The sequence below is a fragment of the Ranitomeya imitator genome, chromosome 5 (assembly GCF_032444005.1).
Source record: "Ranitomeya imitator isolate aRanImi1 chromosome 5, aRanImi1.pri, whole genome shotgun sequence".
NCBI lineage: Eukaryota > Metazoa > Chordata > Amphibia > Anura > Dendrobatidae > Ranitomeya > Ranitomeya imitator.
The window spans coordinates 246,443,346-246,515,434 of NC_091286.1; positions in this window are offsets into that span (position 1 = coordinate 246,443,346).

A 72,089-nucleotide genomic window follows, 5' to 3' on the forward strand; every position below is an offset into this window, starting at 1 on the left:
CCCCTAGACATTAGGGTGCTTCAGGACACAGCTGTGGACATGGATATTCAGGCTCTGTGCTCTTCAATGGATAATCTCGTTATAAATGTACAAAAGATTCAAGATACAATTGATCAGAAATCTATGCTAGAACCAAGAATTCCTATTCCTGATTTGTTTTTTGGTGATAGAACTAAGTTTCTGAGCTTCAAAAATAATTGTAAGCTATTTCTGGCCTTGAAACCTCATTCTTCTGGTAATTCAGTTCAACAGGTTTTGATTATTATTTCTTTTTTGCGCGGCGACCCTCAGGACTGGGCATTTTCTCTTGCGCCAGGAGACCCTGCATTGAGTGGTGTCGATGCGTTTTTCCTGGCGCTCGGATTGCTGTACGATGAGCCTAATTCAGTGGATCAGGCTGAAAAAAATTTGCTGGCTTTGTGCCAGGGTCAGGATGATATAGAAGTATATTGTCAGAAATTTAGGAAGTGGTCAGTACTCACTCTGTGGAATGAATCTGCGCTGGCAGCTTTGTTCAGAAAGGGTCTCTCTGAGGCTCTTAAGGATGTCATGGTGGGTTTTCCTATGACTGCTGGTTTGAATGAGTCTATGTCTTTGGCCATTCAGATCGGTCGTCGCTTGCACGAGCGTAAATCTGTGCACCATCTGGCGGTATTGTCTGAGATTAAACCTGAGCCTATGCAGTGCGATAGGACTATGACCAGACTTGAACGGCAAGAACACAGACGTCTGAATGGGCTGTGTTTCTACTGTGATGATTCCACTCATGCTATTTCTGATTGTCCTAAGCGCACTAAGCGGTTCGATAGGTCTGCCGTCATTGGTACTGTACAGTCCAAATTCCTTCTGTCCATTACCTTGATATGCTCTTTGTCATCGTATTCTGTCATGGCGTTTGTGGATTCAGGCGCTGCCCTGAATCTGATGGATTTGGATTATGCTAAACGTTGTGGGTTTTTCTTGGAGCCTTTGCGGTGTCCTATTCCGTTGAGAGGAATTGATGCTACACCTTTGGCCAAGAATAAACCTCAGTACTGGGCCCAGCTGACCATGTGCATGGCTCCTGCACATCAGGAAGTTATTCGCTTTCTGGTGCTACATAATCTGCATGATGTGGTCGTGTTGGGGTTGCCATGGCTACAAACCCATAATCCAGTATTGGATTGGAACTCTATGTCGGTATCCAGCTGGGGTTGTCAGGGGGTACATGGTGATGTTCCATTTTTGTCTATTTCGTCATCCACTCCTTCTGAGGTCCCAGAGTTCTTGTCTGATTATCAGGATGTATTTGAAGAGCCCAAGTCCGATGCCCTACCTCCGCATAGGGATTGTGATTGTGCTATCAATTTGATTCCTGGTAGTAAATTCCCTAAAGGTCGTTTATTTAATTTATCCGTGCCTGAACACACCGCTATGCGCAGTTATGTGAAGGAATCCCTGGAGAAGGGACATATTCGCCCATTGTCATCACCACTGGGAGCAGGGTTCTTTTTTGTAGCCAAGAAGGATGGTTCGCTGAGACCGTGTATTGATTACCGCCTTCTTAATAAGATCACTGTTAAGTTTCAGTATCCCTTGCCATTGTTGTCTGACTTGTTTGCTCGGATTAAGGGGGCTAGTTGGTTCACTAAGATAGATCTTCGTGGTGCGTATAATCTGGTGAGAATCAGGCAAGGAGATGAATGGAAAACGACATTTAATACGCCCGAGGGTCATTTTGAGTATCTAGTGATGCCGTTCGGACTTGCCAATGCTCCATCTGTTTTTCAGTCTTTTATGCATGACATCTTCCGTGAGTATCTGGATAAATTCCTGATTGTTTACTTGGATGACATTTTGATCTTCTCAGATGATTGGGAGTCTCATGTGAAGCAGGTCAGAATGGTTTTTCAGGTCCTGCGTGCTAACTCTTTGTTTGTGAAGGGATCAAAGTGTCTCTTCGGTGTGCAGAAAGTTTCATTTTTAGGGTTCATCTTTACCCCTTCTACTATCGAGATGGATCCAGTTAAGGTCCAAGCCATCCAGGATTGGATTCAGCCGACATCTCTGAAAAGTCTGCAAAAGTTCCTGGGCTTTGCTAATTTTTATCGTCGCTTCATCTGTAATTTTTCTAGCATTGCCAAACCATTGACCGATTTGACCAAGAAGTGTGCTGATTTGGTTAATTGGTCTTCTGCTGCCGTGGAAGCTTTTCAGGAGTTGAAGCGTCGTTTTTGTTCTGCCCCTGTGTTGTGTCAACCAGATGTTTCTCTTCCGTTCCAGGTCGAGGTTGATGCTTCTGAGATTGGAGTAGGGGCGGTTTTGTCACAGAGAGGTTCTGGTTGCTCAGTGTTGAAACCATGTGCTTTCTTTTCCAGGAAGTTTTCTGCTGCTGAGCGTAATTATGATGTGGGAAACCGAGAGTTGCTGGCCATGAAGTGGGCATTCGAGGAGTCGCGTCATTGGCTTGAAGGAGCTAAGCATAGCGTGGTGGTATTGACTGATCATAAGAACCTTACTTATCTCGAGTCTGCCAAGCGCTTGAATCCTAGACAGGCCCGTTGGTCGTTATTTTTTGCTCGCTTCGATTTTGTGATTTCGTACCTTCCGGGCTCTAAAAATGTGAAGGCGGATGCTCTGTCTAGGAGTTTTGTGCCCGACTCTCCGGGTTTATCTGAGCCGGCGAGTATCCTCAAGGAAGGAGTCATTGTGTCTGCCATCTCCCCTGATTTGCGGCGAGTGTTGCAAAAATTTCAGGCTAATAAACCTGATCGTTGTCCGGCCGAGAAACTGTTCGTCCCTGATAGGTGGACTAGTAAAGTTATCTCTGAACTTCATTGTTCGGTGTTGGCTGGTCATCCAGGAATCTTTGGTACCAGAGAGTTAGTGGCTAGATCCTTCTGGTGGCCATCTCTGTCACGGGATGTACGTACTTTTGTGCAGTCCTGTGGGATTTGTGCTAGGGCTAAGCCCTGCTGTTCACGTGCCAGTGGGTTGCTTTTGCCCTTGCCGATCCCGAAGAGGCCTTGGACACATATTTCGATGGATTTAATTTCTGACCTTCCCGTTTCTCAAAAGATGTCAGTCATTTGGGTGGTCTGTGATCGCTTTTCTAAAATGGTCCATCTGGTGCCCTTGGTTAAATTGCCTTCCTCCTCTGATTTGGTGCCTTTGTTCTTCCAGCATGTGGTTCGTTTGCATGGCATTCCTGAGAATATTGTTTCTGACAGAAGTTCCCAGTTTGTTTCAAGGTTCTGGTGAGCCTTTTGTGGTAGGATGGGCATTGACCTATCTTTTTCCTCGGCTTTCCATCCTCAGACTAATGGCCAGACCGAACGAACCAATCAGACCTTGGCAACATATCTGAGATGTTTTGTTTCTGCAGACCAGGATGATTGGGTGTCCTTTTTGCCGTTGGCTGAGTTCGCCCTTAATAATCGGGCCAGCTCGGCTACCTTGGTCTCTCCATTTTTCTGCAATTCTGGGTTCCATCCTCGTTTCTCTTCAGGACAGGTTGAGTCTTCGGACTGTCCTGGTGTGGATTCTGTGGTGGACAGGTTGCAGCAGATCTGGACTCAGGTAGTGGACAATTTGACCTTGTCCCAGGAGAAGGCTCAACTTTTCGCTAATCGCAGACGCCGTGTGGGTCCCCGACTTCGTGTTGGGGATCTGGTTTGGTTATCTTCTCGTCATATTCCTATGAAGGTTTCCTCTCCTAAATTCAAACCTCGTTTTATTGGTCCGTATAGGATTTCTGAGATTCTCAATCCTGTGTCCTTTCGTCTGACCCTCCCGGACTCCTTTTCCATACATAATGTATTCCATAGGTCGTTGTTGCGGAGATAAGTGGCACCTATGGTTCCATCTGTTGAGCCTCCTGCCCCTGTTTTGGTGGAGGGGGAATCGGAGTATATTGTGGAGAAAATTTTGGATTCTCGTGTCTCTAGACGGAAACTCCAGTATCTGGTTAAATGGAAGGGTTATGCTCAGGAAGATAATTCCTGGGTTTTTGCCTCTGATGTCCATGCTCCAGATCTTGTTCGTGCCTTTCATGTGGCTCATCCTGGTCGGCCTGGGGGCTCTGGTGAGGGTTCGGTGACCCCTCCTCAAGGGGGGGGGGTACTGTTGTGAATTCTGTGGCTGAATTCACTCCTGTGGTCACAAGTGGTACTGCAGCTTCTGGGCTTCCTCCCTCAGGTGTTCTGGTGAGCTCGTTGGCTGCCTTGTTATTTAACTCCACCTGATTCTGTCTTCCTTGCTCCTTGTCAATGATCCAGTGTTGGATCTGAGCTTCTGGATCTTTCCTGTGGCCTGCTGCTCTGCTTAGATAAGTGCTTCTTTGCTTTTGTTGCTGTTTTTTCTGTCCAGCTTGTCTATTCGTTCTTGCTGGAAGCTCTGAGACGCAAAGGGTGTACCGCCGTGCCGTTAGTTCGGCACGGTGGGTCTTTTTGCCCCCTTTGCGTGGTTTTTTGCTTTAGGGTTTTTTGTAGACTGCAAAGTTCTCTTTGCTATCCTCACTCTATCTAGAATATCGGGCCTCACTTTGCTGAATCTATTTCATCCCTACGTTTTGTCTTTTCATCTTGCTAACAGTCATTATATGTGGGGGGCTGCCTTTTCCTTTGGGGTATTTCTCTGAGGCAAGTCAGGCTTGTATTTCTATCTTCAGGCTAGTCAGTTCCTCAGGCTGTGCCGAGTTGCATAGGTAGTGTCAGGCGCTATCCACAGCTGCCTTTAGTTGTGTTTAGGATAGGTTCAGGTATTGCGGTCTACAGAGATTCCACGTCTCAGAGCTCGTTCTATTGTTTTTGGGGTATTGTCAGATCACTGTATGTGCTCTGATTACTGGCACACTGTGTTACTGGATTGCCTTCATAACATACCCCTTGCCATTGTTATCTGATTTGTTTGCTCGGATTAAGGGGGCTAGTTGGTTCACCAAGATAGATCTTCGTGGTGCGTATAATCTGGTGCGAATCAGGCGAGGCAATGAATGGAAAACTGCATTTAATACGCCCGAGGGTCATTTTGAGTATCTAGTGATGCCATTCGGACTTGCCAATGCTCCATCAGTGTTTCAGTCCTTTATGCATGACATCTTCCGAGAGTACCTGGATAAATTCCTGATTGTGTACTTGGATGACATTTTGATCTTCTCGGATGATTGGGAGTCTCATGTGAAGCAGGTCAGAACGGTGTTTCAGGTCCTGCGTCCTAATTCTTTGTTTGTGAAGGGATCAAAGTGTCTCTTTGGTGTGCAGAAGGTTTCATTTTTGGGGTTCATCTTTTCCCCTTCTACTATCGAGATGGATCCTGTTAAGGTCCAAGCCATCCATGATTGGACTCAGCCGACATCTCTGAAAAGTCTGCAAAAGTTCCTGGGCTTTGCTAATTTTTATCGTCGCTTCATCTGCAATTTTTCTAGTATTGCCAAACCATTGACCGATTTGACCAAGAAGGGTGCTGATTTGGTCAATTGGTCTTCTGCTGCTGTGGAAGCTTTTCATAAGTTGAAGCGTCGTTTTTCTTCTGCCCCTGTGTTGTGTCAACCAGATGTTTCTCTTCCGTTCCAGGTCGAGGTTGATGCTTCTGAGATTGGAGCAGGGGCTGTTTTGTTGCAGAGAGGTTCTGATTGCTCAGTGATGAAACCATGCGCTTTTTTTCCAGGAAGTTTTCGCCTGCTGAGCGAAATTATGATGTGGGCAACCGAGAGTTGCTGGCCATGAAGTGGGCATTCGAGGAGTGGCGTCATTGGCTTGAAGGAGCTAAGCATCGCGTGGTGGTATTGACTAATCATAAGAACTTGACTTATCTCGAGTATGCTAAGCGTTTGAATCCTAGACAGGCTCGTTGGTCGCTGTTTTTTGCCCGTTTTGACTTTGTGATTTCGTACCTTCCGGGCTCTAAAAATGTGAAGGCAGATGCTCTGTCTAGGAGTTTTGTGCCCGACTCTCCGGGTTTATCTGAGCCGGCGGGTATCCTCAAGGAAGGAGTAATTGTGTCTGCCATCTCCCCTGATTTGCGGCGGGTGCTGCAAAAATTTCAGGCTAATAAACCTGATCGTTGTCCAGCGGAGAAACTGTTTGTCCCTGATAGGTGGACGAATAAAGTTATCTCTGAGGTTCATTGTTCGGTGTTGGCTGGTCATCCTGGAATCTTTGGTACCAGAGAGTTAGTGGCTAGATCCTTTTGGTGGCATCTCTGTCGCGGGATGTGCGTACTTTTGTGCAGTCCTGTGGGATTTGTGCTCGGGCTAAGCCCTGCTGTTCTCGTGCCAGTGGGTTGCTTTTGCCCTTGCCGGTCCCGAAGAGGCCTTGGACACATATCTCTATGGATTTTATTTCAGATCTTCCCGTTTCTCAAAAGATGTCAGTCATTTGGGTGGTCTGTGATCGCTTTTCTAAGATGGTCCATCTGGTACCCTTGTCTAAATTGCCTTCCTCCTCTGATTTGGTGCCATTGTTCTTCCAGCATGTGGTTCGTTTGCATGGCATTCCAGAGAATGTCGTTTCTGACAGAGGTTCCCAGTTTGTTTCGAGGTTTTGGCGAGCCTTTTGTGGTAGGATGGGCATTGACTTGTCTTTTTCCTCGGCTTTCCATCCTCAGACTAATGGCCAGACTGAACGAACCAATCAGACCTTGGAAACCTATCTGAGATGCTTTGTTTCTGCCGATCAGGATGACTGGGTGTCCTTTTTGCCTTTGGCTGAGTTCGCCCTTAATAATCGGGCCAGCTCGGCTACCTTGGTTTCGCCATTTTTCTTCAATTCTGGGTTCCATCCTCGTTTCTCTTCAGGACAGGTTGAGTCTTCGGACTGTCCTGGTGTGGATACTGTGGTGGACAGGTTGCAGCAGATTTGGACTCATGTAGTGGACAATTTGACCTTGTCCCAGGAGAAGGCTCAATGTTTCGCTAATCGCAGACGCCGTGTGGGTCCCCGACTTCGTGTTGGGGATCTGGTTTGGTTATCTTCTCGTCATATTCCTATGAAGGTTTCCTCTCCTAAGTTTAAACCTCGTTTCATTGGTCCGTATAGGATTTCTGAGGTTCTTAATCCTGTGTCTTTTCGTCTGACCCTCCCAGATTCTTTTTCCATACATAACGTATTCCATAGGTCATTGTTGCGGAGATACGTGGCACCTATGGTTCCATCTGTTGACCCTCCTGCCCCGGTTTTGGTGGAGGGGGAAGTGGAGTATATTGTGGAGAAGATTTTGGATTCTCGTGTTTCTAGACGGAAACTCCAGTATCTGGTTAAATGGAAGGGTTATGCTCAGGAAGATAATTCCTGGGTTTTTGCCTCTGATGTCCATGCTCCCGATCTTGTTCGTGCCTTTCATGTGGCTCATCCTGGTCGGCCTGGGGGCTCTGGTGAGGGTTCGGTGACCCCTCCTCAAGGGGGGGGGGGTATTGTTGTGAATTCTGTGGCAGAGCTCCCTCCTGTGGTCACAAGTGGTACTTCGGCTGATTCTCTCTGGGAGCTTCCGTTTGTGGAGGAAAGTGGTACTGCGGCTTCTGAGTTTCCTCCCTCAGGTGATCTGGTGAGGTCGTTAGGTGCTTCTCTACTTAACTCCACCTAATGCTTTGATCCATGCTTCCTGTCAATGTTCCAGTGTTGGACTTGTTTTTCCCTGGATCATTCCTGTGGCCTGCTGCTCTGCATAGCTAAGTTCTTCTTTGCTATTTGTTTGCTATTTTTTCTGTCCAGCTTGTCTATTTGTTTTGCTGGAAGCTCTGGGACGCAAAGGGTGTACCTCCGTGCCGTTAGTTCGGTACGGAAGGTCTTTTTGCCCCCTTTGCGTGGTTTTCTTTAGGGTTTTGTGTAGACCGCAAAGTTATCTTTCCTATCCTCGCTCTGTTAAGAAAGTCGGGCCTCACTTTGCTGAATCTGTTTCATCCCTACGTTTGTCTTTTCATCTTAACTCACAGTCATTATATGTGGGGGGCTGCCTTTTCCTTTGGGGTATTTCTCTGAGGCAAGGTAAGCTTATTTTCTATCTTCAGGCAAGTTAGTTTCTCAGGCTGTGCCGAGTTGCATAGGCAGAGTTAGGCGCAATCCACGGCTGCCTCTAGTGTTGTTTGGAGAGGATTAGGGATTGCGGTCTGCAGAGTTCCCACGTCTCAGAGCTCGTTCTATTATTTTGGGTTATTGTCAGATCACTGTATGTGCTCTGACCGCTATGTCCATTGTGATACTGAATTGCCTATCACAACAGTCCTAGTGTTAAGGTGTTGTCTCTGCTTTTGGTTTTTCATCCCATTGAATCTAATGTGGTTCGGGTACATTCGACAAACTTTTCGGCGAGCTGGTTGGCAAACTGTTCGGCAAATGGCGGTCCGTTCAGCGAATCCGCACCAAACCGTACTTTGAACGGGTGGCTCATCTGTAGCTATCAGACAAAAAAACTTAAACATGGCTGATCACCCATTGACTAGACATGCTTTTATTACAGTTGAAATCATCAAATTTACATCAACTTTAGTCCAATGTGTATGAGTATAATAATAGCCAACATTTTCACTGAATGCAGATTCAAAAGCTGCAAAGATCTTTATTATGTTTCTTGTGGTTACATTTAGCCAATGTAAATTGCTATAATTTGAAGCGAATTATGTTGATTTCTTCTGTCATTTCATGCTACTAGGCTTGCATAGTTTTTCATCTTATATATCAGTTAAACTGTAAACAGAAAATGGAAAAAAATACTTTGCCATTTTGAAGCAGAAAAGTAACATTATGTGAATAAATGAACATATAAAGAATTAGAGTGATAAAGAACCTCACAATCTCCTTTGCTGTTCCTTGTAAAATATGTTTTATCACTCAGTAAGTGGCAGGAAAGACTAAATTAATTTTGTGTCATGCTTTTCTATATGTCAGTCTGTCCACAGAGCTTTTAATTAAAATTCCCCAAAAGACCTAATCTGTCCACTAAACAGACACTGTCAGAAATCCTGACAACATGCAACAATAAAGACTGTTTAGATCAGCAACTGTGTTCCAGTGTATTGCTTTAAAAAAAAATCCCCTTAGAAATATTAAAGGGTTAGTCCCAGAATCAATTTTTTTTTCACAAAGCACAGTGAATGCATGCTTATTATTAACATACATACTAAGCCCAAACTAAAGTTTATTTTTATAATTTTGTGTATTTATATCTATCTGCCCTTGGTTCATTTAGCAAAATGGGTGGTCGTATTTTTATCAGCTAAAACTAGATTTCCCAGCAACGCTTGCTTAAACTCATTGTATGGGTTTGACAATGGCTACGATCTTATAAGGACCTATAAACCTGGGACCCGGTTTCCAGGACGGAACCATCAGCTTAATGATTCTAGAGGACAGCCACACCAAGTCACCAACACACAGGTCTGGACCCACCAAATGTCTCCGATCAGCCACACTCTTATATTTGGATCTCATCTTCCTCAAATTATTCGTAATCCCCTGCCATATGGTAGAAATAGAAGATGAAAACTGTTCTTCTTCTGGTAATCCAGAAGGGAGATTACTATTAAATTAACTAAACTGAAGATTAGTGTTGAGCGATACCTTCCGATTGTTAGGAGTCGAGTTTCCTCTGCTGCACAGGGGGAATCTCGATCCGTCTCTGCTGCGGTCTCCCATTCTCCTCCAGCCGCAGTGGAGTCTGCTCAGCAGGGACGTTGCTCCCAGTGTCTTGCTCGCTCTCACTCTGTACAGAGAGTTACTGCTGCTTCTTCAGCTCCTGCCATTAAAGTCAGTGCTGGTCAGCGGCGAGCGGACTTCCCTGGGACTAAGTCCTTGTTTGCGCACACTGAGCATGCCCAGAGCAAGATCTCCCGTTGGAGATCGAGGGTCATGTGCTCTGGCTCTGCAGCGCATTCCATTGGTCCTCTTGGCAGGCCCTGGAAGGGCAAAGTTTCTGTGGCCACTTCCTGTCCTGCAATTATATAAACTGCGCATGACCGCACGGCCATGCGCTAGTGTACAATTGAATACGTGTGTTTGTTGTGAGTGCAAGTCGTTCATTAAATACCCCTACCCTATTGTATGACTGTTCGCGTATGGAGTATGGCTGCTATCTAGCGCCTGACAAATCACTCAACGTGTCACACACGTATCAGCGTCTATTGCTGTGACCGCCAGTGCGGCGCCACGCGCCAGTAGTGCGCTTCCTGACCCACGTCTGGGTGCTTAGTGGTGCCTGCCAGCACGGCACAGTTCGCACTTCGGTGCTCTAATTATAAGAGTTGCCTAACACACCCTGTTGCGGTGTTGTGTCAGCAAGTGGTCTAATCGGACTTCAATCCTAGTTGGGGTTAAGTTCGCTGACTGCTTGCTCGCCTTCTATGTGCGGTACCGCGATCCTGTGACGCAACAGGATCGCTTCCTTCACGTTGGGTGAAGTTTAACCCACGCGAGTATACTTATGAGTACCGCCATATAGTCCGTCATTACTCAGCAGCAGGTTCCATCTCTGCACGGTGGACCCCGGGCTACGAACGCACCGTACACTATCAGTCTTATTATTTGGTGCGTTCCGCTAGCCCTAACATTACACTAGCGCCAGGGTCTGGCTAGTGATGACGGACAAACAGCAATCCCTGTGGTATATACAGCAGCTGGAGGGTAGGTTGGCGGCTCTCGAGAGCGCAACCTCAGCTGTGGATGTTACCGCAGTTGCTGTACAGGCTGCCAGCGTGGCTGCAGCAACTTTGTCCATTGCCACCCCTGTTCCGACATTTTCTCGCCTCCCGCTGCCAGAAAAATTTTATGGTAATAGCAAATTTTGTAGGGGATTCGTGAGTCAGTGCTCTATTCATCTCGAGCTTCTGGCTGCACGTTTCCCCACGGAGCGGGCTAAGGTGGGATTTATTGTGTCTCTATTGTCGGACAGGGCGTTGGAATGGGCTACGCCGCTGTGGGAGCATGGCGATCATGTGGTGCAGAGTGCTCCTCTGTTTTTGAGCACTTTAAAACAGATCTTTTTAGGACCTCAAGTCACCCATGACACTGCGCTCCAACTGCTGGCATTAACTCAGGGTGAGTCCTTGGTCAGTCATTTTGCCGTCCAATTCCGCACTTTAGCATCTGAGCTGGAATGGTCGGATAAAGCTCTTATCCCCATATTTTGGAGGGGCTTGGCTGACCATGTAAAGGACGCTCTGGCCACTAGGGAGATTCCTGCCACACTGGAGGAGTTAATAACAGTCTCCACTCGAATTGACCTCCGTTTTAACGAGCGGAGGTTAGAGCGAGCCCAGTGTAGGCAGAGGTTTCGGCTGGCTCCTACTTTCGCCAAACCTCTGGAATCTCCGGTCCTGGTTCCTGAGTCACATGAGGCCAGGGAAGTGTCACAAGCGGGACCTAAGTCCCGGACCGCTTGTGCACTCAGGGTCTGTCATGTTTGCCAGCAGTCTGGACATTTAGCCACCAGATGTCCTCAGCGGTCGAGGAAACGTCAGCGTCTAGTGGTCGTAGGTGGAGGTACACTAGACACGGCGACGTTTGCCTCTAAATTGTCCTTTAAGGGGACAATTACTATAGGCTCATTCTCCCACTCGGTAGAGCTCTGCGTGGATTCTGGGGCGGAGGGCAATTTTATGTCTTCTGCCTTCGCCCAACGCCACGCAATACCTCTGGTTATGCTAGCTCAACCTGTAACGGTACGAGTGGTGAATGGGTCGACTCTGCCCTCACAGATAACTCACCAGACCATCCCTTTTACTCTGTCCATATCGCCATCTCATCAGGAGATTATTTCTCTGCTCGTCATTCCAGAGGGAATTGATGAAGTCCTGTTGGGAATACCTTGGCTACGGTACCACTCTCCTCATATCGAGTGGTCCTCAGGCAGAATTCTGGGATGGGGTGAATCTTGTGGGGGTAGGTGTCAGAGGGAGTGCGTTCAGGTAGCTACAACTGAGGTACCCGCAGATCTTTCCTCTCTCCCCAAGCAGTATTGGTCGTATGCAGACGTATTCTCCAAAAAGGCGGCGGAGACCCTTCCGCCCTATCGCCCCTATGACTGTCCTATTGACCTCTTGCCTGGTGCTGAGCCTCCCCGGGGTCGAGTCTATCCGCTATCTCTCCCGGAGACGGAGGCAATGTCACAGTACATCCAGGAAAATCTGGCAAGAGGGTTCATCAGGAAGTCAGTGTCACCTGCTGGGGCAGGGTTCTTCTTCGTGCAGAAGAAGAGTGGGGAATTGCGTCCATGCATCGACTACAGGGGTCTTAATGCCATCACCGTTAAGAATAAATACCCTTTGCCTTTGATATCTGAACTGTTCGATAGGCTTCGGGGAGCAAGGGTATTTACTAAATTAGATCTGCGGGGTGCTTACAACCTGATTCGCATCCGTGAGGGGGACGAATGGAAGACGGCTTTTAACACCAGGGATGGGCACTATGAATATCTGGTGATGCCCTTTGGGCTCTGTAATGCCCCAGCCGTTTTCCAAGACTTTGTGAACGATATCTTCCGGGATATGCTTTCCACCTCGGTCGTAGTCTATCTGGATGATATTCTCATCTACTCTCCAGATATTGACTCCCACCGGAGAGATGTTTGCAAAGTCTTCGACCTCCTACGGGCAAACTCCCTCTATGCCAAGTTGGAGAAGTGTATGTTTGAGCAGGAGTCCTTACCTTTCCTAGGCTACGTCATCTCAGCCCAGGGATTGGCTATGGATCCTGCCAAACTACAGGCTGTGATGGACTGGCAGGAACCCCATTCTCTTAAAGCGGTGCAGCGCTTTATGGGGTTCATCAATTATTATCACCAGTTCATCCCGCATTTCTCAACTTTGGTAGCTCCCTTGGTTGCCCTCACCAAGAAGGGGGCGAATCCCAAATTGTGGTCTGAGGAGGTCTCCAAGGCTTTTATCTCTATAAAGTCACACTTCGCTAGCGCTCCCATTCTTCATCGCCCCGATGTTGATAAGCCATTTATCATGGAGGTGGATGCCTCTTCTGTTGGTGCTGGAGCAGTCCTCTTCCAAAAGGATGCTCAAGGTCGGAAGCATCCTTGCTTCTTTTTCTCCAAGACCTTCGCACCAGCAGAGAGGAATTATTCCATCGGGGACAGGGAGTTGCTAGCCATGAAGTTGGCTTTCTCGGAGTGGAGACATCTCTTGGAGGGAGCACGTTTTCCCTTCCAAGTCTTCACAGATCACAAAAATTTGGTGTATCTGCAGACAGCTTAGCGGTTGAATTCTCGCCAGGCCAGATGGTCCTTGTTCTTCTCCCGGTTTCATTTCAACCTCCATTTCCTTTCTGGGGAGAAGAACATTCGGGCCGACGCTCTCTCTCGCTCCGTTGTGTCATCTGCGGAGGAGGAGGAGGAGCCTCGGCTTATTGTCCCCACCGAGAGTTTGAGAACCATGGCCCCGGTTTCGCTGGAGTCTGTGCCCCCGGGCAAGACTTTTGTTCCATTTAGTTTGTGACCGGAGGTTCTCTCTTGGGCGCACTCGTCCAGGGTGGGTGGACATTTTGGTACTAAAAGGACATCAGAGTTACTGGCGAGGACATACTGGTGGCCGCATATGGCTCGTGATGTCGCGGAGTACGTTCGGGCGTGTGTCTCTTGCGCCAGGAACAAGACTCCTCAGCAACAGCCAGCCGGGTTGCTTTATCCTCTGCCCGTGGCTGACAGGCCCTGGGAGATGGTCGGGATGGACTTTGTGGTTGGCTTACCCAAGTCTCGTAATTGCACCATTATCTGGGTGACCACCGATCATTTTTCCAAAATGGTGCATTTGGTGCCTCTTCCACGGCTACCATCTGCACGGGCGTTGGCTGTCTTGTTTATCAAGCACATCTTTCGCTTATACGGTATGCCAGACAAAATTGTTAGTGACCGGGGTCCCCAGTTTGCGTCTCGATTCTGGAGGGAGCTATGTCGTCTACTCAGTATTGAGTTAAATATCTCTTCGGCATATCATCCCGAGACGAATGGGTTGGTAGAAAGGGCCAACCAGACCTTGGTCACATATCTGCGACATTTTGTTTCTGCCAGACAGGATGACTGGGCATCCTTGCTACCGTGGGCAGAGTTTGCACTTATTGCCGTAGCCGACTCTACCGGTCAGACTCCATTCCTCTTAAATTACGGCCAGCATCCGCGTGTTCCTGTGCCCATGCCTGTGTCTTCCGCTGATCCCAGGGTGGCAGACTGGGCTGTGGAGGCACGGGACATTTGGGATCGCACGCAGGATGCCATTCGGGCCTCCAAGGAGAGAATGAGGTCCTCCGCCGATTCCCCGCTCCGACTTTTGCCCCTGGCGACTTGGTGTGGCTCTCCGCCTGTAACATCAGGCTGCGAGTTGAGTCCACTAAGTTTGCTCCTCGCTACTTGGGTCCCTTCAAGGTTCTCGAACAGGTTAATCCTGTGGTCTACCGCCTGGCTCTTCCTCCACGCTTGGGTATCACCGACACCTTTCATGTGTCCCTCTTGAAACCCATATACATGTCCCGGTTTTCCGAGTCATCTGCCGGGACATCGGGTTCGTCTACGGACGATTACGAGGTGAACGCTATTTTGGGGTGCAAGGTGGTACGCGGCAAAAAGTTTTATTTGGTGGATTGGAAGGGTTATGGTCCAGAGGACAGGTCTTGGGAGCCTGCTGAAAACATTCGGGCCCCACAGCTCATTGCTGCCTTCCAAGCGTAGCGAGGCCCAAGGAGGGGGGGGCATGTTAGGAGTCGAGTTTCCTCTGCTGCACTGGGGGAATCTCGATCCGTCTCCGCTGCGGTCTCCCATTCTCCTCCAGCCGCAGTGGAGTCTGCTCAGCAGGGACGTCACTCCCAGTGTCTTGCTCGCTCTCACTCTGTACAGAGAATTACTGCTGCTTCTTCAGCTCCTGCCATTAAAGTCAGTGCTGGTCAGCGGCGAGCGGACTTCCCTGGGACTAAGTCCTTGTTTGCGCACACTGAGCATGCCCAGAGCAAGATCTCCCGTTGGAGATCGAGGGTCATGTGCTCTGGCTCTGCAGCGCATTCCATTGGTCCTCTTGGCAGGCCCTGGAAGGGCAAAGTTTCTGTGGCCACTTCCTGTCCTGCAATTATATAAACTGCGCATGACCGCACGGCCATGCGCTAGTGTACAATTGAATACGTGTGTTTGTTGTGAGTGCAAGTCGTTCATTAAATACCCCTACCCTATTGTATGACTGTTCGCGTATGGAGTATGGCTGCTATCTAGCGCCCGACAAATCACTCAACGTGTCACACACGTATCAGTGTCTATTGCTGTGACCGCCAGTGCGGCGCCACGCGCCAGTAGTGCGCTTCCTGACCCACGTCTGGGTGCTTAGCAGGGGCGGATTATCAGAGGGTCAATATGGGCGGTAGCCCAGGGCCCAGTGGTCTGGGGGGGCCCTGGGCTACCGCACAGATTGACCCTCCACTAATTGTCTGAATGCCCGCCGGCATTTGTGTGCCCCCGGACCCGGTGGGCAGAGAGAGGGGGCCCGCATTGGTTGGGAGGTGCGTGTATCAGCCGGTCAGCTGAGAGCTCCGAGTCCCTGCACCAGGCCTGCACAGCAGCACACCACATAATGGCTGCTCTGTGCACAGGACCTGTGATGAGGTCACAGGATGGGAGGAGTCAGGGGTCACATGATCGGGAGGAGGACCTCCGTGTACAGGACTTTGCTGGTTGCCATGGCGCCGGAGGAGGGTAAGGCAGCGTATGTGTGAGGTCAGGAGGTGTTTACAGGGTGGATGTAGCAGAGCCGTGTGTGTACGAGGTGTATGGATCAGAGCAGCGTGTGAAAGGTCTATGGAGCGGAGTCGTGTGTGTACGATGTGTACGGAGCCGTGTGTACGAGGTGTACGGAGCAGAGCAGCGTGTGTACGAGGTGTACGGAGCACAGCCGCGTGTGTACGAGATGTACGGAGCCATGTGTACGAGGTGTACGGAGCACAGCCGCGTGTGTACGAGGTGTACGGAGCGGAGCCGTGTGTACGAGGTGTACGGAGCGGAGCCGTGTGTACGAGGTGTACGGAGCGGAGCCGTGTGTACGAGGTGTACGGAGCGGAGCCGTGTGTACGAGGTGTACGGAGCGCAGCCGCGTGTGTACGAGGTGTACGGAGCGGAGTCGTGTGTACGAGGTGTACGGAGCACAGCCGCGTGTGTACGAGGTGTACGGAGCGGAGTCATGTGTACGAGGTGTACGGAGCACAGCCGCGTGTGTACGAGGTGTACGGAGCACAGCCGCGTGTGTACGAGGTGTACGGAGCACAGCCGCGTGTGTACGAGGTGTACGGAGCGGAGTCGTGTGTAAGAGGTGTACGGAGCACAGCCGCATGTGTACAAGGTGTACGGAGCGGAGTCGTGTGTAAGAGGTGTACGGAGCCATGTGTACGAGGTGTACGGAGCACAGCCGCGTGTGTACGAGGTGTACGGAGCGGAGTCGTGTGTAAGAGGTGTACGGAGCCATGTGTACAAGGTGTACGGAGCACAGCCGCATGTGTACAAGGTATACAGAGCGGAGTCGAGTGTAAGAGGTGTACGGAGCCATGTGTACGAGGTGTACGGAGCACAGCCGCGTGTGTACGGAGCGGAGCCGTGTGTACGAGGTGTACGGAGCGCAGCCGCGTGTGTACGAGGTGTACGGAGCGGAGTCGTGTGTACGAGGTGTACGGAGCACAGCCGCGTGTGTACGAGGTGTACGGAGCACAGCCGCGTGTGTACGAGGTGTACGGAGCGGAGTCATGTGTACGAGGTGTACGGAGCCATGTGTACGAGGTGTACGGAGCACAGCCGCGTGTGTACGAGGTGTACGGAGCACAGCCGCGTGTGTACGAGGTGTACGGAGCACAGCCGCATGTGTACAAGGTGTACGGAGCGGAGTCGTGTGTAAGAGGTGTACGGAGCCATGTGTACGAGGTGTACGGAGCACAGCCGCGTGTGTACGGAGCGGAGCCGTGTGTACGAGGTGTACGGAGCACAGCCGCGTGTGTACGAGATGTACGGAGCCATGTGTACGAGGTGTACGGAGCACAGCCGCGTGTGTACGAGGTGTACGGAGCGGAGCCGTGTGTACGAGGTGTACGGAGCGGAGCCGTGTGTACGAGGTGTACGGAGCGGAGCCGTGTGTACGAGGTGTACGGAGCGGAGCCGTGTGTACGAGGTGTACGGAGCGCAGCCGCGTGTGTACGAGGTGTACGGAGCGGAGTCGTGTGTACGAGGTGTACGGAGCACAGCCGCGTGTGTACGAGGTGTACGGAGCGGAGTCATGTGTACGAGGTGTACGGAGCACAGCCGCGTGTGTACGAGGTGTACGGAGCACAGCCGCGTGTGTACGAGGTGTACGGAGCACAGCCGCGTGTGTACGAGGTGTACGGAGCGGAGTCGTGTGTAAGAGGTGTACGGAGCACAGCCGCATGTGTACAAGGTGTACGGAGCGGAGTCGTGTGTAAGAGGTGTACGGAGCCATGTGTACGAGGTGTACGGAGCACAGCCGCGTGTGTACGAGGTGTACGGAGCGGAGTCGTGTGTAAGAGGTGTACGGAGCCATGTGTACAAGGTGTACGGAGCACAGCCGCATGTGTACAAGGTATACAGAGCGGAGTCGAGTGTAAGAGGTGTACGGAGCCATGTGTACGAGGTGTACGGAGCACAGCCGCGTGTGTACGGAGCGGAGCCGTGTGTACGAGGTGTACGGAGCGCAGCCGCGTGTGTACGAGGTGTACGGAGCGGAGTCGTGTGTACGAGGTGTACGGAGCACAGCCGCGTGTGTACGAGGTGTACGGAGCGGAGTCGTGTGTACGAGGTGTACGGAGCACAGCCGCGTGTGTACGAGGTGTACGGAGCGGAGTCATGTGTACGAGGTGTACGGAGCCATGTGTACGAGGTGTACGGAGCACAGCCGCGTGTGTACGAGGTGTACGGAGCACAGCCGCGTGTGTACGAGGTGTACGGAGCACAGCCGCATGTGTACAAGGTGTACGGAGCGGAGTCGTGTGTAAGAGGTGTACGGAGCCATGTGTACGAGGTGTACGGAGCACAGCCGCGTGTGTACGAGGTGTACGGAGCGGAGTCGTGTGTAAGAGGTGTACGGAGCCATGTGTACAAGGTGTACGGAGCACAGCCGCATGTGTACAAGGTATACAGAGCGGAGTCGAGTGTAAGAGGTGTACGGAGCCATGTGTACGAGGTGTACGGAGCACAGCCGCGTGTGTACGGAGCGGAGCCGTGTGTACGAGGTGTACGGAGCACAGCCGCATGTGTACAAGGTGTACGGAGCGGAGTCGTGTGTACGAGGTGTACGAAGCCATGTGTATGAGGTGTACGGAGCACAGCCGCGTGTGTACGAGGTGTACGGAGCACAGCCGCGTGTGTACGAGGTGTACGGAGCGGAGTCGTGTGTAAGAGGTGTACGGAGCACAGCCGCATGTGTACAAGGTGTACGGAGCGGAGTCGTGTGTAAGAGGTGTACGGAGCCATGTGTACGAGGTGTACGGAGCACAGCCGCGTGTGTACGAGGTGTACGGAGCGGAGTCGTGTGTAAGAGGTGTACGGAGCCATGTGTACAAGGTGTACGGAGCACAGCCGCATGTGTACAAGGTATACAGAGCGGAGTCGAGTGTAAGAGGTGTACGGAGCCATGTGTACGAGGTGTACGGAGCACAGCCGCGTGTGTACGGAGCGGAGCCGTGTGTACGAGGTGTACGGAGCACAGCCGCATGTGTACAAGGCGTACGGAGCGGAGTCGTGTGTACGAGGTGTACGAAGCCATGTGTATGAGGTGTACGGAGCACAGCCGCGTGTGTACGGAGCGGAGCCGTGTGTAAGAGGTGTACGGAGCCATGTGTACAAGGTGTACGGAGCACAGCTGCGTGTGTACGAGGTGTACGGAGCGGAGCCGTGTGTAAGAGGTGTATGGAGCACTGCCGCGTGTGTACGAGGTATACGGAGCGGAGCCGTGTGTAAGAGGTGTACGGAGCCATGTGTACGAGGTGTACGGAGCACAGCCGCGTGTGTACGAGGTGTACGGAGCGGAGCCGTGTGTAAGAGGTGTACGGAGCCATGTGTACGAGGTGTATGGAGCGCAGCCGCGTGTGTACGAGGTGTACGGAGCGGAGCCGTGTGTACGAGGTGTACGGAGCACAGCCGCGTGTGTACGAGGTGTACGGAGCGGAGCCGTGTGTACGAGGTGTACGTAGCACAGCCGCGTGTGTACGAGGTGTACGGAGCACAGCCGCGTGTGTACGAGGTGTACGGAGCGCAGCCGCGTGTGTAAGAGGTGTACGGAGCCATGTGTACAAGGTGTACGGAGCACAGCCGCATGTGTACAAGGTGTACGGAGCGGAGTCGTGTGTAAGAGGTGTACGGAGCCATGTGTACGAGGTGTACGGAGCACAGCCGCGTGTGTACGAGGTGTACGGAGCACAGCCGCGTGTGTACGAGGTGTACGGAGCGCAGCCGCGTGTGTACGAGGTGTACGGAGCGGAGTCGTGTGTAAGAGGTGTACGGAGCACAGCCGCGTGTGTACGAGGTGTACGGAGCACAGCCGCGTGTGTACGAAGTGTACGGAGCACAGCCACGTGTGTACGAGGTGTACGGAGCGGAGCCGTGTGTACGAGGTGTACGGAGCACTGCCGCGTGTGTACGAGGTGTACGGAGCACAGCCACGTGTGTATGAGGTGTACGGAGTACTGCCGTGTGTGTACGAGATGTATGGAGCGGAGCCGTCTGTGTATGAGGTGTACGCAGCGGAGCTGTGTGTGTGCAAGGTATGCGGAGCAGTGTGTGCAATGTGTATGGAGCGGAGCGGTGTGTGTATGAGGTGTACGGAGTAGTGCCGTGTGTACGAGATGTATGGAGCGGAGCCGTCTCTATATGAGGTGTATGGAGCGGAGCAGTGTATGAGGTGTATGGAGCAGAGCCGTGTGTGTATGAGGTGTATGGAGCAGAGCCGTGTATGAGGTGTATGGAGCGGAGCTGAATGTGTACGGAGCGGAGCCGTGTGTGTATGAGATGTATGGAGTGGAGCCGTGTGTACGGAGCGGAGCCGTGTATGCAAAGTTTACGGAGCGCAGCCGCGTGTGTAGGAGTAGCTATGTGTGGCCATTATCATGTGCGGCCAATATACTGTACAGAGCATCATGTGTGGCCATTATACAGTATGGAGCATCATGTGTGGCCATTATACAGTATGGAGAATCATGTGTGGCCATTATACAGTATGGAGCATCATGTGTGGCCATTATACAGTATGGAGCATCATGTGTGGCCATTATACAGTATGGAGCATCGTGTGCGGTCATTATACAGTATGGAGCATCATGTTCGGTCATTATACAGTATGGAGAATCATGTGTGGTCATTATACAGTATGGAGCATCATGTGCGGTCATTATACAGTATGGAGCATCATGTGCGGTCATTATACAGTATGGAGCATGATGTGCAGTCATTATACAGTATGGAGCATCATGTGCGGCTATTATACAGTATGGAACATCATGTGCGGTCATTATACAGTATGGAGCCTCATGTGCGGTCATTATAAAGTATGGAGCCTCATGTGCGGTCATTATACAGTATGGAGCATCTTGTGCGGCTATTATACAGTATGGAACATCATGTGCGGTCATTATACAGTATGGAGCATCATGTGTGGCCATTATACAGTATGGAGAATCATATGCGGCCATTATACAGTATGGAGCATCATGTGTGGCCATTATACAGTATGGAGCCTCATGTGCGGTCATTATAAAGTATGGAGCATCATGTGTGGCCATTATACAGTATAGAGCATCATGTGTGGTCATTATACAGTATGGAGCATCATGTGTGGCCATTATACAGTATAGAGCATCATGTGTGGTCATTATACAGTATGGAGCATCATGTGTGGCCATTATACAGTATGGAGCATCATGTGGGGTCATTATACAGTATTGAGCATCATGTGGGGTTATTATACAGTATAGAGCATCATGTGTGGTCATTATACAGTATGGAGCATCATGTGTGGCCATTATACAGTATAGAGCATCATGTGTGGTCATTATACAGTATGGAGCATCATGTGTGGCCATTATACAGTATGGAGCATCATGTGGGGTCATTATACAGTATGGAGCCTCATGTGCGGTCATTATAAAGTATGGAGCCTCATGTGCGGTCATTATACAGTATGGAGCATCTTGTGCGGCTATTATACAGTATGGAACATCATGTGCGGTCATTATACAGTATGGAGCATCATGTGTGGCCATTATACAGTATAGAGCATCATGTGCGGCCATTATACAGTATGGAGCATCATGTGCGGCCATTATACAGTATGGAGCATCATGTGTGGCCATTATACAGTATGGAGCCTCATGTGCGGTCATTATAAAGTATGGAGCATCATGTGTGGCCATTATACAGTATAGAGCATCATGTGTGGTCATTATACAGTATGGAGCATCATGTGTGGCCATTATACAGTATAGAGCATCATGTGTGGTCATTATACAGTATGGAGCATCATGTGTGGCCTTTATACAGTATGGAGCATCATGTGGGGTCATTATACAGTATGGAGCATCATGTGGGGTCATTATACAGTATTGAGCATCATGTGGGGTCATTATACAGTATAGAGCATCATGTGTGGTCATTATACAGTATGGAGCATCATGTGTGGCTATTATACAGTATGGAGCATCATGTGTGGTCATTATACAGTATGGAGCATCATGTGTGGCCATTATACAGTATGGAGCATCATGTGGGGTCATTATACAGTATGGAGCATCATGTGGGGTCATTATACAGTATTGAGCATCATGTGGGGTCATTATACAGTATGGAGCATCATGTGGGGTCATTATACAGTATGGAGCATCATGTGTGGCCATTATACAGTATGGAGCATCATGTGTGGCCATTATACAGTATGGAGCATCATGTGTGGCCATTATACAGTATTGAGCATCATGTGTGGTCATTATACAGTATTGAACATCATGTGTGGCCATTATCCAGTATTGAGCATCATGTGGTCATGTGGGGTCATTATACAGTATGGAGCACTGTGTGGCCATTATACAGTATCGAGCACTGTGTGGCCATATTTTTTTTTTTATAATTATTCTTTATGAACAGTGTGATCAGCAGTGCTAAATGGGTGTGGTTGAGACATGGATATGGGTGTGACTAGTGAATGGGTGTGGTCAGAGGTGTGGCCTAAAATTTGCTGCGGCGCGCAACGCGCAAATTTTGTCCCTCTTTCCCAACTTCAAAAGTTGGGAGGTATGGTAATATGTGGTCTGGAAATGGTGCGGTGGTATTTGTCCCTTGTATGTGCTATTATTCGATCACTGTGGTTATAATATGTGGTCTTGACATGGTGCGGTGGTATTTGTTCCTTGTATGTGATATTATTGGTCAAGATATACCTAAATTGTATTGCAGATTGTAACAAATATTTCCTAGGTTACAGTAGAGTAGGGCCCGGCCCTTTTTCTGGAATAATCTGGTTTGGGTATATCATGACCCCCGTCACGTGACCCCCGTCACATGACCCCCGTCACATGACCGGGGGGCCCACAGTGTGTGAACAGCCCGGGGCCCTGGCTACCCTTAATCCACCCCTGGTGCTTAGTGGTGCCTGCCAGCACGGCACAGTTCGCACTTCGGTGCTCTAAATATAAGAGTTGCCTAACACACCCTGTTGCGGTGTTGTGTCAGCAAGTGGTCTAATCGGACTTCAATCCTAGTTGGGGTTAAGTTCGCTGACTGCTTGCTCGCCTTCTATGTGCGGTACCGCGATCCTGTGACGCAACAGGATCGCTTCCTTCACGTTGGGTGAAGTTTAACCCACGCGAGTATACTTATGAGTACCGCCATATAGTCCGTCATTACTCAGCAGCAGGTTCCATCTCTGCACAGTGGACCCCGGGCTAGGAACGCACCGTACACTATCAGTCTTATTATTTGGTGCGTTCCGCTAGCCCTAACACCGATATTTGCAAGTATCGGTATCGGTTGGTATCGGCCGATACCGGCAAAATATCGGATCTCGCCGATACCGAGTTCCGATACCAATGCAAGTCAATGGGACACAAATATCGGAATGTATCCTGCATCTTTCCCAGGGTCTGAAGGAGAGGAAACTCTCCTTCAGGCCCTGGGATCCATATTAATGTAAAAAATAAAGAATAAAAAAAAAAAATATGGCTATACTCACCCCTCCGAAGAACCCTGGCTGTCACCGCTGCAAGCGTCCGCCTCCGTCCTTAAGAATGATGTGAGTGAAGGACCTTCGATGACGTCGCGATCAGGTGACCGGTCACCTGACCGCTCAAGTGACCGCTCACCTGACCGCGACGTCATCGAAGGTCCTTCACTCACAGCATTCTTAAGGACGGAGGCGGACGCTTGCAGCGGTGACAGCCAGGGTTCTTCGGAGGGGTGAGTAGAGCCATATTTTTTATTTTTATTCTTTATTTTTTACATTAATATGGATCCCAGGGCCTGAAGGAGAGTTTCCTGTTATGATACGGTGGTCTAGGAGCAACATGGAACGAGCTCTGAAGGAAGTGGTAACTGTACTGACCGCAGTCCCTAAGCTCAACACAACACTAGAAGTAGCCGTGGAATGCTCCTAACTCTCCCTAGGCATCTCGTCACAGCCTAAGAGCTAACTACCCCTAAAGAAAGAAGCAGGAAAGCTATCTTGCCTCAGAGAAAATCCCCAAAGGATAGATTAGCCCCCCACAAATAATGACTGTGAGTGGAGTGGGAAAAGACATACACAGAATGAAACCAGGGTGAGCACAGGAGGCCAGTCTAGCTAAATAGCTAGGACAGGATGGAATACTGTGCGGTCAGTATAAAACACTACAAAAATCCACGCAGAGTTTACAAAAAATCTCCACACCTGACTAAAGGTGTGGAGGGCAAATCTGCCTCCCAGAGCTTCCAGCAAGACAGAATAAATTCACACTGATAAGCTGGACAAACATAGAAAGCACAGAATGGATAAGTCCACAATCTATGGACAGAAAAAAGCAAGCAAAAACTTAGCTTTGCTGAACTGGTCAGGATAACAGGGAACTCCAAAGAGATGTGAATCCAACCAGGAACCATTTACAAGTGGCACTGGCTGAAGAAAGAGCCAGGCCTAAAAAGCCGAGCAGAAGAGACGATAAGTGGAGGCAGCTGATGACAGCTAACTCCAAGGAGCAGCCATACCACTAGAAACCACAAGAGGGAGCCCAAGAGCAGAACTCACAAAAGTGCCACTTACAACCACCGGAGGGAGCCCAAGAGCGGAATTCACAACAGTTTCCTCTCCTCCAGACCCTTGGAACCATATGCACCGCACACTCCGATACCGATTTCCGATATCACAAAAATATCGGATCTCGGTATCGGAATTCCGATACAGCAAATATCGGCCGATACCCGATACTTGCAGTATCGGAATGCTCAACACTACTGAAGATAGAACCCATATGCCCCAAAAAACGGGGACTTACCGGTCGATTCCTTACAATGATTATTTACAGTGAATTCGGCTAATGGTAAATAAGTAACCCAGTCCTCCAGATTTTCAGCTACAAAACGCCTGAGATACGTCTCTAGATTCTGGTTAACCTGTTCAGTCGGCCCATTAGACTGCAGGTGAAATGCGGTAGAAAATGACAATTGGATCCCCAGACGGGTGCAAAATTCCCTCCAGAACTTGGAGACAAACTGCACCCCCTGATCAGAAACAATATCGGTCGGGATCTCATGTAATCTAATTATTTCCCTGACAAAAACTTGCGCCAATGATTTGACTCTCGGTAAAGCTGGTAAAGCGATAAAGTGAGACATTTTACTGAATCTATATACCTCCATCAGCATTACAGTATTCTCCACTGACATGAGTAGGTCTATTATAAAATTGACCTACGAGTCCAAGGTCTACTGGGAATCTCCAACCATTGGAGAGCCCCTGACGGGCGAGTATGAGAGGTCTTAGAATACGCACAGACACTGCATGCGGCTACATACTCCTAGACATCCTGATGAGCATCTGGCCACCAAAAATGCAGAGTAAACAGATCATCAGTGGCTTTATTACCAGGGCGTCCGGCCAACACTGAATCGTGATTTTCACTAAGGACTCTAAGACAGAGATTAACAGGAACATTACCAAGTGGACAGGCAGCAGGCACATCTCCATGAGCATTAAAAACCTCTCTTTCCAGATCAGAGCATATAGACGCTATAACCATTCTAGTTGAAAAATAGGTACCGTTTCACACTTATTTTCTCCCTTAATGTTTTTGTTCCCTGGCCTATATGTGATAAAAAAGTTAAACCTGGTAAAGAACAATGCCCATCTTGCCTGACGAGATGTTAGACGTTCGGTCGATTTCAAATATACCAGATTCATATGATCTGTGATTACGATAATTGATTGAACTGCTTCCTCCAAAAAATGATGCCACTTTTCAAAAGCCCATTTGATTGCTAAGAGTTCCCTGTTACCAATGCCATAATTTTTCTCAGCAGGTGACAGTTTCTTAGAAAAATAAGAACATGGTTTCCATTTACCAGAAGACGCACCCTGCGACAATACAGCTCCCACCCCATCTCAATCACATCAACCAAAATCATAAAAGGCTGAGAGATGTCAGGCTGTATAAGAAAAACATCTCTTCAATATATCAAATGCCTACTTGGCAGGACTGGACCACTTGGAGAAGTCCGTCCCTTTCCTAGTCATACCCATAAGAGGTTTGGCCACTACTGAAAAGTTCTTTATGAACCTACAGTAGTAGTTGGCGAAACTTAAAAACCTTTGTAACGCCTTCAAATCCTCTGGACAATCCCAATCCAATACCGCCCGGACTTTCGCCAGATCCATGCAAAAATCAGTGTACGTTAAAACGTATCTTATGAATGGGATCTCCTCAACCGAGAACATACACTTCATTGATTTGACATATAATTTATTGTCTCAGAGTATATTTAAGATGGGAGATGGGAAGAGGAGACCATCTACCCCGGGGGCGTGCTGTACGTGAACCTGGTCCTCTAGCAACTCTTCATAGATCACATCATATTCATATGGTGAGGGGGTTCTGAATTATTATTGGAATTTTTAAATGAGATTAGTAAAAATGAATTCCTTTTAAAAATTACATCAACAACCAGCACTGAAAAATAATCAACTTTCTTGATCTAAATATATTCATTGAGAAAAAAAATTATACATACTCGCACTTTCAATAAACCCACCGACTCCAATAGTTACATTTCTGTAGACAGTTGTCATCTACCTAGTTGGCTAACTAACGTTCACAAAAGCCAATTCATGTGGGCCAACCAGAACTGCTCGAAACCCCAAGAATTTAACCAAGAAGTGGAGATACTGACTAACAAATTTCTAGACAAAGGGTTATGAAGTCAGTAGAGGAGAAATGGAACAAATGGCGCTATAACAATAAATAATAATAATAATAATACATGCACACAAACATACCATGCATTTATGCACACACACACATACCGTACATACACAGAAACACACATATCGTACATACACACAAATATACCATACATACAGACACATACACATGTACCCTACATACACACAGATACACACAAATATACCGTACATACACACGATGGATCAGGGAAAACTTGATTATTTGGTGAACAACCTGTTAAAGAGCCAGGTTGATTTTCCTATTCTTTAGAATTACAGCATCATACATGAACTTAAAACAAATATGTTCTCACACTCACATGTACATATACGATACATACACACACACATACCATGCATACACACATATATACATATGCATATACCATACAATCACACACATATTCCCTACATACACACAATAGATACACACAAATATACACACATATACCGCACATACACACATATACCATGCATACACATATACACTGTACATACATACACACAGATACACACATATACCGTAAATACACACGCTCATTGAATCCTCTTTCAAAGAAGAAATAACGTTCAAACATTTCCTTGTTTTACAGAGGATTCTTGCTGAAGCATGATCCTGGATTCAATGTACAGCAAATACAAAGGCACATATGACCCATTAACTGTACATTTTATATATATATATATATATATATATATATATATATATATATATATACACAGGTGCTTCTCACAACATTAGAATATCCTCAAAAAGTTAATTTATTTCAGTTCTTCAATACAAAAAGTCAGACTGGTATATTTTATGTAGCGTCATTACAAACAGAGTAATTTATTTCATGTGTTTAGTTCTGTTGATGATCATGTCTTATAGCCAATTAAAACCCAAGTCAGGTAGGGGTTCCTTTTGCATCAATTAATGGATCAATGCGATGTGGCATGGAGGCAATCAGCCTGTGGCACTGCTGAGATGTTATGGAAGCCCAGGTTGCTTTGATAGCAGCTTTCAGCTCGTCTGCATTGTTGGGGTCTGGTGTCTCACCTTTCTCTTTACAATACCCCATAGATTCTCTTATCTTGTTTGTATGTATATGAGTTGGTGACTCTAGGTTCAGCACGTGTTCACACTTAGTCTATGTTTGGATGTGACAGTCAGTTTTTTTAATTTGTAGTTCACATACCTATACAAGGTTAAAGGGGGAAAACCAGGGCTCCCCTAGGACCTGATAATTGTAAAAGCTAGTGTAAAGCCTGTATGTGGTTTCCATTTTTAGAGCTTCCAAGATACCACTAACAATGACCTCGTAGCAAATATGTATTATATTTATAGGTACGATTGACATTTTAATTAAGAAGAACTGAAGTGTCAAAAATTGTAATTGTACTTCTTTACAAATGTTCATTCATGTTTTAGACAGCTATGTCTGCTGTACTTTGTCTTGTTGACATGTATTTAGCAAATATTTTAATATCAGCCCTGTAAAATGCTGAAAAGCCTTTCTTTATAACATATTCAGGAGTTCTCATTCTTGGCTCTGCAAAACCAGAGATAAGCTTTTTGAAAGGAGAGCTGTTTCTAGGCTTTTAAATGGATTAGAAATTGTTTTCTTACTGTATCTGAGCCCCCTAGAGTACACACAAATCAACAGCATTAAAGCAAGACAGGATAGATTTGTAAGAGACAGACATGGGGACTAATAGCACATTTTTTCATCCATCTTTCTATTGATTTTTTTTAATACTATACAGATACTATGTGCCTGCGACATGCTAGACAGATACTTAGATAGATACTGTGAGAAACTGGCCATGGACTAAAGACTATTGGATCAATGATCGTAGAGTAGAGTCCACTGCTCTACAGGATGCAGAATTTTCCAGCACAGAGCAACAGTGGCATCAATATTGTTGTATTTTATTAGATACTAGATGGTGGCCCGATTTTAACGCATCGGGTATTCTAGAATATGCATGTCCACGTAGTATATTGCACAGCCCACGTAGTATATTGCCCAACCACATAGTATATTGCCCAGTCACGTATTATATTGCCCAGCCACATAGTATATTGCCCAGCCACATAGTATATTGCCCAGCCACGTAGTATATTGCCCAGTGACGTAGTATATTGCGCAGCCACATAGTATATTGGCCAGTTACGTAGTATATTGCCCAGTCATGTAGTATATTGCTCAGCCACGTAGTATATTGCCCAGTGACGTAGTATATCGCACAGCGACGTAGTATACAGCACAGAGCCACGTAGTATATTGGCCAGTAACGTAGTATATTGCCCAGTGACGTAGTATATTGCCAAGTGACGTAGTATTCAGCACAGAGCCACGCAGTATATTGCACAGCGAAGTAGTATACAGCACAGAGCCATGTAGTATATTGGCCAGTTACGTAGTATATTGCCCAGCTACGTAGTATATTGCCCAGCCACGTAGTATATTGCCCAGTCACGTAATATATTGCCCAGCCACGTAGTATATTGCCCAACCACGTAGTATATTGCCCAGTCACGTACTATATTGCCCAGCCACGTAGTATATTGCCCAACCACATAGTATATTGCCCAGTCACATAGTATATTGTCCAGCCACATAGTATATTGCCCAGTGACGTAATATATTGCGCAGCCACGTAGTATATTGGCCAGTTACGTAGTATATTGCCCAGTCACGAAGTATATTGCGCAGCCACGTAGTATATTGCCCAGTTACGTAATATATTGCCCAGCCACGTCGTATATTGCTCAGCCATGTAGTATATTGCCCAGTGACGTAGTATATCGCACAGTGACGTAGTATACAGCACAGAGCCACGTAGTATATTGGCCAGTAACGTAGTATATTGCCCAGTGACGTAGTATATTGCCGAGTGATGTAGTATACAGCACAGAGCCACGTAGTATATTGCACAGCGAAGTAGTATACAGCACAGAGCCACATAGTTTATTGGCCAGTCATGTAGTATATTGCCCAGCTACGTAGTATATTGCCCAGCCAGGTTTGTCACAGGTAAAAAAAATAAAAAATAAACATATACTCACCTTTCCAAAGGCCCCTGGTAGTCCACGGCAGCTTGTGGTCCCAGGGTTGGTATCAGAGCGCAGGACCTGTGATGATGTCGCGGTCACATGACCATGACGTCATGGCAGGTCTTTCTAGCGCAGGCGTGCAGGGCCTGTGATGACGTCGCGGTCACATGACCGTGACGTCATGGCAGGTCCTTCTGCCATACCATCTTTGCCACCGGAAACTGCAGCAGAAGATGGCAGCCGGCAGGAGCGGCTCAGCGGACTACGGAGGGTGAGTATAGCAGGTTTATTTTTTTAAAATTATTGTTAACATTACATTTTTTACTATTGATGCCGCATAGGCAGCATCAATAGTAAAAAGTTGGGGACACACAGGGTTAATAGCGGCGGTAACGGAGTGCGTTACCCACGGCATAACGCGGTCCGTTACTGCCGACATTAACCCTGTTAGCAGTGACCGGAGGGGAGTATGCGGGTGACAGGCACTGACTGCGGGGAGTAAGGAGCGGCTATTTTCTTCCGGACTGTGCCCGTCGCTGATTGGTCGCGGCAGCCATGACAGGCAGCTGGCGAGTCCAATCAGAGAATGAATAACTGTGACAGAAGAACAGACAGACAGACGGAAGTGACCCTTAGACAATTATATAGTAGATTTGCTTGCTGTATTTTATTAATGATTTGCTTGCTCATCAGTTCATCCTCATGCTTTGAGCGGCGCGTGATTCAAATCCCCCACCAATGAGCGGCATGGGATTCAAAGCCCCTGCTGGCTGAGCCAATTAGTGGTGCCGCATGGAATTTGAATCCCCTGCAAAGCCTCAGACAATGAGCGGAGCCGCGCGGCTTTGGCTGGGGATTTGAATCCCGCATCGCTCATTGGCTGAGGCCAGGGGGTGCTTAGCTAGTGAGCGGTGTTGTGCGGCTTTGCGGGGGATTGAAATCCTGTGCGGCAATGCTCATTGGCTCAGCCGGCGCGGCGGGGTATTTGAATCCCTCGTTGCTCAGCGGGGGATATGAATCCCGGCCACCATATCGGAATACCCATAACTTGGGTGTTCCAATATGGCGGTCAGCGTAGTTCCAATGCAAGCAGCCGGGCGATGAGTGGCTGGCGCCGCTCATCTCCCGGCTGTGTCATCGCTGACCTCCCTGCTGCAGGAGATGAGCCGCGACTATTGGCGGATCAGTGCAGCTGATCTCCCGATGGAATAGCTGTGCTGTTTTTGTCACAGCTTCCGGCCACGGTGGATTGTGGTAGCGACACAATTACCTGAAGCTGTGACAGAGCCTATTTGCAATTATATATTAGACTAGATGGTGGCCCGATTCTAACGCATCGCGTATTCTAGAATATGCATGTCCACGTAGTATATTGCACAGCCCACGTAGTACATTGCCCAGCCACGTAGTATATTGCCCAACCACGTAGTATATTGTACAGCCACGTAGTATATTGCCCAGTTACGTAGTATATTGCCCAGTGATGTAGTATACAGCACGGAGCCACGTAGTATATTGCACAGCGACGTAGTATACAGCACAGGGCCACGTAGTATATTGCTCAGTCACGTAGTATATTGCCCAGTGACGTAGTATATTGCCCAGCCACGTAGTATATTGCCCAGTGAGGTAGTATATTGCCCAGTGAGGTAGTATATTGCCCAGCCACATAGTATATTGCCTAGTGACGTAGTATACAGCACAGAGCCACGTGGTATATTGCACAGCGACATAGTATACAGCATAGAGCCACGTAGTATATTGCACAGCCACATAGTATATTGGCGAGTCACGTAGTATATTGCCCAGCTACGTAGTATATTGCCCAGCCACGTATGTCACAGGTTAAAAAATAAAAAATAAACATATACTTACCTTCCGAGGGCCCCTTGTAGTTTGGTCACATGACCGTGACGTCATGGCAGGTCCTTCTCGCGCTGGACCTGTGATGACGTCGCGGTCACATGACCGTGACGTCATGGCAGGTCCTTCTTGCGCAGGACCTGTGATGACGTCATGGTCACATGACCGTGACGTCATGGTAGGTCCTTGTCGCATACCATCCTTAGCACCGGAACCTGCTGCTTGCATGGAGCAGTCACCGGAGCATTGCGAGGAGCTGGAAAGGTGAGTATATAATGATTTTTTTTTAAAAAATTATTTTTAACATTAGATGTTTTTACTATTGACGCTGCATAGTCAGCATCAATAGTAAAAACTTGGTCACACAGGGTTAATAGCGGCGGTAACGGAGTGAGTTACCCGCAGCATAACGCAGTCCGTTACCGCTGGCATTAACCCTGTGTGAGCGGTGACTGCGGGGAGTATGGAGCGGGCGCCGGGCACTTACTGCAGGGGAGTAGGGAGGGACTAATCGGACCGTGGCCGCCGCTGTTTGGTCGCGGCAGCCATGACAGGCAGCTGGCGAGACCAATCAGCGACTTGGATTCCATGACAGACAAAGGCCGCAACCAATGAATATCCGTGACAGACAGACAGACAGAAAGACAGACAGACGGAAGTGACCCTTAGACAATTATATAGTAGATGTATTCTCACCGACCGTCCCCTAGCGAATACAGTCCGGTCACTTGGACAGTACTGTCTACATTATTCATAACACTATCACTTGTTTGTAAAGAAGCTGCGGAGACACCATCACGTGTTTCTCGATGCAAGCAGTGAATAGCCAGGCCTTTCCCCGGGAAGGAACAACCACGGGAAGGGCAGCATCCTATGAAGGAAAGCCACCTATGCCAAGCATGCTATCCATCCACAGACAGCTGTTTCGGGGTTTTTGCCCCTCATCAGTATGGAGTAGGAATCTGGCTATTAGGAGCAGTGCCTAGTAAAAAAGGCTATAAAGGCACAGATGATTGGCCTCGGGGAGACCAAAACATCCAACACCGCGGAGACACCATCACGTGTTTCTCAACGCAGTGATTCCAGAACAATAAGGGATGGGGGCAGTGTTCTGGAATCACTGCATTGAGAAACACGTGATGGTGTCTCCGCGGTGTTGGATGTTTTGGTCTCCCCGAGGTCAATCATCTGTGCCTTTATAACTATCACTTGTTTATCAGCCGAAGAGACCTATTTTTATTCCCTTGTCTTATTTTCTTTCAGCAGAGGCATGACTTTGCTGAGGTCAGGAACGACTTTGCTCAGACACTTCTCCTGTAGTCTTGATTGAAGATTGTTGGTAAACTTCTTCTGTGGATACATACGCAGATCTTTACTATGCAGGTCAGAATTTGTTGAGTTAGTAGTGATGTCATAATACCCAAGTTGACTGTGGAAAGAAACAGTTTAATTCTAATCGACATTCAATCCATCCCTTACGAACTTTACCATTGCTGGAGTTGTAGTGGCAAATGTCTTAGAAAGTGAGGGGACCTGTCCCTAGAGAACCTCACTCTTTGGTTTGAATGCATGTAGAGACTTAAGTTAAAGACTTAAGCTAAAACAGCATGGATTCTACTGATCCATAAAGCACATGCAAATCATTGACCCATGTGCAATTGGAGCTAACTACCAGCAGTAAATACATGAACACCTTCACATGAACACACTTAGGCTAAGTTCACATTTGCGTATTTGTGCGCAGCGTATCATCTGCATATGCAAACGCATGTTTATGCAGTGTTTTTTATCCGCATCAACTTACGCATGACGGAAAAAAAAATGCTGCATGTGCATACGTTGGTATGCGTTTTTTTTTGCCTGTATTTGTGTTTCTTATTTCGATATTTCCAGGAGGGCATGTCTCAATGGGCGTGTCTCAATCAGTTCCTGGACATGCGCAGTCCGAAGTATGCAAGCGCATCGAACGCATGCGTACTTAAAGACATGCATTCCCATAGCCAGTAATGCGTTTTTTAACGCACTCATCCGCATGTGCATACCTGTGCATATTTGATGGATTTTTGATGCCTCCAAAAATGCAACATGTTGCGTTCACCGCGCCCAGTAGCACACTGCGCATATACGCACACGTATGCAAAAGCATGTGAACTCATGCAAACATGTCCATGCGGACACCATGTTAAATATATGTACGCATGACGCATGCGGATGTATGTGGATCACAGACGCAAATTTGAAACCAGCCTTACAGAGTATGTCCATGTACAAACAGGTAGTTCTGCACTTACACCTAAAGTGTCTATATGTGTCTATATATGCACACATGGAATTTCATTAGGCGATAAACCCAGAAATTAGAATAAAATGCAACGCTTTCAACATTATTCATATACAATATACTATATATTGGATCCGGGGAAAAGGACTGGATTGTTCTTATGTCCTTAACCTCCTTCTCCAGCTGAGTTAATGATGCTCAACCTGACTTCGGTGCAGTTGGGTGGCCAGTCTTTTGGTCCTCCTGCAGATCAGAAACAAACATGCATAATTACGACCGGGAGAACAATGACAGGAAGAGGTAGATTTGGGCTTTATTACAGTCGCCTCCTCAAGGCTGAGTTCTGAGGGATGTTTAAGCTCAGCGCCAGACCCCAAAAAAGGATCTTCTGGAGTCTGTCAGGGTTATCTGGGAAAAGGTGAAGTCTTCTCACTGGAGTTATAGGTGTTCTTCCACATACAGTTAGGTCCATATATATTTGGACAGAGACAACATTTTTCTAATTTTTGTTATAGACATTACCACAATGAATTTTAAGCAAAACAATTCAGATGCAGTTGAAGTTCAGACTTTCAGCTTTCATTTGAGGGTATCCACATTAAAATTGGATGAAGGATTTAGGAGTTTCAGCTCCTTAACATGTGCCACCCTGTTTTTAAAGGGACCAAAAGTAATTGGACAGATTAAATAATTTTAAATAAAATGTTCATTTCTAGTACTTGGTTGAAAACCCTTTGTTGGCAATGACTGCCTGAAGTCTTGAACTCATGGACATCACCAGACACAGTGTTTCCTCCTTTTTGATGCTCTGCCAGGCCTCCACTGCGGTGGTTTTCAGTTGCTGTTTGTTTGTGGGCCTTTCTGTCTGAAGTTTAGTCTTTAACAAGTGAAATGCATGCTCAATTGGGTTGAGATCAGGTGACTGACTTGGCCATTCAAGAATATTCCACTTCTTTGCTTTAATAAACTCATGGGTTGCTTTGGCTTTATGTTTTGGGTCATTGTCCATCTGTAGTATGAAATGACGACCAATCAGTTTGGCTGCATTTGGCTGGATCTGAGCACACAGTATGGCTCTGAATACCTCAGAATTCATTTGGCTGCTTCTGTCCTGTGTCACATCATCAATAAACACTAGTGACCCAGTGCCACTGGCAGCCATGCATGCCCAAGCCATCACACTGCCTCTGCCATGTTTTACAGATGATGTGGTATGCTTTGGATCATGAGCTGTACCACGCCTTCGCCATACTGTTCTCTTTCCATCATTCTGGTAGAGGTTGTTCTTGGTTTCATCTGTCAAAAGAATGTTCTTCCAGAACTGTGCTGGCTTTTTTAGATATTTTTTAGCAAAGTCCAGTCGAGCCTTTTTATTCTTGATGCTTATGAGTGGCTTGCACCGTGCAGTGAACCCTCTGTATTTACTTTTCTGCAGTCTTCTCTTTATGGTAGATTTGGATATTGATACGCCGACCTCCTGGAGAGTGTTGTTCACTTGGTTGGCTGTTGTGAAGGGGTTTCTCTTCACCATGGAGATTATTCTGTGATCATCCACCACTGTTGTCTTCCGTGGGAGCCCAGGTCTTTTTGCATTGATGAGTTCACCAGTGCTTTCTTTCTTTCTCAGGATGTACCAAACTGTAGATTTTGCCACTCCTAATATTGTAGCAATTTCTCGGATGGGTTTTTTCTGTTTTCGCAGCTTAAGGATGGCTTGTTTCACCTGCATGGAGAGCTCCTTTAACCGCATGTTTACTTCACAGAAAAACCTTCCAAATGCAAGCACCACACCTCAAATAAACTCCAGGCCTTTTATCTGCTTAATTGAGAATGACATAACGAAGGGATTGCCCACACCTGTCCATGAAATAGCCCTGGAGTCAATTGTCCAATTACTTTTGGTCCCTTTAAAAACAGGGTGGCACATGTTAAGGAGCTGAAACTCCTAAACCCTTCATCCAATTTTAATGTGGATACCCTCAAATGAAAGCTGAAAGTCTGAACTTCAACTGCATCTGAATTGTTTTGTTTAAAATTCATTGTGGTAATGTCTGTAACCAAAATTAGAAAAATGTTGTCTCTGTCCAAATATATATGGACCTAACTGTAGAAACCTAAAATAGGATTAAGGGAACAATGCGCTCCTGGGAGTTCTCCTGATGCAGTTAATAAACATCCTCACACTGGATAACCTCCCTTGTTTTATGCTTCCCTGTCCCACCAAACTCGCTCTATATTTATGCTTTTTCTTGAGGGTGACCTCCCCCTGTTAACCTTTCTTGAGCTGCCCAGTAAGTTAGTTAATGCCTAGACTCTCCTGAACTCCACAAAACAAATACAATTTTCTTAATCTGCTCCAAATAAATTGCTTCGACACCCCTTCCAGATTTTCACAATTCAGAAGAGTAACATATAACTCTTGCAGCCACTTACTCTTCTGTACATAGCTTCAAACCGACTATACAGAGACAAAGTCTCATTGTGTATAGTTGGCTTGAACTACATCAGGTGTTGTGAGTTCAGCTTTTGGGCTCCCTACGGTGGTTGTAGAGGGTAATGCAGTTGGGCCTGGATTGCAGGAGTGGACAGGTGTATCTACTAATTGCAAAACTGACTGGGGTATATAGCTTTGCTGGATCCTTTAGTCAGTGCCAGTTGTTCATTGTTCTTGAAGGATTCACTTCCCTGCTGGTCTCTCCAGTTTGCTGTGTTTTTCTACAAAGATAAGTCCTGGCTTTGTTTTTGCTGTCCACCTGCAGTGGACCTTATAGTTCTGTGCATTTTCATGTTTTTGTCCTGTCCAGCTTGGTCTGTGAAGGATTTTTTGCAGTCTAGCTATTTCTCTGGAGATGCAGATATACCCCCCATGTCTTTAGTCAGATGTGGTGATCCGTATTTTCTGCGGTGGATATTTTTCTAGTGTTTTTATACTGACCGCATAGTACTCTGTTCTAATCTTTCTTTTTAGCTAGTATGGCCTCCTATGCTAAAATCTGATTTCATATCTGCGTATGTTTTTTCCTCTCCTCTCACAGTCAATATTTGTGGGGGGCTATCTATCCTTTGGGGATTTTCTCTGAGGCAAGATAGGTTTCCTGTTTCTGTCTTTAGGGGTAGTTAGATCTTAGGCTGTGTTGAGGGGTCTAGGGAGTGTTAGGTACCCCCCCCAGCTGCTTTTAGTTGTGCTGCTAGGTTCAGGGTTTGCGGTCTGTACAGGGACCACCTTCTCCAGAGTACGTCTCATGCTGCTCCAAGGCCACCAGATCATAACAGTACAACTGGCCAACAATGAGTTTATTGCATCTCAGAAGAAGGGTGGAAAGATTTTGAGCCATTTTTTTTTCCTTTGCCTGTTTGGTCTGTTCCTCCCTCTTTACCTCTGGGTGGCTACGGAGTCTAGTATTAACATGAATATTCAGGATTTGGTTTCTCGGGTGGATCAGCTTGCTGCTAGGGTACAGGGGATTTCAGATTTCATTGTTCAGACTCCTGCCTTAGAGCCTAAGATTCCCACTTCTGATTTGTTCTTTGGTGACATCCAAATTTTTGAGTTTCAAAAATAACTGTAAACTGTTTTTTGCATTAAGACCCCGGTCTTCTGGTGATCCTATTCAGTAGGTTAATATCATCATATCTCTGCAGCGTGGTGACCCACAGATTTGGGCATTTTCCCTGGAATCTGGCAATCCTGCTTTGCTTAATGTTGATTCGTTCTTTCAGGCATTGGGGTTGTTGTATGATGAGCCTAATTCTGTGGATCAGGCTGAGAAAATCTTGTTAGCACTGTGTCAAGGTCAAGAAGCGGCAGAATTGTATTGCCAGAAATTTAGAAAATGGTCTGTACTGACTAAATGCAATGAGGATGCCTTGGCGGCAATTTTCAGAAAGGGTCTTTCTGAATCCGTTAAAGATGTTATGGTGGGGTTCCCCACGCCTGCTGGTCTGAGTGATTCTATGTCTCTGGCCATTCAGATTGATCGGCGCTTGCGGGAGCGCAGAACTGTGCGCGCTGTGGCGTTATCCTCAGAGCAAATTTCTGAGCCTATGCAATGTGATAGAATTCTGTCTAGAGCTGAACGTCAAGCATTCAGGCGTCAGAATAGGTTGTGTTTTTACTGCGGCGATTCTGCTCATGTTATTTCTGATTGCCCTAAGCGTACTAAGAGAATCGCTAGTTCTGTTGCCATCAGTACTATACAACCTAAATTTCTGTTATCTGTGACCTTGATCTGCTCATTATCTTCATTTTCTGTCATGGCATTTGTGGATTCAGGCGCCGCTCTGAACTTAATGGACTTAGAATTTGCCAGACGTTGTGGTTTTCCCTTGCAGCCTTTGCAGAACCCTATTCCTTTGAGGGGCATTGATGCTACACCGTTGGCTAAAAATAAACCTCAGTTTTGGACACAGCTGACCATGCGCATGGCGCCAGTTCATCAGGAAGATTGTCGTTTTCTGGTGTTGCATAATTTGCATGATGATATTGTGCTGGGTTTTCCATGGTTGCAGCTACATAATCCGGTGTTAGATTGGAAATCCATATCTGTGACTAGTTGGGGTTGTCAGGGGGTTCATGATCAGGTTCCTTTGATGTCAATCTCCTCTTCCCCCCTCTTCTGAAGTTCCTGAGTTTTTGTCTGACTTCCAGGATGTACTCGATGAGACTAAATCCAGTTCCCTTCCACCGCATAGGGACTGTGATTGTGCTATTGATTTGATTCCAGGTTGTAAGTTCCCTAAGGGTCGACTTTTCAACCTGTCTGTGCCTGAACATACCACCATGCGGAGCTATATTAAGTAGTCTTTGGAGAAAGGGCATATTTGGCCATCCTCTTCACCATTGGGAGCGGGGTTCTTTTTTGTTGCCAAGAAGGATGGCTCCTTGAGACCCTGTATTGATTATCGCCTCTTGAATAAGATCACGGTCAAATTTCAATACCCCTTGCCTTTGCTTACTGATTTGTTTGCTAGGATTAAGGGGGCTAGCTGGTTTACTAAGATTGACCTTCGAGGGGCATATAATCTTATTCGTATCAATCAGGGTGACGAATGGAAAACTGCATTTAATACGCCTGAAGGCCATTTTGAATACCTTGTGATGCCATTCGGACTCTCTAATGCCCCATCTGTGTTCCAATCCTTCATGCATGATATCTTTCGGAGTTATCTTGATAAATTCATGGTTGTATATTTGGATGATATTTTGATTTTTTCCAATGATTGGGAGTCTCATGTGAAACAGGTCAGGATGGTATTTCAGATCCTCCGTAATAATGCTTTATTTGTGAAGGGGTCAAAGTGCCTCTTTGGAGTGCAGAAGGTTTCTTTTTTGGGTTTCATTTTTTCTCCCTCATCTATAGAAATGGATCCGGTTAAGGTTCAGGCCATTCATGATTGGATTCAGCCCACATCTGTGAAGAGCCTTCAGAAATTCTTGGGCTTTGCTAATTTTTATCGTCGTTTCATTGCCAACTTCTCCAGTGTGGTTAAACCTCTGACCGATTTGACCGAAAAAGGCGCTGATGTGGCGAATTGGTCCTCCGCGGCTGTTTCTGCCTTTCAGGAGCTTAAACGCCGATTTACTTCTGCCCCTGTGTTGCGTCAGCCAGATGTTTCTCTTCCATTTCAGGTTGAGGTTGACGCGTCTGAGATTGGGGCAGAGGCCGTTTTGTCTCAGAGGAGTTCTGATGGTTCCTTGATGAAACCGTGTGCCTTCTTTTCTCGGAAGTTTTCGCCTGCGGCGGAACGCAATTATGATGTTGGCAATCAGGAGTTGTTGGCTATGAAGTGGGCATTTGAGGAGTGGCGACATTGGCTTGAGGGGGCCAAGCACCGTATTGTGGTCCTGACCAATCATAAGAATCTGATTTACCTCGAGTCTGCCAAACAGCTGAATCCTAGACAGGCTCGATGGTCCCTGTTTTTCTCCCGTTTTGATTTTGTGGTCTCGTACATTCCTGGTACTAAGAATATTAAGGCGGATGCCCTCTCTAGGAGTTTTTCTCTCTAGGAGTTTTTTTCCTGATTCCCCTGGGGTTCTTGAGCCGGTCGGCATTTTGAAGGAAGGGGTGATTCTTTCTGCCATCTCCCCTGATTTGCGACGGGTTCTTCAGGAATTTCAGGCTGATAAGCCTGACCGCTGTCCAGTGGGGAAACTGTTTGTTCCTGATAGATGGACTACTAAAGTGATTTCTGAGGTTCATTGTTCTGTGTTGGCTGGCCATCCTGGGATTTTTGGTACCAGAGACTTGGTTAGTAGGTCCTTTTTGTGGCCTTCTTTGTCGCGGGATGTGCGTTCTTTTGTGCAGTCCTGTGGGATTTATCCGCGGGCTAAGCCTTGCTGTTCCCGTGCTAGTGGGTTGCTTTTGCCATTACCGGTCACCGAGAGGCCCTGGACACATATTTCTATGGATTTTATTTCCGATCTTCCTGTTTCCCAAAGAATGTCGGTTATCTGGGTTGTCTGTGACCGATTTTCTAAGATGGTTAATTTGGTGCCTTTGCCTAAATTGCCGCCTTCTTCTGATTTGGTTCCGTTGTTTTTTCAGCATGTGGTGCGTTTGCATGGTATTCCGGAGAATATTGTGTCCGACAGAGGTTCCCAGTTTGTTTCTAGGTTTTGGCGGGCCTTTTGTGCCAAGCTGGGCATTGATTTGTCTTTTTCTTCTGCATTTCATCCTCAGACAAATGGCCAGACTGAGCGAACTAATCAGACCTTGGAGACCTATTTGAGATGCTTTGTGTCTGCTGATCAGGATGATTGGGTGGCTTTTTTGCCATTGGCCGAGTTTGCCCTTAATAATCGGGCTAGTTCGGCTACTTTGGTTTCGCCTTTTTTTGTAATTTTGGTTTTCATCCTCGTTTTTCTTCTGGGCAGGTTGAGCCTTCTGACCTTCCTGGTGTGGATTCTGTGGTCGATAAGTTGCAGCAGATTTGGGCTTATGTGGTGGACAATTTGGGGCTGTCTCAGGAGGAGGCTCAACGTTTTGCTAATCGTCGTCGGTGTGTTGGTTCCCGGCTTCGGATTGGGGATCTGGTTTGGTTATCTTCTCGTCATGTTCCTTCGAAGGTTTCTTCCCCTAAGTTTAAGCCTCGATTTATTGGTCCTTATAGGAATTCTGAGATTATTAATCCGGCGTCCTTTCGCCTGGCGCTTCCGGCCTCGTTTGCTATTCATAATGTCTTCCATAAATCTTTGTTGCGGAAATATGTGGAGCCCGTTGTTCCCTCTATTGATCCTCCGGCCCCTGTATTGGTTAATGGGGAGTTGGAATATGTTGTTGAGAAGATTTTGGATTCTCGTTTTTCGAGGCGGAATCTTCAGTACCTTGTCAAGTGGAAGGGTTATGGCCAGGAGGATAATTCTTGGGTTTCTGCCTCTGATGTCCATGCCGTTGATTTGGTTCGTGCGTTTCATCGGGCTCATCCTGATCGGCCTGGGGGCTCTGGTGAGGGTTCGGTGACCCCTCCTCAAGGGGGGGGGGGAATGTTGTGAATTCAGCTTTTGGGCTCCCTCCGGTGGTTGTAGAGGGTAATGCAGTTGGGCCTGGATTGCAGGAGTGGACAGGTGTATCTACTAATTGCAAAACTGACTGTGGTATATAGCTTTGCTGGATCCTTTAGTCAGAGCCAGTTGTTCATTGTTCTTGAAGGATTCACTTCCCTGCTGGTCTCTCCAGTTTGCTGTGTTTTTCTACAAAGATAAGTCCTGGCTTTGTTTTTGCTGTCCACCTGCAGTGGACCTTATAGTTCTGTGCATTTTCATGTTTTTGTCCTGTCCAGCTTGGTCTGTGAAGGTTTTTTTGCAGTCTAGCTATTTCTCTGGAGATGCAGATATACCCCCCATGTCTTTAGTCAGGTGTGGTGATCCGTATTTTCTGCGGTGGATATTTTTCTAGTGTTTTTATACTGACCGCATAGTACTCTGTTCTAATCTTTCTTTTTAGCTAGTATGGCCTCCTATGCTAACATCTGAATTCATATCTGCGTATGTTTTTTCCTCTCCTCTCACAGTCAATATTTGTGGGGGGCTATTTATCCTTTGGGGATTTTCTCTGAGGCAAGATAGGTTTCCTGTTTCTGTCTTTTTAGGGGTAGTTAGATCTTAGGCTGTGTCGAGGGGTCTAGGGAGTGTTAGGTACCCCCCACGGCTGCTTTCAGTTGTGCTGCTAGGTTCAGGGTTTGCGGTCTGTACAGGGACCACCTTCTCCAGAGTACGTCTCATGCTGCTCCAAGGCCACCAGATCATAACAATCAGGGCTCTGGAATTTTCAGTCTCATGAGTAAGAAGAAACGTTCTTCCTCATCATAAAACTGACCATCCCTGGGTACCATTCCACCTGTTGCCACATACCTCGGATTAAGATGTGTAGGCAACCACAACCTTCTTGAACTTCAAGGCCACGGTGCTCATTATATACCTGTCCACACCTCTGTACCTACCTTAGTCCATGCAACAAAACTAGCACATTCGTGGATGTGGCTCTATTATAATATCCTTTAGTTTTAGGAAAACTAAATGTCAAACTAAGGCACACTGATTTTAGTTGTAACATGCATCAAGTTTTAAACAAAACCATGTAATTCTAATCATTCTCTTCTGCTTGTGCAGATCGCCGGCAGGGAAGAATGATGAGAGCCGTCTTCAGCATCTGCCGCCGGGGAACTGTGCTTACTATAGCACTTCGTCCCGATGCCGATGCGCGTGACAAAAGAATCTCAAAAGTTAAAACACATGAAGTAAATAAATAGTGGCCGACAATGGGGATAACTAAGGGTGAGAAAAAATCAAATCAACACCACATGTGTAAATATAGGATATGTGAAGACCCATCGGTGAGAGTGTAAATGGAGAAAAAGAGAACAGACCGAATACAGGAGTCCTTGATAAATAGTATGACTTTATTAATTACATAGAAATATAATCTGGATAGGAGTGGGGAATATAGCCAGATGAAAAGCGGACGTGAGACCCAGGAACAGTTACATTGTTTGAAATTAAATATATGTACATATATATAGATATAATATATATATAAATATACAGGTCCTTCTCAAAAAATTAGCATATAGTGTTAAATTTCATTATTTACCATAATGTAATGATTACAATTAAACTTTCATATATTATAGATTCATTATCCACCAACTGAAATTTGTCAGGTCTTTTATTGTTTAAATACTGATGATTTTGGCATACAACTCCTGATAACCCAAAAAACCTGTCTCAATAAATTAGCATATTTCACCCATCCAATCAAATAAAAGTGTTTTTTAATAACAAACAAAAAAACCATCAAATAATAATGTTCAGTTATGCACTCAATACTTGGTCGGGAATCCTTTGGCAGAAATGACTGCTTCAATGCGGCGTGGCATGGAGGCAATCAGCCTGTGACACTGCTGAGATGTTATGGAGGCCCAGGATGCTTCAATAGCGGCCTTAAGCTCATCCAGAGTGTTGGGTCTTGCGTCTCTCAACTTTCTCTTCACAATATCCCACAGATTCTCTATGGGGTTCAGGTCAGGAGAGTTGGCAGGCCAATTGAGCACAGTAATACCATCGTCAGTAAACCATTTACCAGTGGTTTTGGCACTGTGAGCAGGTGCCAGGTCGTGCTGAAAAATGAAATCTTCATCTCCATAAAGCATTTCAGCCGATGGAAGCATGAAGTGCTCCAAAATCTCCTGATAGCTAGCTGCATTGACCCTGCCCTTGATGAAACACAGTGGACCAACACCAGCAGCTGACATGGCACCCCACACCATCACTGACTGTGGGTACTTGACACTGGACTTCAGGCATTTTGGCATTTCCTTCTCCCCAGTCTTCCTCCAGACTCTGGCACCTTGATTTCTGAATGACATGCAAAATTTGCTTTCATCAGAAAAAAGTACTTTGGACCACTTAGCAACAGTCCAGTGCTGCTTCTCTGTAGCCCAGGTCAGGCGCCTCTGCCGCTGTTTATGGTTCAAAAGTGGCTTTACCTGGGGAATGCGGCACCTGTAGCCCATTTCCTGCACACGCCTGTGCACGGTGGCTCTGGATGTTTCCACACCAGACTCAGTCCACTGCTTCCTCAGGTTCCCCAAGGTCTGGAATCGGTCCTTCTCCACAATCTTCCTCAGGGTCCGGTCTCCTCTTCTCGTTGTACAGCGTTTTCTGCCACATTGTTTCCTTCCAACAGACTTACCATTGAGGTGCCTTGATACAGCACTCTGGGAACAGCCTATTTGTTGAGAAATTTCTTTCTGGGTCTTACCCTCTTGCTTGAGGGTGTCAATGATGGCCTTCTTGACATCTGTCAGGTCGCTAGTCTTACCCATGATGGGGGTTTTGAGTAATGAACCAGGCAGGGAGTTTATAAAAGCCTCAGGTATCTTTTGCATGTGTTTAGAGTTAATTAGTTGATTCAGAAGATTAGGGTAATAGGTCGTTTAGAGAACCTTTTCTTGATATGCTAATTTATTGAGACAGGTTTTTTGGGTTATCAGGAGTTGTATGCCAAAATCATCAGTATTAAAACAATAAAAGACCTGACAAATTTCAGTTGGTGGATAATGAATCTATAATATATGAAAGTTTAATTGTAATCATTACATTATGGTAAATAATGAAATTTAACACTATATGCTAATTTTTTGAGAAGGACCTGTATATAGATATAAATGCAATTTACATCACAATTCAAAACAAGTATGAGATCAGGTGATAAATATATTTATATATTTCATAAAGTGCATAGGTACATAAAGATAGCTAAATAGCTGTGATGCCTGCAGAGAGAATTGCTGAAATTAGTGTCACAGATGTATAATACATTCGATTGTATATTGTAGTACAGGTAGGTAGGATCAGGCTTGGACTGGCCCACAGGAGAATCCTCCAGTGGGCTTCTATGCAAGAGTGGGCCACCACCCTCTTATATGAGCAGTTCTTGGCACAATATATTTGAATCAGTACGTACAGACAAAGACAGCATCTTATTCATTTAACAATCTATCCAGTTCATTGTTATATAGATTTGTGATTAAGGATAATGTCACATTTGCATGTGGCTGAAAAGTGGGGGGGCCCTGGCGTTGTTTACTGGTGGGCCCTTGGCACTGCAGTCCAACACTGGGTAGGATGGTAGATATCCTAAATAAGTTGCATGTGCATATGGAAGGCATCCTAAATAAGATGTATGTGCATATGGTGGGTATCCCAAATAAGGTGCCTGTGCACATGGTAGGCATCCTAAATAAGATATATGTGCACATGGTAGGTATCCTAAACAAGGTTCATGTGCACATGGTAGGTATCCTAAAAAAGGTGCATGTGCATATGGTAGGCATCCTAAATAAGGTTCATGTGCACATGGTAGGTATCCTAAATAAGGTTCATGTGCACATGGTAGGTATCCTAAATAAGGTGCATGTGCACTTGGTAGGCATCATAAATAAGGTGCATGTGCATATGGTGGGTATCCTAAATAAGGTGCCTGTGCACATGGTAGGCATCCTAAATAAGGTGCATGTGTATATGGTAGGCATCCTAAATAAGGTTCATGTGCACATGGTAGGTATCCTAAATAAGGTGCATGTGCACTTGGTAGGCATCATAAATAAGGTGCATGTGCATATGGTAGGCATCCTAAATAAGGTTCATGTTTACATGGTAGGCATCCTAAATAAGGTGCATGTGGTAGGCATTCTAAATAAGGTACATGTGCACATGGTAGGTATCCTAAATAAGGTGCATGTGGATATGGGCTGCTTAAGGTGCATGTGCATATGGGCTGCTTTGTCTGTAAGATAAGTGGTATGTATAAACCTCATATATAGGTGCAAACAAGCGGAGGATAAATATGTGTAAAGCTACATTACCTGTATGTAGATTTTTACACTGGCTGTCCCTGGATGCGTCCACCCCATCACAGACCGCTCCTGCAGGAGTGTCAGCTGCCTCTGCTGACACGATGGGTTGTGACGTATGACTCATTCGGATTGACAGCCAGCTCCACCAGTTAGGCTACGTTCACACTAGCGTTGCGCCGCCCTGCGTCGGCGACGCAACGCGCGACGCACGGAAAAACGCGCACAAACGCGCGCGTTTTGCGACGCGTGCGTCGTTTTTTGACGAAATCGGACGCAAGAAAAATGCAACTTGTAGCGTTTTCTTGCGTCCGACGCTAGCGTCTAAAACGACGCACGTGTCGGAAAACGCGTGCAAAAAGACGCACGCGTCCCCTATGTTAAACATAGGGGCGCGTCGCCGCTGCGTCGCCGACGCAACAGCGACGCGACGCTAATGTGAACGTAGCCTTAGGCAGCAGGAATCTGGCTCTCAATAAGAATGATGCTGGCTGTCCTGCCCCATCTACAGAGCAGAGTGGAAAAGAAGCAGCAGAGGCAGCTGAATCTTCGGCAGGAGCGGTCTGTGAGCACTCTGTGTCGGGGAGGAATGGCGTCGTGCACAACAGGCGGGTAAGTTGCAATTACTTACATGTTTGTGCTTAGGCACATTATTGTTTTTTCTAAAAAGTCACGGATATCCCCTTTAACAAAAGGCTAAAGAGATAAAGTAGCGGCTACTTTGTGCATTTTTTAAAAATTAATAGTTTTTTGATCCTCGCTTTTTGCAATATAATAAATTAGGCAGAGCTCTGATTATTCAGTTTTGATAGAACTAAAATTATCTTATAGATCCACAAGTCTTGGCCAGTGATGGAGCGCAGCCAGCAGAATCATCAGAATCTATATCACAAACGTGGCGAAAATTACACCAGAAATGTTCTCTGGTGACCCTGGACATCTCTGCAATCAGTTATATCACTTCTGTGTTATAAACTATGATGATGACTGCCAGTTGCGCTCTGTTATGATGACTGTCAGCTGCTCTGCTGGACAGCCCATTAGCAGCTGTTTCCTGTACATATCATGGGCTTCTCAGGACCCCTGCACTATTGCTGGACAGCCCGATAGCAGCTGTTTCCTATACATATCATGGTCTTCTCAGGACCCCTGCAATATTGCTGGACAGCCCGATAGCAGCTGTTTTCTGTACATATCATAGGCTTCTCAGGAACCCTGCACTATTGCTGGACAGCTTGATAGCAGCTGTTTCCTGTACATATCATGGTCTTCTCAGGTCCCCTCCACTATTGCTGGACAGCCTGACAGCAGCTGTTTCCTGTACATATGGTCTTCTCAGGACCCCTGCACTATTGCTGGACAGCCCGATAGCAGCTGTTTCCTGTACATATCATGGTCTTCTCAGGACCCCTGCAATATTGCTGGACAGCCCCTGATAGCAGCTCTTTCCTGTATATATCATGGTCTTCTCAGGACCCCTGCACTATTGCTGGACAGCCCCTGATAGCAGCTGTTTCTTGTACTTATCATGGTCTTCTCAGGACCCCTGCACTATTGCTGGACAGCCCCTGATAGCAGTTGTTTCCTGTACATATCATGGGCTTCTCAAGACACCAGCACTATTGCTGGACAGCCCGTTAGCAGCTGTTTCCTGTACATATCATGGGCTTCTCAGGACCCCTGCACTATTGCTGGACAGCCCCTGATAGCAGCTGTTTCCTGTACATATCATGGGCTTCTCAGGACCCCCTGCACTATTGCTGGACAGCCCAGGATGGCAGCTGTTTCCTGTACATATCTTGGGCTTCTCAGGACTTCTGCACTATTGCTGGACGGCCCCTGATAGCAGCTGTTTCCTGTACATAGCATGGTCTTCTCAGGACCCCTGCACTATTGCTGGACAGCCCCTGCTAGCAGCTGTTTCCTGTACATATTATGGGCTTCTCAGGACCCCTGCACTATTGCTGGACAGCCCCTGATAGCAGCTGTTTCCTGTACATATCATGGTCTTCTCAGGACCCCTGCACTATTGCTGGACAGCCCGATAGCAGCTGTTTCCTGTACATATCATGGTCTTCTCAGGACCCCTCCACTATTGCTGGACAGTCTGACAGCAGCTGTTTCCTGTACATATGGTCTTCTCAGGACCCCTGCACTATTGCTGGACAGCCCGATAGCAGCTGTTTCCTGTACATATCATGGTCTTCTCAGGACCCCTGCACTATTGCTGGACAGCCCCTGATAGCAGCTGTTTCCTGTACATATCATGGTCTTCTCAGGACCCCTGCACTATTGCTGGACAGCCCCTGTTAGCAGCTGTTTCCTGTACATATGGTCTTCTCAGGACCCCTGCACTATTGCTGGACAGCCCGATAGCAGCTGTTTCCTGTCCATATGATGGTCTTCTCAGGACCCCTGCACTATTGCTGGACATCCCCTGGTAGCAGCTGTTTCTTGTACATATCATGGTCTTCTCAGGACCCCTGCACTATTGCTGGACAGCCCCTGATAGCAGCTGTTTCCTGTACATATCATGGTCTTCTCAGGACCCCTGCACTATTGCTGGACAGCCCCTGATAGCAGCTGTTTCCTGTCCATATCATGGTCTTCTCAGGACTCCTGCACTATTGCTGGACAGCCCCCGATAGCAGCTGTTTCCTGTACATATCATGGTCTTCTCAGGACCCCTGCACTATTGCTGGACAGCCCCTGATAGCAGCTGTTTCCTGTACATATCATGGTCTTCTCAGGACCCCTGCACTAATGCTGGACAGCCCGATAGCAGCTGTTTCCTGTACATATCATGGTCTTCTCAGGACCCCTGCACTATTGCTGGACATCCCCTAGTAGCAGCTGTTTCTTGTACATATCATGGTCTTCTCAGGACCCCTGTACTATTGCTGGACAGCCCGATAGCAGCTGTTTCCTATACATATCATGGTCTTCTCAGGACTCCTGCACTATTGCTGGACAGCCCCCGATAGCAGCTGTTTCCTGTACATATCATGGTCTTCTCAGGACCCCTGCACTATTGCTGGACAGCCCGATAGCAGCTGTTTCCTGTACATATCATGGTCTTCTCAGGACCCCTGCACTATTGCTGGACAGCCCCCGATAGCAGCTGTTTCCTGTACATATCATGGTCTTCTCAGGACCCCTGCACTATTGCTGGACAGCCCCTCATAGCAGCTGTTTCCTGTACATAGCATGGTCTTCTCAGGAATCTGGCTGTCAATAAGAATGATGCTGGCTGTCCTGCCCCATCTACAGAGCAGAGTGGAAAAGAAGCAGCAGAGGCAGCTGAATCTTCGGCAGGAGCGGTCTGTGAGCACTCTGTGTCGGGGAGGAATGGCGTCGTGCACAACAGGCGGGTAAGTTGCAATTACTTACATGTTTGTGCTTAGGCACATTATTGTTTTTTCTAAAAAGTCACGGATATCCCCTTTAACAAAAGGCTAAAGAGATAAAGTAGCGGCTACTTTGTGCATTTTTTAAAAATTAATCGTTTTTTGATCCTCGCTTTTTGCAATATAATAAATTAGGCAGAAATCTGATTATTCAGTTTTGATAGAACTAAAATTATCTTATAGATCCACAAGTCTTGGCCAGTGATGGAGCGCAGCCAGCAGAATCATCAGAATCTATATCACAAACGTGGCGAAAATTACACCAGAAATGTTCTCTGGTGACCCTGGACATCTCTGCAATCAGTTATATCACTTCTGTGTTATAAACTATGATGATGACTGCCAGTTGCGCTCTGTTATGATGACTGTCAGCTGCTCTGCTGGACAGCCCATTAGCAGCTGTTTCCTGTACATATCATGGGCTTCTCAGGACCCCTGCACTATTGCTGGACAGCCCGATAGCAGCTGTTTCCTGTACATATCATGGTCTTCTCAGGACCCCTGCAATATTGCTGGACAGCTTGATAGCAGCTGTTTCCTGTACATATCATGGTCTTCTCAGGTCCCCTCCACTATTGCTGGACAGCCTGACAGCAGCTGTTTCCTGTACATATGGTCTTCTCAGGACCCCTGCACTATTGCTGGACAGCCCGATAGCAGCTGTTTCCTGTACATATCATGGTCTTCTCAGGACCCCTGCAATATTGCTGGACAGCCCCTGATAGCAGCTCTTTCCTGTATATATCATGGTCTTCTCAGGACCCCTGCACTATTGCTGGACAGCCCCTGATAGCAGCTGTTTCTTGTACTTATCATGGTCTTCTCAGGACCCCTGCACTATTGCTGGACAGCCCCTGATAGCAGTTGTTTCCTGTACATATCATGGGCTTCTCAAGACACCAGCACTATTGCTGGACAGCCCGTTAGCAGCTGTTTCCTGTACATATCATGGGCTTCTCAGGACCCCTGCACTATTGCTGGGCAGCCCCTGATAGCAGCTGTTTCCTGTACATATCATGGGCTTCTCAGGACCCCCTGCACTATTGCTGGACAGACCAGGATGGCAGCTGTTTCCTGTACATATCTTGGGCTTCTCAGGACTTCTGCACTATTGCTGGACGGCCCCTGATAGCAGCTGTTTACTGTACATAGCATGGTCTTCTCAGGACCCCTGCACTATTGCTGGACAGCCCCTGCTAGCAGCTGTTTCCTGTACATATTATGGGCTTCTCAGGACCCCTGCACTATTGCTGGACAGCCCCTGATAGCAGCTGTTTCCTGTACATATCATGGTCTTCTCAGGACCCCTGCACTATTGCTGGACAGCCCGATAGCAGCTGTTTCCTGTACATATCATGGTCTTCTCAGGACCCCTCCACTATTGCTGGACAGTCTGACAGCAGATGTTTCCTGTACATATGGTCTTCTCAGGACCCCTGCACTATTGCTGGACAGCCCGATAGCAGCTGTTTCCTATACATATCATGGTCTTCTCAGGACCCCTGCACTATTGCTGGACAGCCCCTGATAGCAGCTGTTTCCTGTACATATCATGGTCTTCTCAGGACCCCTGCACTATTGCTGGACAGCCCCTGTTAGCAGCTGTTTCCTGTACATATGGTCTTCTCAGGACCCCTGCACTATTGCTGGACAGCCCGATAGCAGCTGTTTCCTGTCCATATCATGGTCTTCTCAGGACCCCTGCACTATTGCTGGACATCCCCTGGTAGCAGCTGTTTCTTGTACATATCATGGTCTTCTCAGGACCCCTGCACTATTGCTGGACAGCCCCTGATAGCAGCTGTTTCCTGTACATATCATGGTCTTCTCAGGAACCCTGCACTATTGCTGGACAGCCCCTGATAGCAGCTGTTTCCTGTCCATATCATGGTCTTCTCAGGACTCCTGCACTATTGCTGGACAGCCCCCGATAGCAGCTGTTTCCTGTACATATCATGGTCTTCTCAGGACCCCTGCACTATTGCTGGACAGCCCCTGATAGCAGCTGTTTCCTGTACATATCATGGTCTTCTCAGGACCCCTGCACTAATGCTGGACAGCCCGATAGCGGCTTTTTCCTGTACATATCATGGTCTTCTCAGGACCCCTGCACTATTGCTGGACATCCCCTAGTAGCAGCTGTTTCTTGTACATATCATGGTCTTCTCAGGACCCCTGTACTATTGCTGGACAGCCCGATAGCAGCTGTTTCCTATACATATCATGGTCTTCTCAGGACTCCTGCACTATTGCTGGACAGCCCCCGATAGCAGCTGTTTCCTGTACATATCATGGTCTTCTCAGGACCCCTGCACTATTGCTGGACAGCCCGATAGCAGGTGTTTCCTGTACATATCATGGTCTTCTCAGGACCCCTGCACTATTGCTGGACAGCCCCTGATAGCAGCTGTTTCCTGTCCATATGATGGTCTTCTCAGGACCCCTGCACTATAGCTGGACAGCCCCTGATCTCAGCTGTTTCCTGTACATATCATGGTCTTCTCAGGACCCCTGCACTATTGCTGAACAGCCCGATAGCAGCTGTTTCCTGTACATATCATGGTCTTCTCAGGACCCCTGCACTATTGCTGGACAGCCCCTGATAACAGCTGATTCCTGTACAAATCATGGTCTTCTCAGGACCCCTGCACTATTGCTGGACAGCCCCTGATAACAGCTGATTCCTGCACATAGCATGGTCTTCTCAGGACCCCTGCACTATTGCTGGACAGCCCCTGATATCAGCTGTTTCCTGTACATATCATGGTCTTCTCAGGACCCCTGCACTATTGCTGGACAGCACGTTAGCAGCTGTTTCCTGTACATATCATGGTCTTCTCAGGACCCCTGCACTATTGCTGTACAGCCCGATAGCAGCTGTTTCCTGTACATATCATGGTCTTCTCAGGACCCCTGCACTATTGCTGGACAGCCCCTGATAACAGCTAATTCCTGCACATAGCATGGTCTTCTCAGGACCCCTGCACTATTGCTGGACAGCCCCTGATATCAGCTGTTTCCTGTACATATCATGGTCTTCTCAGGACCCCTGCACTATTGCTGGACAGCCCGATAGCAGCTGTTTCCTGTACATGTCATGGTCTTCTCAGGACCCCTGCACTATTGCTGGACAGCCCCTGATAGCAGCTGTTTCCTGTACATATCATGGTCTTCTCAGGACCTCTGCACTATTGCTGGACAGCCCGATAGCAGCTGTTTCCTGTACATATCATGGTCTTCTCAGGACCCCTGCACTATTGCTGGACAGCCCCTGTTAGCAGCTGATTCCTGCACATAGCATGGTCTACTCAGGACCCCTGCACTATTGCTGGACAGCCCCTGATATCAGCTGTTTCCTGCACATATCATGGTCTTCTCAGGACCCCTGCACTATTGCTGGACAGTCCGATAGCAGCTGTTTCCTGTACATGTCATGGTCTTCTCAGGACCCCTGCACTATTGCTGGACAGCCCCTGATAGCAGCTGTTTCCTGTACGTATCACAGGCTTCTCAGGACCCCTGTACTATTGCTGGACAGCCCCTGATAGCAACTGTTTCCTGTACATATCATGGTCTTCTCAGGACCCCTGCATTATTGCTGGACAGCCCCTGATAGCAGCTGTTTCCTGTACATATCATGGTCTTCTCAGGACCCCTGCACTATTGCTGGACAGCCCCTGATATCAGCTGTTTCCTGCACATATCATGGTCTTCTCAGGACCCCTGCACTATTGCTGGACAGTCCGATAGCAGCTGTTTCCTATACATATCATGGTCTTCTCAGGACCCCTGCACTAATGCTTCACAGCCCCTGTTAGCAGCTGTTTCCTGTACATATCATGGTCTTCTCAGGACCCCTGCACTATTGCTCGACAGCCCCTGATAGCAGCTGTTTCCTGTACATATCATGGTCTTCTCAGGACCCCTGCACTATTGCTGGACAGCCCCTGATAGCAGCTGTTTCCTGTACATAGCATGGTCTTCTCAGGACCCCTGCACTATAGCTGGACAGCCCCTAATATCAGCTGTTTCCTGTACATAGCATGGTCTTCTCAGGACCCCTGCACTATTGCTGGACAGCCCTTGATATCAGCTGTTTCCTGTTCATATCATGGTCTTCTCAGGACCCCTGCACTATTGCTGAACAGCCCGATAGCAGCTGTTTCCTGTACATATCATGGTCTTCTCAGGACCCCTGCACTATTGCTGGACAGCCCCTGATAACAGCTGATTCCTGCACATAGCATGGTCTTCTCAGGACCCCTGCACTATTGCTGGACAGCCCCTGATATCAGCTGTTTCCTGTACATATCATGGTCTTCTCAGGACCCCTGCACTATTGCTGGACAGCCCGATAGCAGCTGTTTCCTGTACATGTCATGGTCTTCTCAGGACCCCTGCACTATTGCTGGACAGCCCCTGTTAGCAGCTGATTCCTACACATAGCATGGTCTTCTCAGGACCCCTGCACTATTGCTGGACAGCCCCTGATATCAGCTGTTTCCTGCACATATCATGGTCTTCTCAGGACCCCTGCACTATTGCTAAACAGTCCGATAGCAGCTGTTTCCTGTACATGTCATGGTCTTCTCAGGACCCCTGCACTATTGCTGGACAGCCCCTGATAGCAGCTGTTTCCTGTACATAACATAGGCTTCTCAGGACCCCTGCACTATTGCTGGACAGCCTCTGATAGCAACTGTTTCCTGTACATATCATGGTCTTCTCAGGACCCCTGCATTATTGCTGGACAGCCCCTGATAGTAGCTGTTTCCTGTACATATCATGGTCTTCTCAGGACCCCTGCACTATTGCTGGACAGCCCCTGATAACAGCTGTTTCTTGTACATATCATGGTCTTCTCAGAACCCATGCACTATTGCTGGACAGCCCGTTAGCAGCTGTTTCTTGTACATATCATGGTCTTCTCAGGACCCCTGCACTATTGCTGGACAGCCCGTTAGCAGCTGTTTCCTGTACATATCATGGTCTTCTCAGGACCCCTGCACTATTGCTGGACTGCCCCTGATAACAGCTGTTTCCTGTACATATCATGGTCTTCTCAAGACCCCTGCACTATTGCTGGACAGCCCCTGATAACAGCTGTTTCCTATATATATCATGGTTTTCTCAGGACCCCTGCACTATTGCTGGACATCCCCTGATAGCAGCTGTTTCCTGTACATATCATAGGCTTCTCAGGACCCCTGCACTATTGCTGGACAGCCCCTGATAGCAACTGTTTCCTGTACATATCATGGTCTTCTCAGGACCCCTGCACTATTGCTGGACAGCCCTTGATAGCAGCTGTTTCCTGTACATATCATGGTCTTCTCAGGACCCCTGCACTATTGCTGGACAGCCCCTGATAACAGCTGTTTCTTGTACATATCATGGTCTTATCAGGACCCATGCACTATTGCTGGACAGCCCGTTAGCAGCTGTTTCCTGTACATATCATGGTCTTCTCAGGACCCCTGCACTATTGTTGGACAGCCCGTTAGCAGCTGTTTCCTGTACATATCATGGTCTTCTCAGGACCCCTGCACTATTGCTGGACAGCCCCTGATAGCAGCTGTTTCCTGTACATATCATGGGCTTCTCAGTACCCCTGCACTATTGCTGGACAGCACGTTAGCAGCTGTTTCCTGTACATATCATGGTCTTCTCAGGACCCCTGCACTATTGCTGGACAGCCCCTGATAGCAGCTGTTTCCTGTACATATCATGGTCTCCTCAGGACCCCTGCTCTATTGCTGGACAGCCCCTGATAGCAGCTGTTTCCTGTACATATCATGGTCTTCTCAGGACCCCATCACTATTGCTGGACAGCCTGACAGCAGCTGTTTCCTGTACATATGGTCTTCTCAGTACCCCTGCACTATTGCTGGACAGCCCCTGATAGCAGCTGTTTCCTGTACATATCATGGTCTTCTCAGGACCCCTGCACTATTGCTGGACAGCCCCTGTTAGCAGTTGTTTCCTGTATATATAATGGTCTTCTCAGGACCCCTGCACTATTGCTGGACAGCCCCTGATAACAGCTGTTTCCTGTACATATCATGGGCTTCTCAGAACCCCTGCACTATTGCTGGACAGCCCGTTAGCAGCTGTTTCCTGTACATATCATTGTCTTCTCAGGACCCCAGCACTATTGCTGGACAGCCTGACAGCAGCTGTTTCCTGTATATATGGTCTTCTCAGTACCCCTGCACTATTGCTGGACAGCCGCTGATAGCAGCTCTTTCCTGTACATATGATTGGTCTTCTCAGGACCCCTGCACTATTGCTGGACAGCCCCTGATAACAGCTGTTTCCTGTACATATCATGGGCTTCTCAGAACCCCTGCACTATTGCTGGACAGCCCGTTAGCAGCTGTTTCCTGTACATATCATTGTCTTCTCAGGACCCCAGCACTATTGCTGGAGAGCCTGACAGCAGCTGTTTCCTGTACATATGGTCTTCTCAGTACCCCTGCACTATTGCTGGACAGCCCCTGATAGCAGCTGTTTCCTGTACATATGATTGGTCTTCTCAGGACCCCTGCACTATTGCTGGACAGCCCCTGTTAGCAGTCGTTTCCTGTATATATCATGGTCTTCTCAGGACCCCTGCACTATTGCTGGACAGCCCCTGATAACAGCTGTTTCCTGTATATCTCATGGTCTTCTCAAGACCCCAGCACTATTGCTGGACAGCCCCTGATAGCAGCTGTTTCCTGTACATACCATGGTCTTCTCAGGACCCCTGCACTATTGCTGGACAGCACGTTAGCAGCTGTTTCCTGTACATATCATGGTCTTCTCAGGACCCCTGCACTATTGTTGGACAGCCCCTGATAACAGCTGTTTCCTGTATATCTCATGGTCTTCTCAAGACCCCAGCACTATTGCTGGACAGCCCCTGATAGCAGCTGTTTCCTGTACATATCATGGTCTTCTCAGGACCCCTGCACTATTGCTGGACAGCCCCTGATAGCAGCTGTTTCCTGTACATATCATGGGCTTCTCAGGACCCCTGCACTATTGCTGGACAGCCCGTTAGCAGCTGTTTCCTGTACATATCATGGTCTTCTCAGGACCCCTGCACTATTGCTGGACAGCCTGACAGCAGCTGTTTCCTGTACATATGGTCTTCTCAGGACTGTGCACTATTGCTGGACAGCCCCTGATAGCAGCTGTTTCCTGTACATATCATGGGCTTCTCAGGACCCCAGCACTATTGCTGGACAGCCTGACAGCAGCTGTTTCCTGTACATATGGTCTTCTCAGTACCCCTGCACTATTGCTGGACAGCCCCTGATAGCAGCTGTTTCCTGTACATATCATAGTCTTCTCAGGACCCCTGCACTATTGCTGGACAGCCCCTGTTAGCAGTTGTTTCCTGTATATATAATGGTCTTCTCGGGACCCCTGCACTATTGGTGGACAGCCTGACAGCAGCTGTTTTCTGTACATATGGTCTTCTCAGGACCCCTGCACTATTGCTGGACAGCCCCTGATAGCAGCTGTTCCTGTACATATCATGGTCTTCTCAGGACCCCATCACTATTGCTGGACAGCCCCTGTTAGCAGTTGTTTCCTGTATATATAATGGTCTTCTCAGGACCCCTGCACTATTGCTGGATAGCCCCTGATAACAGCTGTTTCCTGTACATATCATGGGCTTCTCAGAATCCCTGCACTATTGCTGGACAGCCCGTTAGCAGCTGTTTCCTGTACATATCATGGTCTTCTCAGGACCCCTGCACTATTGCTGGACAGCCCCTGATAGCAGCTGTTTCCTGTACATATCATTGTCTTCTCAGGACCCCAGCACTATTGCTGGACAGCCTGACAGCAGCTGTTTCCTGTACATATGGTCTTCTCAGTACCCCTGCACTATTGCTGGACAGCCCCTGATAGCAGCTGTTTCCTGTACATATGATTGGTCTTCTCAGGACCCCTGCACTATTGCTGGACAGCCCCTGTTAGCAGTTTTTTCCTGTATATATCATGGTCTTCTCAGGACCCCTGCACTATTGCTGGACAGCCCCTGATAACAGCTGTTTCCTGTATATCTCATGGTCTTCTCAAGACCCCAGCACTATTGCTGGACAGCCCCTGATAGCAGCTGTTTCCTGTACATATCATGGTCTTCTCAGGACCCCTGCACTATTGCTGGACAGCCCCTGATAGCAGCTGTTTCCTGTACATATCATGGGCTTCTCAGGACCCCTGCACTATTGCTGGACAGCCCATTAGCAGCTGTTTCCTGTACATATCATTGTCTTCTCAGGACCCCAGCACTATTGCTGGACAGCCTGACAGCAGCTGTTTCCTGTACATATGGTCTTCTCAGTACCCCTGCACTATTGCTGGACAGCCCCTGATAGCAGCTGTTTCCTGTACATATGATTGGTCTTCTCAGGACCCCTGCACTATTGCTGGACAGCCCCTGATAACAGCTGTTTCCTGTACATATCATGGGCTTCTCAGAACCCCTGCACTATTGCTGGACAGCCCGTTAGCAGCTGTTTCCTGTACATATCATTGTCTTCTCAGGACCCCAGCACTATTGCTGGAGAGCCTGACAGCAGCTGTTTCCTGTACATATGGTCTTCTCAGTACCCCTGCACTATTGCTGGACAGCCCCTGATAGCAGCTGTTTGCTGTACATATGATTGGTCTTCTCAGGACCCCTGCACTATTGCTGGACAGCCCCTGTTAGCAGTTGTTTCCTGTATATATCATGGTCTTCTCAGGACCCCTGCACTATTGCTGGACAGCCCCTGATAACAGCTGTTTCCTGTATATCTCATGGTCTTCTCAAGACCCCAGCACTATTGCTGGACAGCCCCTGATAGCAGCTGTTTCCTGTACATACCATGGTCTTCTCAGGACCCCTGCACTATTGCTGGACAGCCCCTGATAGCAGCTGTTTCCTGTACATATCATGGGCTTCTCAGGACCCCTGCACTATTGTTGGACAGCCCCTGATAACAGCTGTTTCCTGTATATCTCATGGTCTTCTCAAGACCCCAGCACTATTGCTGGACAGCCCCTGATAGCAGCTGTTTCCTGTACATATCATGGTCTTCTCAGGACCCCTGCACTATTGCTGGACAGCCCCTGATAGCAGCTGTTTCCTGTACATATCATGGGCTTCTCAGGACCCCTGCATATTGCTGGACAGCCCGTTAGCAGCTGTTTCCTGTACATATCATGGTCTTCTCAGGACCCCTGCACTATTGCTGGACAGCCTGACAGCAGCTGTTTCCTGTACATATGGTCTTCTCAGGACTGTGCACTATTGCTGGACAGCCCCTGATAGCAGCTGTTTCCTGTACATATCATGGGCTTCTCAGGACCCCAGCACTATTGCTGGACAGCCTGACGGCAGCTGTTTCCTGTACATATGGTCTTCTCAGGACCCCTGCACTATTGCTGGACAGACCCTGATAGCAGCTGTTCCTGTACATATCATGGTCTTCTCAGGACCCCATCACTATTGCTGGACAGCCTGACAGCAGCTGTTTCCTGTACATATGGTCTTCTCAGTACCCCTGCACTATTGCTGGACAGCCCCTGATAGCAGCTGTTTCCTGTACATATCATGGTCTTCTCAGGACCCCTGCACTATTGCTGGACAGCCCCTGTTAGCAGTTGTTTCCTGTATATACAGTGGGGCAAAAAAGTATTTAGTCAGTCAGCAATAGTGCAAGTTCCACCACTTAAAAAGATGAGAGGCGTCTGTAATTTACATCATAGGTAGACCTCAACTATGGGAGACAAACTGAGAAAAAAAAATCCAGAAAATCACATTGTCTGTTTTTTTTAACATTTTATTTGCATTTTATGGTGGAAAATAAGTATTTGGTCAGAAACAAACAATCAAGATTTCTGGCTCTCACAGACCTGTAACTTCATCTTTAAGAGTCTCCTCTTTCCTCCACTCATTACCCGTAGTAATGGCACCTGTTTAAACTTGTTATCCGTATAAAAAGACACCTGTGCACACCCTCAAACAGTCTGACTCCAAACTCCACTATGGTGAAGACCAAAGAGCTGTCAAGGGACACCAGAAACAAAATTGTAGCCCTGCACCAGGCTGGGAAGACTGAATCTGCAATAGCCAACCAGCTTGGAATGAAGAAATCAACAGTGGGAGCAATAATTAGAAAATGGAAGACATACAAGACCACTGATAATCTCCCTCGATCTGGGGCTCCACGCAAAATCCCACCCCGTGGGGTCAGAATGATCACAAGAACGGTGAGCAAAAATCCCAGAACTACGCGGGGGGACCTAGTGAATGAACTGCAGAGAGCTGGGACCAATGTAACAAGGCCTACCATAAGTAACACACTACGCCACCATGGACTCAGATCCTGCAGTGCCAGACGTGTCCCACTGCTTAAGCCAGTACATGTCCGGGCCCGTCTGAAGTTTGCTAGAGAGCATTTGGATGATCCAGAGGAGTTTCGGGAGAATGTCCTATGGTCTGATGAAACCAAACTGGAACTGTTTGGTAGAAACACAACTTGTCGTGTTTGGAGGAAAAAGAATACTGAGTTGCATCCATCAAACACCATACCTACTGAAAAGCATGGTGGTGGAAACATCATGCTTTGGGGCTGTTTCTCTGCAAAGGGGCAAGGACGACTGATCCGGGTACATGAAAGAATGAATGGGGCCATGTATCGTGAGATTTTGAGTGCAAACCTCCTTCCATCAGCAAGGGCATTGAAGATGAAACGTGGCTGGGTCTTTCAACATGACAATGATCCAAAGCACACCGCCAGGGCAACGAAGGAGTGGCTTCGTAAGAAGCATTTCAAGGTCCTGGAGTGGCCTAGCCAGTCTCTAGATCTCAACCCTATAGAAAACCTTTGGAGAGAGTTGAAAGTCCGTGTTGCCAAGCGAAAAGCCAAAAACATCACTGCTCTAGAGGAGATCTGCATGGAGGAATGGGCCAACATACCAACAACAGTGTGTGGCAACCTTGTGAAGACTTACAGAAAACGTTTGACCTCTGTAATTGCCAACAAAGGATATATTACAAAGTATTGAGATGAAATTTTGTTTCTGACCAAATACTTATTTTCCACCATAGTATGCAAATAAAATGTTAAAAAAACAGACAATGTGATTTTCTGGATTTTTTTTTCTCAGTTTGTCTCCCATAGTTGAGGTCTACCTATGATGTAAATTACAGACGCCTCTCATCTTTTTAAGTGGTGGAACTTGCACTATTGCTGACTGACTAAATACTTTTTTGCCCCACTGTATAATGGTCTTCTCAGGACCCCTGCACTATTGCTGGACAGCCCCTGATAACAGCTGTTTCCTGTACATATCATGGGCTTCTCAGAACCCCTGCACTATTGCTGGACAGCCCGTTAGCAGCTGTTTCCTGTACATATCATGGTCTTCTCAGGACCCCTGCACTATTGCTGGACAGCCCCTGATAGCAGCTGTTTCCTGTACATATCATTGTCTTCTCAGGACCCCAGCACTATTGCTGGACAGCCTGACAGCAGCTGTTTCCTGTACATATGGTCTTCTCAGTACCCCTGCACTATTGCTGGACAGCCCCTGATAGCAGCTGTTTCCTGTACATATGATTGGTCTTCTCAGGACCCCTGCACTATTGCTGGACAGCCCCTGTTAGCAGTTTTTTCCTGTATATATCATGGTCTTCTCAGGACCCCTGCACTATTGCTGGACAGCCCCTGATAACAGCTGTTTCCTGTATATCTCATGGTCTTCTCAAGACCCCAGCACTATTGCTGGACAGCCCCTGATAGCAGCTGTTTCCTGTACATATCATGGTCTTCTCAGGACCCCTGCACTATTGCTGGACAGCCCCTGATAGCAGCTGTTTCCTGTACATATCATGGGCTTCTCAGGACCTCTGCACTATTGCTGGACAGCACGTTAGCAGCTGTTTCCTGTACATATCATGGTCTTCTCAGGACCCCTGCACTATTGTTGGACAGCCCCTGATAACAGCTGTTTCCTGTATATCTCATGGTCTTCTCAAGACCCCAGCACTATTGCTGGACAGCCCCTGATAGCAGCTGTTTCCTGTACATATCATGGTCTTCTCAGGACCCCTGCACTATTGCTGGACAGCCCCTGATAGCAGCTGTTTCCTGTACATATCATGGGCTTCTCAGGACCCCTGCACTATTGCTGGACAGCACGTTAGCAGCTGTTTCCTGTACATATCATGGTCTTCTCAGGACCCCTGCACTATTGCTGGACAGCCCCTGATAGCAGCTGTTTCCTGTACATATCATGGTCTTCTCAGGACCCCTGCACTATTGCTGGACAGCCCCTGTTAGCAGTTGTTTCCTGTATATATAATGGTCTTCTCAGGACCGCTGCACTATTGCTGGACAGCCCCTGATAACAGCTGTTTCCTGTACATATCATGGGCTTCTCAGAACCCCTGCACTATTGCTGGACAGCCCGTTAGCAGCTGTTTCCTGTACATATCATGGTCTTCTCAGGACCCCTGCACTATTGCTGGACAGCCCCTGATAGCAGTTGTTTCCTGTACATATCATTGTCTTCTCAGGACCCCAGCACTATTGCTGGACAGCCTGACAGCAGCTGTTTCCTGTACATATGGTCTTCTCAGTACCCCTGCACTATTGCTGGACAGCCCCTGATAGCAGCTGTTTCCTGTACATATGATTGGTCTTCTCAGGACCCCTGCACTATTGCTGGACAGCCCCTGATAGCAGCTGTTTCCTGTACATATGATTGGTCTTCTCAGGACCCCTGCACTATTGCTGGACAGCCCCTGATAGCAGCTGTTTCCTGTACATATGATTGGTCTTCTCAGGACCCCTGCACTATTGCTGGACAGCCCCTGATAGCAGCTGTTTCCTGTACATATCATGGTCTTCTCAGGACCCCTGCACTATTGCTGGACAGCCCCTGATAGCAGCTGTTTCCTGTACATATCATGGTCTTCTCAGGACCCCTGCACTATTGCTGGACAGCCCCTGTTAGCAGCTGTTTCCTGTACATATCATGGGCTTCTCAGGACCCCTGCACTATTGCTGGACAGCCCCTGATAGCAGCTGTTTCCTGTACATATCATGGTCTTCTCAGGACCCCTGCACTATTGCTGGACAGCCCCTGATAGCAGCTGTTTCCTGTACATATCATGGTCTTCTCAGGACCCCTGCACTATTGCTGGACAGCCCCTGTTAGCAGCTGTTTCCTGTACATATCATGGTCTTCTCAGGACCCCTGCACTATTGCTGGACAGCCCCTGTTAGCAGCTGTTTCCTGTACATATCATGGTCTTCATTTTGCATGAAGTGAAATACAGTTGTTCTGTAGCTGATAGACTCATTGGGGTATTTACCCTTATTTTCTTGGGCCAATGTACTTTTGAGTTTGCTAAAATCTAATTTCCATGGCTGTTTAGTGTTAATATTGTCCAATAAAGCCTGGAACAATTCCATAAAAAAGCCTGAAAAAGCCGGAAGAGGGGCTACAGTGAAGAGTATATGAGGGTCCTGGAGCCACCTCCGTCCCGTCCTGTCAGTGCTGAGCTGACTACACTGGAGGGGACTGTGGGGTCCTCGCTCCTCACCTCCGGCTGCATCACCTCAGCACTGACCTGACAGCGGAGCTGGTACTGAGATCCTACAAACATCACCTCCGACCCTTCTATCACGTGTAACAGTGGGCGTGGCCATGCGGTGACGTCACCGCGCTGACCGACGTCCCCTGCGTGACAACGGCTCTAACGGCAACAAGTAGCGGTTGTCCTGCTGAGGCAACAGTGTCCCTCATGTTCTGTCCCCGGCGGTGCGGAGAGCAGGGAGGTACCGACAGCCGGCGGCAGAGGGCGGTGTTAGGGACGGAGGAGGAGCCCGGCCGTGACTGTGTTGGATCCGGAGGAGGAGCCTGGTGGCTGCGACAGTCGGTGATTTAGTTTACTCCTTTTTTTCATATTGCGCCCTGTACCCTGTATGCACAGGAAACGTAATGTGCGGCTTTCTGCAGCTGCTCCTGTGCTCCCTCTACTGGTGGCTGCAGGCCGTCGTCTTGTCACCTTTTGTACCAGGATAGTTCTAGAATATTATGTGCACGTTAGTAGAGATGATTGTGTGGCCCAGGATGGGATGTGTTGGGGGAGGTTGTTCTATCACAGAGAAGCCTCTAACTAGATATGTATTCCAGATTAAGATGTGTTCAAAACAGTGAAAATAATTAATTGCTGTCCTCCTCCTGGGCTTCTCTGATGACATCATCACCTTCTCCTTTGACATCATCACCTTCTCCTCTGTGACACAGCTCGCACCGCCACTTGCACCAGTTGCCGCCGATCACTTGCGCAGAGCAGTCGTCTCACCGCCAGATTTGCCCCATCAGATGCCAAACAAGAGCAGCATTTTCTCCAGGCCACAGATGGAAGATTGTGATTTACTAATCTCAGGCTCCACAGGAAAAGCTCATCACAAAGTGACAGCAGATAAGTGTCGTCAATGATCTGTTCCCCTATTCCTCCCCTCCATTGTGGTGTAACTCTCTAGGACCCCCATACAATGGCCGCAGTACTGCAGGATACAGGGATTGCAGCAGGTGTCGGACTTCGCCCCTGGTGCCATATTTGTTTACTGTGCGGGGGCTGCGGGAGAAATTCTAAAAGCATATTACTGCCCCCATCCTGTGATCTCATTCACAGACAGATTGTAGCCTGGATTTGGGTTAGGAATTTGTAAGCCAAAATCAGGAGTGGGTGCAAGTGTCTGCATACTGTATGTGTGCATGTGTGCGTACTATGTGTGCATGTCTGTGTACTGTATGTGTGCATGTGTGCGTACTATGTGTGCATGTCTGTGTACTGTATGTGTGCATGTGTGCGTACTATGTGTGCATGTCTGTGTACTGTATGTGTGCATGTCTGTACTGTATATGTCTGTGTACTGTATGTGTGCATGTCTGTGTACTGTATGTGTGCATGTGTGCGTACTATGTGTGCATGTCTGTGTACTGTATGTGTGCATGTGTGCGTACTATGTGTGCATGTCTGTGTACTGTATGTGTGCATGTCTGTACTGTATATGTGTATGTCTGTGTACTGTATGTGTGCATGTCTGTGTACTGTATGTGTGCATGTGTGCGTACTATGTGTCCATGTCTGTGTACTGTATGTGTGCATGTCTGTACTGTATGTGTGCATGTCTGTACTGTATATGTGTATGTCTGTGTACTGTATGTGTGCATGTCTGTGTACTGTATGTGTGCATGTGTGCGTACTATGTGTGCATGTCTGTGTACTGTATGTGTGCATGTCTGTGTACTGTATGTGTGCGTACTATGTGTGCATGTCTGTGTACTGTATGTGTGCATGTGTGCGTACTATGTGTGCATGTCTGTGTACTGTATGTGTGCATGTCTGTACTGTATATGTGTATGTCTGTGTACTGTATGTGTGCATGTCTGTGTACTGTATGTGTGCATGTGTGCGTACTATGTGTCCATGTCTGTGTACTGTATGTGTGCATGTCTGTGTACTGTATGTGTGCATGTCTGTACTGTATATGTGTATGTCTGTGTACTGTATGTGTGCATGTCTGTGTACTGTATGTGTGCATGTCTGTACTGTATATGTGTATGTCTGTGTACTGTATGTGTGCATGTCTGTGTACTGTATGTGTGCATGTGTGCGTACTATGTGTGCATGTCTGTGTACTGTATGTGTGCATGTCTGTGTACTGTATGTGTGCATGTCTGTACTGTATATGTGTATGTCTGTGTACTGTATGTGTGCATGTCTGCGTACTATGTGTGCATGTCTGTGTACTGTATGTGTGCATGTCTGTACTGTATATGTGTATGTCTGTGTACTGTATGTGTGCATGTCTGTGTACTGTATGTGTGCATGTCTGTACTGTATATGTGTATGTCTGTGTACTGTATGTGTGCATGTCTGTGTACTGTATGTGTGCATGTGTGCGTACTATGTGTCCATGTCTGTGTACTGTATGTGTGCATGTCTGTGTACTGTATGTGTGCATGTCTGTACTGTATATGTGTATGTCTGTGTACTGTATGTGTGCATGTCTGTGTACTGTATGTGTGCATGTGTGCGTACTATGTGTCCATGTCTGTGTACTGTATGTGTGCATGTCTGTGTACTGTATGTGTGCATGTTTGTGTACTGTATGTGTGCATGTCTGTGTACTGTATGTGTGCATGTCTGTGTACTGTATGTGTGCATGTCTGTGTACTGTGTGTGCATGTCTGTGTACTGTATGTGTGTATGTCTGTGTACTGTATGTGTGCATGTGTGCGTACTATGTGTCCATGTCTGTGTACTGTATGTGTGCATGTCTGTACTGTATATGTGTATGCCTGTGTACTGTATGTGTGCATGCCTGTGTACTGTATGTGTGTATGTCTGTGTACTGTATGTGTGCATGTCTGTACTGTATGTGTGCATGTCTGTACTGTATATGTGTATGTCTGTGTACTGTATGTATGTCTGTGTACTATATGTGTGCATGTGTGCGTACTATGTGTGCATGTCTGTGTACTGTATGTGTGCATGTCTGTGTACTGTATGTGTGCATGTCTGTACTGTATATGTGTATGTCTGTGTACTGTATGTGTGTATGTCTGTACTGTATGTGTGCATGTCTGTACTGTATATGTGTATGTCTGTGTACTGTGTGTGCATGTCTGTGTACTGTATGTGTGCATGTGTGCGTACTATGTGTCCATGTCTGTGTACTGTATGTGTGCATGTCTGTGTACTGTATGTGTGCATGTCTGTGTACTGTATGTGTGTATGTCTGTGTACTGTATGTGTGCATGTGTGCGTACTATGTGTCCATGTCTGTGTACTGTATGTGTGCATGTCTGTACTGTATATGTGTATGCCTGTGTACTGTATGTGTGCATGCCTGTGTACTGTATGTGTGTATGTCTGTGTACTGTATGTGTGCATGTGTGCGTACTATGTGTGCATGTCTGTGTACTGTATGTGTGCATGTCTGTGTACTGTATGTGTGCATGTCTGTGTACTGTATGTGTGCATGTCTGTACTGTATATGTGTATGTCTGTGTACTGTATGTGTGCATGTCTGTACTGTATATGTGTATGTCTGTGTACTGTGTGTCCATGTCTGTGTACTGTATGTGTGCATGTCTGTGTACTGTATGTGTGCATGTTTGTGTACTGTATGTGTGCATGTCTGTGTACTGTATGTGTGCATGTCTGTGTACTGTATGTGTGCATGTCTGTGTACTGTATGTGTGTATGTCTGTGTACTGTATGTGTGCATGTGTGCGTACTATGTGTCCATGTCTGTGTACTGTATGTGTGCATGTCTGTACTGTATATGTGTATGCCTGTGTACTGTATGTGTGCATGCCTGTGTACTGTATGTGTGTATGTCTGTGTACTGTATGTGTGCATGTCTGTGTACTGTATGTGTGCATGTCTGTGTACTGTGTGTGCATGTCTGTGTACTGTATGTGTGCATGTCTGTGTACTGTATGTGTGTATGTCTGTGTACTGTATGTGTGTATATCTGTGTACTGTCTGTGTACTGTATGTGTGCATGTCTGTGTACTGTATGTATGTCTGTGTACTGTATGTATGTCTGTGTACTGTATGCATGTCTGTGTACTGTATGTGTGCATGTCTGTGTACTGTATGTGTGCATGTCTGTGTACTGTATGTGTGCATGTATGTGTGCATGTCTGTGTACTGTATGTGTGCATGTCTGTGTACTGTACGTGTGCATGTCTGTGTACTGTACGTGTGCATGTCTGTGTACTGTATGTGCATGTCTCTTTTTTAACCATGCCATTTTTTACGAATTATTTAGTCATAATTTACAACATATTATCAATCACTGTTAATCATCATGACGTCACATTCCCTTGAGTTCCTCAATTATTTAATAGTTAAACAGTAATAATAATTTATTCTCTTAAATTACAGGTAAATGGGGACTAGGAAGGAAAGAGGGTGATGACAACAAATCATTTATATTCAGTAGTGTAAAGGCTCATTTCCACTTGCGAGGAAAACGGACGAGTGCAATCCGATAAAAAATCGGATTGCACTCGGACCAATGTTATTTAATAGGTGTCTTTTCATTTGCGTTTTTTTTTTTCAGCCGAAATCGGACTGAGAAAAATCTCGGTCGGCTGAGAAAAAAATCGCAGCATGCTGCGATTTGCTGCGGGTCTCGGACGAGACTCGCCAATGCAGGTCAACGGGTGCAAGAAAATCCATCCGTATTCCATCCGTTTTTTACAGATACCTTACCATTCTGTGGCATAGAACACTGTAAAGAGTCCTGTAAATGACTGTATAAAAATAGTTGCAGAGAAAAAAAACGAATTGCATATGGATGTCATACGGATGTAAAACGGATGGTGCGATTAAAAAATCGCATTGAACTCGCATCACAAACGCATGACAATCGCATACGTTACATCCGTTTTTTCGCTCCAGGACCTTTTTTTTTTCTCACAAGTGGAAAGGGGCCCTAAAGCTTCTTTTACACTTGCCGTGTTTTTTGTGTCCTGTTATTGTGGGCCGCATCATGGTCTGCCGCAATAACGGACCGCAAAAAACTTGCAGATCGCCCTGGAACTATTCAACCTTTTCCCACATATTATGCTTCAAACATAAAGATACCAAATGTAAATTTTTGGTGAAGAATCAACAACAAGTGGAACACAATTGTGAAGTGAAGTTGAATGAAATTTATTGGTTATTTTAAATTTTTGTTGAGTTTCAAAAACTGAAAAGTGCGGCTTGCAATATTATTCGGCCCCTTTAACTTAATACTTTGTTGCGTCACCTTTTGCTGTGATTACAGCTGCAAGTCGCTTGGGGTATGTCTCTTATCAGTTTTGTACATCGAGAGACTGAAATTCTTGCCCATTATTCCTCGGCAAACAGCTCGAGATCAGTGAGGTTTGATGCAGATCGTTTGTGAACAGCAGTTTTCAGCTCTTTCCAAAGATTCTCGAATGGATTGAGGTCTGGACTTTGACTTGTCCATTCTAACACCTGGATACATTTATTTATTTATTTATTTATTTGTGGACCATTCCATTGTAGATTTTGCTTTATGTTTGGGATCATTGTCTTGTTGGAAGACAAATCTCCGTCCCAGTCTCAGGTCTTTTGCAGACTCCAACAGGTTTTCTTCAAGAATGGTCCTGTATTTGGCTTTATCCATCTTCCCATCAATTTTAACCATCTTCCCTGTCCCTGCTGAAGAAAAGCAGGCCAAACCATGATGCTGCCACCACCATGTTTGACAGTGGGTATGGTGTGTTCAGGGTGATGAGCTGTGTTGCCTTTACACCAAACATATCGCTTGGCATTGTTGCCAAAAAGTTCGATTTTGGTTTCATCTGACCCCAGCACCTTCTTCCACATGTTTGGTGTGTCTCCCAGGTGGCTTGTTGCAAACTTTAAACGACACTTTTTATGGATATCTTTGAGAAATGGCTTTCTTCTTGCCACTCTTCCATAAAGGTCAGATTTGTGCAGTGTACGACTGATTGTTGTCCTATGGACAGACTGTCCCACCTCAGCTGTAGATCTCTGCAGTTCATCCAGAGTGATCATGGGCCTCTTGGCTGCATCTCTGATCAGTCTTCTCCTTGATTGAGATGAAAGTTTAGAGGGATGGCCGGGTCTTGGTAAATTTGCAGAGGTATGATACTCCTTCCATTTCAATATGGTCACTTGCACAGTGCTCCTTGGGATGTTTAAAGTTTTGGAAATCATTTTGTATCCAAATCTGGCTTTAAACTTCTCCACAACAGTATCATGGACCTGCCTGTTGTGTTCCTTGGTCTTCATGATGCTTTCTGTGCTTCAAACAGAACCCTGAGACTATCACATAGCAGGTGCATTTATACGGAGACTTGATTACACACAGGTGGATTATATTTATCATCATTAGGCATTTAGGACAGCATTGGATCATTCAGAGATCGACAATGAACTTCTGGAGTGAGTTTGCTACACTGAAAGTAAAGGGGCCGAATAATATTGCACGCCCCACCTTTCAGTTTTTGAATTTCCACAAAAATTTAAAATAACTAATAAATTTCGTTCAACTTCACAATTGTGTTCCACTTGTTGATTCTTCACCAAAAATTTATGTTTCGTATCTTTATGTTTGAAGCATGATATGTGGGAAAAGGTTGAAAAGTTCCAGGGGGCCGAATACTTTCGCAAGGCACTGCAGTTTCCCAGTTTCAATCATATTTTGGAAAAGTGAATTTATATGAGAGGTTAATATGTCCTGAAACTGTAATATTCGCTTGTTTGTTCATCAGGGGAGGGGGACTTTTTTCATTGTCTTAATCACTTTATCTGTAATGGAGTTATTGGTTGGTTTAATCTGATTAATTTGTCTTCTGGTAGTTTCGGTAACTTTCTGCTTTCTAAAAATTGGTTAATCAGTTTGGTGTTGGACTGCAACGTTGATTTGTTTTGTTGTACATTGTAAAGGGATGAATAGTAGTTTGCAAAGGTGTTTGCATCTCTTTAGGGATAAATATTTTATTGTTTTGATCGCCCCGTATGTGGGATAACCTTTGTTTAGTCATTTTGGCTGATATTTTCCCTGCCCTGTTTCTCTTCCAGTAGTATTTGGCTTTGACTTTGTCGGCTGATATTTTCCCTGCCCCGTTTCCCTGCCAGTAGTATTTGGCTTTGACTTGGTCGGCTGATATTTTCCCTGCCCTGTTTCCCTGCCAGTAGTATTTGGCTTTGACTTTGTTGGCTGCTATTTTCCCTGTCCCGTTTCCCTGCCAGTAGTATTTGGCTTTGACTTGGTCAGCTGATATTTTCCCTTCCCTGTTTCCCTGCCAGTAGTATTTGGCTTTGACTTTGTTGGCTGCTATTTTCCCTGTCCCGTTTCCCTGCCAGTAGTATTTGGCTTTGACTTGGTCAGCTGATATTTTCCCTGCCTTGTTTCCCTGCCAGTAGTATTTGGCTTTGATTTTGTTGGCTGCTATTTTCCCTGTCCCGTTTCCCTGCCAGTAGTATTTGGCTTTGACTTGGTCAGCTGATATTTTCCCTGCCTTGTTTCCCTGCCAGTAGTATTTGGCTTTGATTTTGTTGGCTGCTATTTTCCCTGTCCCGTTTCCCTGCCAGTAAGTATTTGGCTTTGCTTTTCCATAGGTTGTGCTCATATTTGTGTTGGAGCAGTTGGTATAATTCATGCCTTAGAGAGTTGTGTTTATGGATCTGCGCTTGTGCGCCTCTTGTAGTGAGGTTATATTTTAGTTGATTTCCTCTATTTGGCATAGTCACACTACTTTTTATTTTTTTTATTTTGGGAAGCTATTTGGATTAATTTTTCCCTGATTGAAGCCTTGGTGCGCACCATACTGGTGATGGGGACACATCAGGCGTGTTGCTAATTATGAAGTTTTCTTTTAAGGTCTCCTGTAATTGCGGCCTAATTATGTGTACGAGATCAAGTATGGTAGTCATTTACTCCCGATGAGGAATATGTCGGGTAATTACGGTATATCCCTCTTTAATGTGACACGAGACAGGCGTGGTCTGACCACGTGATATTACGTATCGTGGCTGTTTGACTGTTGTGCATTAATCAATTATCTGCTATAATTAGGTCAATTCTTGAATATTCTTTATGTGTATGTGAATAGAAGGTGTAATCACATTCTGAGGCGTGCAAAACCCCCCATACATCATAGAGCTCCTCCGACTAGAGAGTCTGAGAAAGCAATTGGCCTTTTTCTTTTTTTTTGGGAGTGTGCAGACTGGTCTATATTGGGACACGGTCCCCACATATAAAGAGAGCCCCTTTTTTATATTGGCTATTATGGCCAAAGTGTCTGTGATAAATGAGATCTTCCTGGAGTTTGGAGCGTATACAGAGACAACTGTGTAGGTTTTATTTATTTATGTTGCATACCAGGATGGCGTACCTGCCCTCATTATCCACAATGCTACTGATTAATTGGAAGGCGACAGTATTTTTAATTGCTAATATTACTCTTTTTTGGTCAACTGGTTGAGAATAAAACACATTTGGGAAGTTTTTATTCTACAATCTACTGTATGTTCAGTTATTCAATACAAGATATTATATAGAGTCATTACAAACAGAGTGATCTATTTCAAGTGTTTATTTCTGATATTGATGATTATGGCTTACAGCCAATGAAAACCAAAAAGTCATTATTTCAGTAAATTAGAATAATTTACAAAAACACCTGCAAAGGCGTCCTAAGGCTGTGTGCCCTCATTGCGTTTGTTATGCTTTGCCGCAGCGAAAACGTTTAAAAACGCATTCCCATGCAATCCTATGGGATTCTGCAGTTGCTGAGCTCATGCTGCGGATGTTCCCGTTGCGGAATCGCATAGCGGTATAATCCGCAGCATGTTCATTACTTCTGCAGAATCGCGGCGATTCCGCCACCATAGGATTACATTGAAATGCTCACTTTACGCATGTGGCTATGCCCACCATACGTAAAGTGAGTGCTTCATGTGCAGATGGTATCCAGGGTTTGGAGGAGAGGAGACTCTCCTTCAGGCCCTGGGTACAATATTCCTATAAAAAAAAGAATTAAAATAAAAAATAGGGATATACTTACCATCTGATGGCCCCCGGAGTCCCCCCGCCTCTCAGCGGTGCACGCGGCGGCTTCCGTTCCCAGGGATGCATTGCGAGTATCACATGAGATGACGTCGCGGTCACGCGACCGTGACGTCACAAAGGTCCTTTACGAAAAGCAACGGGACGTACCGGGAGTGCCGCAGAGGAGATTGGGGGCCGTCGGAAGGTGAGAATAACCATATTTTTAATTTTTTTATTATTTTTAACATTCTATCTTTTATTATTGATTATTGATGCAGCATATGCAGCATCAATAGTAAAAAGTTGGTCACACTTGTCAAGCAATATGCTTGACAAGTGTGACCAACCTGTCAATCACTTTTCCAAGCGATGCTTCAAATCCCTTGAAAAACGCAAGCATTCTCTAAGCTAAAAATGCTTGCAAAGCACTTGTGTTTTGCGGGAAAACAAATGCAAATTCCGCATGCGTTTTACCCGCTGCAGGGCGTTGCGGAAATGCTGCAGACATTTCCACAGCATTTCTGCAACGTCGGCACATAGCCTAAGCTTTTAAAAAGGCCCCTTAGGCTATGTTCACATTTGCGCTTTTGGGCGCAGAGTCGTCGATGCATACCGACGCATGCGT